Below are 64443 nucleotides of genomic sequence, written 5' to 3' on the forward strand. Positions count from 1 at the left end.
AGGATGAGGAATGGGCTACAGAGGTCTGGTAACCTCACTTCTTTCTAACTCCACACCCTCACATTTTTTCATTTTCAAAATTGTAGTCTTCAGCCCGAAATGACGCTGACTAAAGTGACATCACTTGAGGCTATTTATCAGAGTTCACACAGCTCCCTTTGGAGACACAATAGACTTTATACTACTTTTTCCACATGTACAGTATGTGAAACACCAGGAAAAACACTTTAAATATAGGTACTATTTTTTTCAAGTCTGTATCAATACAATACTGATGTGCCAGTATGTACATGGAAATGAGTCTGGATCGCTGTAACAATTCCTCCTCTCCACACTGGCCTTGAAGCTGTTCTCTGGGAACAAGACTACACTGTAAGAAATGGGGGACCAAATCCACAGCCCTTATTCTGTGAAAATATGCACTCCAGAGTTCAGCTGAGGCTAAAATGAGGCTTCAGCAGTCTGAGTTACTTAAATCAGGTTGGTATCATCTAAAGTTACAGTCTGTTTAATACAAAATTCCCTCATTGCAGAGGATGCAACTCGGTGAGCATGATATCCAATATTGTACCCAGTGATCCACTGAAAGGAAACAACCCATTTTTCTTTCATAATCAATATTAATCCTCACCTCTGATCAACAGAAAAGCTTCTATCTTTGAATGCCAAAGGGTAATCCTTTGACTGATCACTCTTCATGGACACTAAGCTGAGTACAGGAGAAGCTTCTCTTTTCAACTTTTTCCTGAAAGAAACACAGGAAATCACTTGCACTGCACATGGTAGATGCTGAGATTGATGCTAATTTTATAACACTTGTTTTTCATATTTGCTTTTATATGTTCATCATTTTGTTTTCATTTCAGATTGTGTGTGTGACTGCATGTGTGTGAAGAACATTTTGGAAAATAAAAACATGTGCTGAAAAAAAACCTTCCCTAGACAAGTATCACTCAAAGCATGAATGCAGTAAGATTTTATGTTAGTAAAAGCTTACTTCTTTTTATGTGAGGAGTGTCTCTCTCTAAAATTAAGGGGGTGACCCCTTGACCTGTCACTCTTCATGGACACCAAGCTGGGTACAGGAGAGGCTTCTCTTTTCAACTTTTTCCTGAAAGAAACATAGGAAATCATTTAAACTGCACAATGTAGGTGCTGAGATTGAAGTTCAAACTCAAGATCTACTGATAGTGGATCAACACTGTTAAAACAGTGCTTCACAAATTTAGCATTACACTCCTAAAACACTGTTGGACTCATGAAGGAAGTTTTTTTTTTCTTAAAAAAGGATCAAGATCAATGCACCAGAGATTTTATCTATTTCATTCCAGAGATTCTTTTTCCTTGTGTAAATCTGTTGCCTACATTACCCAGAATGCAACTTGACCGCTCGCTGACAGTTCTGGACAAGATTTCAATGTGTTATGCTCATGGATGTATGGCTGGATAGGGCTGGATAGGGCGCCGCCACTCAGCCTTGCAGCCAATTTTTGCTGGTGGTCACTAGCGGTATTGCAATGAAAAATCCACCTGCGGCCCAAAAAGCATTTTCCCCATAGACCACCATTGTAAAAGAGACGTCTGTAAAACCGTTGACAGGACACCTTGAACTTCAAACAAGGTCAATTATGAATCTTTCCTTTATGAACTTTTGATCCATGTACGTTTTATTTTTGTAAAACTGTTGTAGGGGAATGAGCAGGCAATTCAGAGCCAGGTCACTACGACCCAGGTCATCATGACTTGTACTGATGCCAAACGTGTCAGCCCACCAAACAAACAGGAGACATCTGGAATATTGAGAAAGGGGCAAAGTACTCCACACACACACACAGAGTGCAGAGACAAAATTAAGAAATGTCCCCATAGTGCAGAGACACCTACTCACATTTGGTCAAAGTTTAAGATAAGTGAAATTGAGAAAAGTTCCCCCTTTGGGATAGCTAGAGTCTGGTAAACAAGATGAAACCTGTCCACAGATACACACACACAGCCTGTCTTCAGTATAAAAAGGCATGTCACGTTCTGTAACGTTGGAAGATATCTCTGACTACGTTGGTAGTAGGGCCGCTGTGAATAAAGAGATCCCCCATCTGACACCTGTGTCTCGACCATCTGATTCCTCTATGATCCATCTCTTTCTGCCACAACACTTTCCTCGAGCCGAGAAAAGCGATTTAAAAATCTGTGACGTCACCACAATGTATCACCACAGTCTATGGGCCGAGCGGGAACTCGTGGGCAGGACCAGCGGGGGAATCACTATTGTGCATACTCAGTGGGCCACACAACGTGGAAGCAAACCCAGAAGCTAGAAACCTCTTTTGGCATATGAGCAAATCTTTTAGGACTGAATGGGCACAATTTTTAGTCCGGTATCCAGCTCTTATAATACATCCATGGTCATGCTAGTAGCGGCTAATGTAGCCTGGAGCTGTTGGCCTCCATGAGAGATGAGGAGCGGGCTACAGAGGTCTGGTAACCTCACTTCTTTCTAACTCCACACCCCCAAATTTTTCTTTTTCAAAATTGTTGTCTTCAGCCCTGAAATGACGCTGACTAAAGTGACATCACTTGAGGCTATTTATCAGATTTCACCACCAGGATGTGCCAGTTTTTTCATGGAAATGGGTCTGGATCGCTGTAACAATTCCTCCTCTCCACACTGACCTTGAACCTATTCTCTGGGAGCGAAACTACACTGTAACAGGCCTCAGCAGTCTGAGTTACTTAAATCAGGTTGGTATCATCTAAAGTTACAGTCTGTTTAATACAAAATTCCCTCATTGCAGAGGATACAACTCAGGGGGCATGATATCCTGTATTGTACCCAGTGAATCTACTGAAAGGAAACAAACCATTTTGCTTACATAATCAATGTTAATCCTCACCTCTGATCATCAGAAAAGCTTCGATCTTTGAATACCAAAGGGATATCAATTGACTGATCACTCTTCATGGACACATAGCTGGGTACAGGAGAGGCTTCTCTTTTCAACTTTTTCCTAAAAGAAACACAGGAAATCACTTACACCGCATATGGTAGATGCTAAGATTGAAGTTCACACTCAAGATCAGATAAAAACCCAAATAGAGCGGATCGATCAGTGTAGTCCTTTCTGCTCTGTCAATGCTGAAACTGATAATCAAACTGGATGCCCATGCTGTGTTTGAAGCATCTGGTGCTGACAGTCAATAGCCATGTGGGATAACCTGTATTTTATGTGTAATGATGATAGCCCCACAGGTGGTGCAGGTCTTTTATTATTCCTTCTCATATGTCTTAAGAAAACATAATGTTTCAAACCGGAATTTTGCAGGAATACAAAAATCAATTAAAATCATGAATTGACCCCAAGCTTGAAAAAAAAAAAAAAAAAAGGCCATATCGCCCAGCTCTACTTTACATGACAAAGAAAATTTCGTTCACCTCCATGAATGGAGTGGTGGCAAAAATCTCAACCTGGACAAACAAAACCAAAACTACATGCTATCGACTAGATGCCACTAGAGATTTTTTCTTTTTGTAATTTTCCTCTGTTAATGGCATACTGAATTATGAAAACATGCTTTCATAACCCGAGTAAATGCACTGAGGAACAGTAGTTTGTTGTCTACACTGCAGCACAACATCAGTAGTTTCAGTCTTCCATCAGTGTGCACTAAATGTCTGCTCTTTAAGGGAAATGTGTTCATTAAATGTCTGATCAATGCGAACATTATAAAAATAACATAATGTTCAGTTACTCTGTCTCTAAAGAATGCTTGTTTTTACATAATTCTTGGATGCATATTGACCAGTCACTCTTCATGGGCATACTGTGTAGAAGAAAGACTGATCTTTGCTGCTGCATTCAAAAATAATGAATTGGTATTTTTTTTTAGTTAGTAATAACTTTTATTATTAAAAAGAAGAGAAAAGGTATATGGGGGAACATGAGAAATGCTCCTTTTATGCCATCATGAAACCAAAAAAATATGGCACTTCTGCAATTATACATTTCTCCCTTTTGGTTTCTGACTTTTGTCTTTGAGGAGAACACACGACAAGTGATTTACAGAGCAGATATGTATGCTTTAGTAGACAGAAAATATGAAACTCAATTTCAGATGGACTTAAACACAACACACAATGAGTTATATGAATATGTATGGTAAAGTGATTTCACTGCTAAGCTCTGATATGGGGAACAGTCAGAAACAGAGATCCCCATCTCACCTCTGAGCTTTAGTCTGGCTGTCATGCAGAGTTTTTTCAGAAGGAAGGGCATCTTCCTCTGTCTCCTCACCCTGACTCTTCATCGCTGTACACCTGTAAACAGACACATTCAACATGGCGAGAGAGCTGTTCATGTCTTCTGTAGGTAGAAATTTGAACCACTCCAGTTCAGTATAGTCAGATCATTTTGAAGAGTTTTGATGATACAGATTTGTTTGAACATGTAAAACAAACAATCTTATCTGCACTGAACTATGGTGACATTATTTATATATGCATGCTCCACCATCTAAACTTCACTCTTGTACAAGAGTGTTGGCTGCCCACCTTTTAAAACCCTTTTAGAAAAAACAGCCCATATATTTTACCTCCTGCAGTTCAGTTAAATTCTAGAAATTCAAATCTGCTACATTTGTATCCATCCCATAATAATCTGGACTGCTCTAAATGCAAGGATCCCCAACATTGCCAAGTAAATGTGGTCTTCAATACTCTGAATTGAATATTAGGCCAACAGAAGAACATTTACTCAAATTATATTATATTTCTTTAGGGAATAGCAAAGTATGATAAACAACATGGACATATATTATTACCTTATGGTCCTTTATCTGATCTTCCTGGTCACTCTGCTCTCCTTTCCTCCTCTTTTCTTCTTAACTTCTCTCACTTTCTCAACTGCACTGATTTAATGTCATCCACTGAAAGAAGAAATACAAAACAAAAAAGTATTAAGATTTCTGATCATTAACTTAAGATGCAAAAAAGATTGAATGCATATCTTATTCTCTTACATCTGCTACTGGCACCTCTGCTCTCCTTTACTCCTTTGTTCATCACTCCTTTCTTCTAAACACATTTTTTTCAAGTTTTCACATCTCATTTCTTATTCTCTCCCTCATTCTTTTCCTCACTTTCTATTTCACTTCTCCCTTTCTTCTCTCTTCCTCACTCCTTAAATCCTGACTTCCATTTCCATTTCTGTCCTCTTCTCACCGATTCTCCACTCCTCTCGGCTCCTCGCAATGGTCTGTATTCCTGTGGATGTGTTTCAACATGTACTGCTTTTATCTTGAAATATATGTACTTGTACTTTGAAATATTCTTTCAATCAGTCATTCAACCTTTATCTATACAGGGTGGTCCAATGAGAGCAGAATCACTCTGCACTTGTATGGGTTTTTTTCTCCATTTTTCTCCTCTCTTCTTCTCTTAACGTCTGCTTTTTACTCTCTACTGCGCCACAGGTTTTCTCCTGTCCTTTCCTCTTCGCTCTCTCACTCATTTCCCCTCATTTCCCCTCCTGGCTCATCCATAAGGTAGTTAGCTAGCTAGCTTGCCAGCTAGCTAGCTAGCTAACTACAAGCGCAGATGTGGCACAACTGAATGAAACACGACAAACCTAACCTCCCATGACAATGTCACTTTTGCTCAATTGATTTGCTGGTGCAGTCAGAGAGACTGACACAAAGTAAAAGACACAAAGTTGAAGTTATTTTAAAAACCCTAAAAGATTCAGTGCTTTTGAGAAAGTATAAATCTTCCAGTTAACTTGGTTTTTTATCCTCTATTGTTGCATTCAAATGCCTTTACTACTGATTAATTCGTGTTCTTATCCTTTTACCACTGTATGCCCATCTATAATTTGCATTTTTAAACTTTAATGGTTGTCTAAATATTTGTTTATTTCTTTGTGACACTTTTGGTTTCATTGTCCTGTGCAAACAGGACGACCCATACAAGTGCAGAGTGATTCTGCTCTCATTGGACCACCCTGTACAGATAAAGGTTGAATGACTGATTGAAAGAATATTTCAAAGTACAAGTACAAATATTTCAAGATAAAAGCAGTACATGTTGAAACACATCCACAGGAATGCAGGCCATTGCATTTTTTTATGCTGTGCTGTTTTCAATCTGAATTGTCAGCAAGTACATTAATAAGGCCTTGGCACTGGAACACCTGAATGGGATGTTGCCAAGTTACACACACAGATTAGCCAAAATGTCTCCTAAGAAAAAGGTTTGTTCTCCTGTGGCCTTTACTGCTCCTCACTGATCTCCTGTTGCTGATGTTTTGCTCACCTGCCATATTTACTTGGATTTGTTCATAAAGACTGTCTGCTGGATATCAACTGTAAACCAGCCTCACCTACAAGTAACAAGCATAAAAACCATACATGTTCTGCCAGTAAGGAACCTACTTCAGTGTTTGAACAAGTTTCATGACGTCATACATACAATTCCAGATTCCAAAAAAGTTGGGACGTTGTGTAAAACATAAATAAAATAGAATGTGATAATTTGCTTTTTTTGACATATATTCAATTGAAAACAGTACAAAGGCCATATATTTAATGTTTTACCTTATCAACCTTATAGATTTTTGTAAATATATGTTTATTCTGAATTTCATGTCAACAACACCTTTCAAAAAAGTTGGGACAGGGGCAACAAAAGACTGGGAAAGTTGTAGAATGCTCAAAAACACCTGAGGGATGTACTCTGAATCAATCTCAACATACCCAGGCTTTCTCTGAGTGAGCTGGCTTGACAAACCCTAAACTCGCACTCAGAGATAAGTGGTATCACGGCAGTGGTTATCAACTTTCTTCTATTAACCCAGGCTTTCTGCTTCAGGGTCTGTGCACTTTCCTGTAAAAAGGGGCATTTGGTGCATCACTACTTCCTACTTCCTCCTACTTCAATCAGGAGGAGCAGGTCATTATAATGGAGAACTATGAAGAATATAAATACATTATCACAGCAAAAGGCAACATTGTTGCTGTGTAGTGTCAAATTGATGGATGACAGTTGAAGAAAACACCAGATCAATAACTGCTTTTTGATGATAAAAAAATCAGGAGTCAGAGGTCCAAGCAGCAAAGTGTTCTTTAATGCCGGCAATAAAGGAGAGCAAATTAGCGCATACAAGATGAACCAGGTCGCTCTGAAGGTTTTCTCCTTCAGGGTGTAGTTTTTATACCCTTGGGTTGGCATAGGTCACACCTATTGTCCATCCTCTTTATCTTTGGCCAATTACGCCATTATATTTTATCTTCGTCACTCGTTGTTGGTCAAATCTCTTCAAGACAGGTTTTGAGCTGTTGTGGATATGTACTGGCATATTCAATTCTATCTGGTTATGTCCATTTTTTTATTTAAGGGATCATTTTACACCATTATTGCCAAGTTGTCTTCTGGCCTTTATTTTTTTACAAGTTATTCTAGTCACTTTACACCCTTATTTCTTGATCTTCTCCAGAGTGTATTTTTAAAAAAGGTGAAGACTTTAATGCAGACCCAAGCAAAGTGACATGTAATACAAACACACTCAAATTTCTCCAGTGTATGATTATGATTCTTTTACCGTGCTTCTATACGTATATCATGATTAAATGTGATTCATGAGATTACAAATACATCATCAATAAGATTCTAACACACTAGCATTTATTGCTTATAAAATTTATGAAATCAATCTGCATAGCTTAATATTGTCTTTAAGCACACCAATGACACTTAATGAAAATACACCACAGCTGCAAATGAGGCGAGAGAGGAATGCTGGCATAAAATTGCTGATAGTATAAATTCGTAAGTTAATATATTTATTTTGCCACTCAATACCTCCCACATTCAGAGCTCTTAAACTTGATGCAGCAGATTTAAATATTATCCTCAAGAGGTGCATTTAGGTCTGACTCTGTCCCATAATGAAGGATAAGTGGAAAGTTTTTGGCCAAATCAAAGTGAGATTAATTTTATAGATTGAATATTGTCTGTGATAAATACCAAGAGACTAATCAGTTGTTGATTTTTCTTTTGTTCAAAGTATTATTTTCATTACTTTTTAGTTTTTATTAGTTTTTTTTAAATACAGCTTGATGTATTTTGACCAAATCCCATCCCACAAGTATCCCTAACCTATTGCACCATTACAAATTTACAATATGACATATAAAACAATGGTAAGTATGATGAAAGAACAATCAATTTTCTAATTGGTGTTCTAATAGCTGCAGTATCAGCAGTGTTAAATGGAACGTACAGCAAATTAGCACTTTTTATAGCCAGTTTAAACCGAAACTCGTAACATAACCTGCTCCGGACCAGGTTAAGTTGGCAGCATAAGTTACCATGGTGATCTAGCCAGGTTAAAAGAGACATTGAGAACCCTGGCTTTAGGCTCCACATACCTCGATAACCCACTAATCTCGCTTCATTGTACACCCCTCTGTTTGGAAGATTCCACAGGTAAACAGGTTAATTGGTAACAGGTATCATGATTGGGTATAAAAGGAGCATCCCTGAAAGGCTCAGTCTTTCACAAGCAAGGATGGGGTGAGGTTCATCACTTTTTGAAAAACTGTGTGGGCAAATAGTCCAACGGTTTAAGAACAACATTTGTCAGTGCACAATTGCAAGGAATGTTGGGATTTCACCATCTACAGTCCATAATATCATTAAAAGATTCAGAGAATATGGAGAAATCTCTGCACATAAGGGGCAAGGACGAAAACCAACACTGAATGCCCGTTACCTTCGATCCCTCAGGCGGCACTGCATTAAAGCCTGAAATCATTCTGTAATGGATATTACTATCGGGCTCGGGAACACTTTGGAAAACCGTTGTCAGTTAACACAGTTCGTCGCTGCATCTACAGATGCAAGCTGAGACTCTACCATGCAAAGCAAAAGCCGTATAGCTCATCTGAGATGGACTGATGCAAAGTGAAAAAGTGTGCTGTGGTCTGACAAGACAACATTTCAAATTGTTTTTGGAAATCATGGACGTCGTGTCCTCCGGGCTAAAGAAGAAAAAGACCATCCAGATTGTTATCAGAGCAAAGTTCAAAAGCCAGCATCTGTGATGATATGGAGGTGTGATAGTGCTCATGGCATAGGTAACTTGCACATCTGTGAAGGCACCTGCATTCTTCGTGTGTTACAACAGTGTGGCTTCGTAGTAAAAGAGTGTGGGTACTAGACTGGCCTGCCTGCAGTCCAGACCTGTCTCCCATTGAAAATGTGTGGCACATTATGAAGCGCAAAATACAAAGAAAACCTGGACTGCTGAGCAACTGAAGTCACATATCAAGCAAGAATGGGAAAAAATGTCACTTTCAAAAACTTCAATAATTAGTGTTCTCAGTTCCCCAACATTTACTGAGTGTTGTTAAAAGAAAATGTGATGTAACACAGTGGTAAACAGGCCCCTGTCCCAACTTTTTTGGAACGTGTTACAGGCATCAAATTCAGAATGGGTGTATATTTCATAGCCGACAGCATGGGTGGGTACTGGGGGCAATGCCTGTCCAATTGGGCTTTTGTGCCCCCCTAAAATTCAGACTGACAGCTTGCCCACCCTATCAGATTCATGAAAACTTCCTCTCTTACTGTACTTGACTGACGTTAGGCTACACGCGCTGTCACAAGCGGTTTCGTGTTGCTAGGAGCTAGATGAAAGTTGGAAACTTTGTTACCTAGGATACATGCTGTTGAAGTCACATCTGCATTAAGTCAGACACTTTATAAATTAATCTGTGGATGAAATATTGAAAATTACAGAATTAAGTGATTAGCTGGTAGTATATTTGTAGGTTACAACTTCTTTGCTGCTTTTCTCAGGGACCTATTTTCACATTTTATTCACTTAATTATTAATAACAATCAATAATAATAATAATAATAATACGAATATATAAATGAATAAATAAATACAAAAATATATGTAACATTTATATATTTAATGTCTCATTTAATTTGTGATTTATTTATAGTGACAATTAGGCATTAAATTACATAATTATTTATTTATTTATTTATTTAAGCGCTAAATTATATAATTATTTAGTTATTTATATATTTCGTTTCGGCCGTTAAAATCCTCCATATAAATAATCATCAGTTGCTGATTAAATGCCGATTAATATTTTTATCACATTATTCTCCATCTATCGGCTGTTTGTCTGTAAACCAACGTTATCTTGTTGGTTTGTCTTTCCCAAGTTCAGATTTTGTTAAGTGTAAAAACTAACACAACAAAATATGACTCCCCCTCAGTCTCTCCCCTGTTGCCACTAGTGACAAATAGGATTCAGATATGTCAGCAAAGAGATTTTATTTGTGTCGCAATTTGAATTGTTCAATATTGCCTAAGAGGGGACTTGAATTTCGTTTAGTGAAACGAAATCTCTCATAAAATATCTCCCTCCCGATTTACTATTCTTCCATTATTCATTCATCCTGCAGTAAACTGAAGATAATAAGACTGCTTTAGGTAAACATATTTAAACAGATGTGTAGCGCGCAGACATCGCGAGTGGCTCGTAGCTTGAAGTGAGTGCGCGTTCACGTGGAGGGCAGTTGGAAAAATCTACAACACCCTTTGAACACGAACACAGGTTAGGCTATTAAAACTAACACAGGACATCCACTAACATGTTGAGACGTTGAAAATGATAATGATACACTGAGGATGCGTTTCAAATGACTTGTCAAAGTGTAAAACACCTTTGAGGTGGAAGACAATCCTGTGGGAATCCAGTCAAGCGCTTATCAGGAAGTGATGAGAAACTCGGGAGACTTTAGGCTACTCCCATTCTGTCACAAATATAAATGGTTCTCTCTCGGGAGAAAATAAAAAAATAAAAATGCATGAAGACGAAAATAAACAGGAACCCAAATTGTACTTTGATATTTGGTTCAAAGTCCATTGTGGTTACTTACCAAATAAAATCACACAAGTAAACTCTCAGCCGCTGCCAAGAAAGCTGCTGTTTTGGTGAACTCTCCTGAAATGCAGGAAAGTCCCCAATCAGTCTCTCTGCATTGTAGCCTATACATTGGTAACGTCACTTGCAAAATACACATGTAAAACGTAAGCCTATGTTGTCCATGGATGCATACATCCATGATGTTATCACCTTAAGGCCATAAAGTCATAAGTCATAAAGTGCTTCACATAATCACATTATCACACACTTTATTAAAGCTGCTATAATTTTGAGGCAATCAGTTAGGGATGAGGGGCAGGAAGTAGCTCTCAACAGTGCCATCCCTTTAGTGACATGCACAACAGGCTGATAGACACAAAAATCACAGTGGAAAAATACAGCTTGCGTCATTCATTTCAATATCAGTCATTTTGAGATACAGCAAGCAAGTCAGATATTTTACTTAGAAGTTGGTGGAGACCAAAACAGAGATTAAAGAGAGTGAATATTGGACTTACAGTCGCTAGACAGAATAAATGAATGCTAATGTTGCTCTGTGTCTCCTGGATGTGTAAACAAGTATCTCTTTGTTAAGTTCAACTTTACAATTTAAAAGATGAGACTAAGTCAATGTTGTGTTTTCAGTTTTGTTGTGTTTTCCACTGCCCCCAAGTGACAGAAATCAGCTGACAGCAAACAAATTGCCACACAAAACATGTGTCTTATAAAACATGGATGGCTTTTGATAGTCTGGCTGAGAAATGGTATATCTGAAAACTGAATGTCTTTACAAACTGTAGATCTATATCTAACCATGTGTTATCTGATTGAATGGAGTGGATCCATTTGTATATATATTGAAGCTGATTTGCCAGAGAATAATGGTAAAAATTTGGAGCTTCCAAGCCTCCTCATGTTTTTGATTTTTGCAGAGTGGCAAGCATATATCTTGGTGTCTTTTTTGGAGATGATTGAGTCAAGAGATTTAAAACTTTTGTGGGTAGACTGAGTTGGAATCATTGAAAATAGATCATTTATTTTAGGAGATATTGTCATTTTAACAGTGGCTATTCTGCCCAAAATGGAGAGTGGTAGGTTCATCCAGTGGTGGAGGTTGTAACAGCCCTTTGCTTGGTTGAACAAGACGCAGAAAGTCCCAAGCTGATGTTACATGGTTTATTTATTTCTCATCACCAACTCCAAATAACTTTTCCCTCAAATAAACAAACATAAACACATTTAAATTCACACAAAGAACGACACCACTGCTGCTCTAATAAGATGACGTTGCACACTAATAACGTAAACGAACAGAACAAAACGTTTAAACAATTTGAATTAACAACTCAACCCGCGGTACCTGCAGTAAAGGCAATTAAGACTTCACATATCTCATTCCACTCACCAAGAGTGGTAACCGAGATTTTCAGATAGTTTTCTTTCATTTTGACTCTGGATACCATTAGCATTGCGTCAACTCTCCATGCATGTTTAACCTGCCATGCACACCAGGACTGGAGGCTTCAAGGTTCCACATCACACTTGTGTAAACTGAATACTGGACCAGGATTTGCAATTTACAATTTTAAAAAAAAAAGATTCCACATGAAAAAGATCATAAAAAGAAATAAGTAAGGTCTAAACTAAAATGGCCCTTTTTAAGTCTTGAGGAGCAAAAATCACCTTCCGAGTTGTGCATTAAAATAGTCCTTAATTTGAAATAATTAAAATAATCTGCTTTTGAAATTATGATTTTTCATTCCTATATAACATTACAACCACATCAGCTGGTGGTGCTAATAGCTCCTACTAGAACCTGTGTGTAGGATTGGAATTAGATAGTTGTTGTGAGTTCATATTATTTGTCCTTTGTTGCAGTTGTTAGACTTTGAAGATGCCTTGTGCGTACTGAGGATAACAACCGTCAGGTTTAACATTTGTGATGGCAATTTTATTATTTATTTAATAAATGCATTCCTGGTTTACATAGCACCCTTAATCTAACTAATCTAGACAAGTGCAGGTGGATGTTTCTTGACTTAATCCAAGAGGTTAGGTCGGGTAGAAATGCAGGAAATTTGTTTAAAGTTACATTTTTTTTCTGGGGGAGGAACCCCAAACCCCCTCCTGGATCTTTAAAACCTTAAGACCAGAATTTGGCAGCAATTTAAGTAACAGTGAAGATATAAAAACTTGACATAGATTTAGATAATTTTCTCAGACGACAAGCTGTTGGCACAATGCTGGAACAAAAAGTGATGTGATAGATAAATTTATTGTGCAACATACACAAAAAGCTCTTGTTCATAAAACTGTCCCCAAAAAACAAGGACCACAGGACTTAACAACTACAGACTCATTGCCCTGACATTTGGGGTCATGAAGTCCTTTGAGCGCCTTGTGCTGACTCACCTTAAAGTCATCACAGACCCAGTCCAGGTTCCCCTGCAGTTCACCTACAGAGCCAACAATAGAGCTGAAACCGACTCTGATTTCACCTCTTTTACTTCTCCCTCATATCACATACAGTGCTGAAAAGTAACTAAGTACATTTACTCAAGTACTATACTTAAGTACAATTTTGAGGTACTTGTACTTTACTTGTGTATTTCCATTTGATGCTACTTTATAGTTCCATCCCACTACATTTCAGAGGGAAATATTGTACTTTCTCCTCCACTACATTTATTTGACAGCTTTAGTTACTTTTCAGATGAAGATTTGACATAAAATAATACATTTTGATATTCTAACTGTTGTTTAAATTGTTGCTCTTTTATTTTCTTTTAAAAGGATGTTGTGCACTTGGTGTGAAAGGTGCAATATAAAGTGTACACTTATATAATAATATAATACTATTACCATTAATCTACCACAGTATCTAAATTTGTCTCCACATCAATAAACTAAAACATTTAAATGTGCTCACGTGTATGTGTTAGTGAGTGTCCGTTAAGATGCAGCTGTTAATGTGACTAATGTGGCAGATCTGTACTTGTCAGATTGATGTCTGAATCTGACCAATAATGTCGTTCAGGTGTCACTGAATGTAATCCGGGATTTTGCAGATTCAGTAGGATTATTGATGTTCAGATTGTTGTTCACAGCTGCTGTGTGTCAGATTCTTTCCTTTGACTTTATTAATACCTGCAGCATCACACAGCGGCAGTAACTTTATTAACACGCCAACAGGATGGTAATTATTAATGTTCTGTGTTGTGCTATACATCAGATTGGTCAGCAAGATGTTACACACTGATTCCAGGTTTATACAGTTGAATTGTTTGTAATAAAACAACCCTTCTGAATCAATCATGAGCTCCATCAGAGCTGTCAGGACATTTTATTTCAAGTAGCTAAAAACCTAAGATAAGTCTGTCATTAGGCACAAAATGACATTTCAGTTTGAGAGCATTTTGGGTAAACAGCTGCATGTATTTATGACACTCAAGTAAGATGGCGATGATGAATGTCAATAGTGTCTGACTATCATGTCATATTCAAGTCATCCCAGACCGTGAACTTATTAAATGTCATTGTTACAAATTTGATATGAAGAAATTCATCGCATTGCTCGATGGCATCTATCAGTTTGAAGTGCACCAGCTTTACTTTCACTTTTGGAGAAACATTGAATATAAACTATAGGTATCCTTCAATCGTGGATTTTTTAAGTTTAAGAGGGCAGAATTTTATCTGAAATGTCAGGATATCAGTCTGATATGAAATACTGTTGAAATTATTTGGCTGAAAGAAACAGACACCATAACTAAGAAGAAAGGGGGACGTGATTAACTAAATCAGGAAGAGACACTGGTTTCTATTGACCTGTTACATCTTTGTTCCGCAGCAGTTGATGTTCAGTGTATTTCAACCTTTAAAGGTATTGTAACTACGCTTTATATACTTTAATGAATCTTCTTTCCAGCCTTAATATATCGTGCTTAGGATTTAACAGTAGAAATCAACCGTTAAAGTGAAACATATCATTTTCTTTTTCAGCAGAAAAAGACCATGAATTCCTTTGAGCGCCTTGTGCTGACTCACCTCAAAGTCATCACAGACCCAGTCCTGGTTCCCCTGCAGTTCACCTACAGAGCCAACAATAGAGCTGAAACCGACTCTGATTTCACCTCTTTTACTTCTCTCTCATATCACATACAGTGCTGAAAAGTCACTAAGTACATTTACTCAAGTGCTGTACTTAAGTACAATTTTGAGGTACTTGTACTTTACTTGTGTATTTCCATTTGATGCTACTTTATAGTTCCATCCCACTACATTTCAGAGGGAAATATTGTACTTTCTCCTCCACTACATTTATTTGACAGCTTTAGTTACTTTTCAGATGAAGATTTGACATAAAATAATACATTTTGATATTCTAACTGTTGTTTAAATTGTTGCTCTTTTATTTTCTTTTAAAAGGATGTTGTGCACTTGGTGTGAAAGGTGCAATATAAAGTGTACACTTATATAATAATATAATACTATTATTATTAATCTACCAAAGTATCTAAATTGTCTTTACATCAATAAACTAAAACATTTAAATGCTCTCACATGCATTTGTTAGTGATAGAAACAAATGATATAATATACTTTAATAATATAACAGTCTGCACAATGAGTACTTTTACTTCAGTGACATTTTCAATTCAGGACATTTACTTGTAATTGAGTATTTTTAGACGACAGTATTTCTACTTTTACTTCGTCACCACTGATCGCATCTACTACAAAACCTACTGAAATGTCCGTTAAGATGCAGCTGTTAATGTGAGTCAGGCAGATCTGAAACTTGTCAGATTAATGTCTGAATCTGACCAATAATGTCGTTCAGGTGTCACTGAATGTAATCCGGGATTTTGCAGAAACATCAGTAGGATTACTGATGTTCAGATTGTTGCTGTGTGTCAGATTCTTTCCTTTGACTTTATTAATACCTGCAGCATCACACAGCGGCAGAAACGATAAATGCATCTTTAAACTGAGAGAGAGATGTGCACATTTACGCACGTGGCACAGCAGCAGAAACTTCATCAAGACGCCAACAGGATGGTAATTAGTAATGTTCTGTGTTGTGCTATACACCAGACTGGTCAGCCAGATGTTACACACTGATTCCAGGTTTATACAGTGAAATTGTTTGTAATAAAACAGCCCTTCTGGATCAATCTGGACAGAGCTGTCAGGACATTTTTATTTCAAGTAGCCAAAAGCCCAAGATAAGTCTATCATTAGGCACAAAATGACATTTCAGTTTGAGTCACGTTCAAGTCATCCCAGACCGATTTAAAGTGTATGTGCTGAATATAATAAGTGGACTGATTAAATGTTGTTGTTACAAACTTAATATGAAGAAATTCATTGCATTGCTTGATAGCATTGAAGTGCACCAGCGGGATTTTCACTTTTGGAGGAACATCGAATATAATTTTTAGATATCCTTTAATCGTTGATTTTTATTTATTTATTTATTTTGGAAGTTTAAGAGGGCAGAATTTTATCTGAAATGTCAGGATATCAGTCTGCTATGAAATACTGTCGAATAACTCGATTTGGAATTGTACTTTCGCTGAAGTTAACAAGAAGAAGAAAAGGGGAGGTGTTGAACTAAACCAGGAAGAGACACTGGTTTCTGTTGACTTGTTACAGCGCTGTTCTGCCGCAGTTGACCTTGCATTACTGTGTCGCAGTGTGTTTCAGTCTTTAAAGGTATTGTAACTACGCTTTATATACTTCAATGAATCTTCTTGCCAGCCTTATTGTATCGTATTTAGGATTTAGCAGGAGAAATCAACCGTTAAAGTGTAACAAATCATTTTCTTTTTCAGCAGTATTCCTACAACAGTATTTGCGTCATACGGGGGTTAAGATGGCGATGATGAATGTCAATAGTGTCTGACTATTATGTCACGTTCAGGTCATCCCAAACCGATTTAAAGTGTATGTGTTGAATATAATAAGTGAACTGAATAAGTGTCATTGTTAAAAAAGTTAATATGAAGAAATTCATCACATTGCTCGATGGCATCGATCAGTTTACAGTGAACCAGCTTTACTTTCACTTTTGAAGAAACGTCGAACATAACTTGTAGGTATCCGTTAATCGTGGATTGTTTAAGTTTCAGAGGGCAGAATTTTATCTGACATGTCAGGATATCAGTCTGATATGAAATACTGTCGAATAACTTTATTCTAAATTGTACTTTCGTTGAAGGAAACAAACAACATAACTAAGAAGAAAAGGGGAGGTGATGAACTAAACCAGGAAGAGATTCTGCACTGTAAAAAAAAAGAAGTTATTTCAAAGAAATTTACTGTACTATTTTACAGGGTTTTTTTTTTTGTTTGTTTTTTCTACATTAAATGTAAATGCCATAAAAACACAGTAAATTATTTTTTATTAAAAATAGTCACCATAAAATAAAGGCTGTAATCTGTAAATTAAAATAATGGAATATTATAGTTTTTTTTAACAGGATTATTCAATTATTTAATGGTCTTGAATGTTAAATTACATTGAATCCTATGTAAAAAAATACAAAAAAATACACATCTTATTACTGAGTGTAAAATTAAGGCAACTTTCTGTTTTTTTTTTAAAGCAAAACTTTAAATTTAATGTAAAAAAAAATGTAAAAAAAAAAAAAAAAAAAATAGTAAAAAAACAGTAGAAAGTCTGGCAGCAAAAGTTGCCAAACAGTTAGCGTCAAATAACAGTAAAAAATCCTTTTGTTATTCTACAGAGATTTTTTTTTTTAAATACAGATATTTACTGTAGACATTATCTGCATTTTTACAGTCCAACTATTGTAAAATAAAAATAAAAATTCATTATAAAATATTGCTAGAATGTTAAACAAATGTATAAAGCTGCACAAAAAAAGAAAAACATTGAAGAAATACCTTAAAATTACTTAATTTAAATGAAGGCTTGTTTTATACAGTATTCTTTTGTAAATTCACCTTTAAAAGTTGATTTTCAGTGTGTTTCACCCTTTAAAGGTATTGTAACTACGCTTTATATACTTTAATGAATCTTCTTTCCAGCCTTAATATATCGTACTTAGGATTTAGCAGTAGAAATCAACCGCTAAAGTGTAACAAATCATTTTCTTTTTCAGCAGGAGGCCTAAAACAATATTTCCGTTATTCGTCAAATCGAAGGGTGACAAATATGGCGCAGCATAAAATAGACGCATAGCTACAGGTCATAAATGTATTCAGGATGCAGACAGTTAAGTCATTTTACGATAAGCAGAGGCCGTTAAAAAATAAATTGTCTCCAGTGTTTCAGGCTTTTCTCCACATTTCAGCACAGAGATTTGTCCATAATACAATCTTTCAGAGAACGCACAGGTTTGCGTGGCTTTAGTTAGCAGAGGTGCACACAGAGCTCTACAAAATCACAAATCAACTTCCGTGTATTTTTCCTTTTACTTCTCTCTAGTATTTCGCATCAATTTTGTAACATATTGAAATGTCCGTCAAAAAACAACTGTTAATGTGATTCAGGTCTTTAACGGGTTAGAATAATGTCTGTTCAGGTGTCACTGAGTGTGATCCAGGATCTTGTGGCTGTGTGATTATTTCCTTTGAGTTTATGAAATACCTGCAGCATCACACGGCAGCAGAATCATGTGAGTCTCCAAACTCAAAGAGACTTTGTGCGCATTTACGCACGTGGCACAGCAGCGGTAACTTCATAAACACGCCAACAAGATCGATCAGAATCTAACGATAATTAATGTTACGTTCCTAACTCCATCAGACCTGTCATGACATTTTATTCCAAGTTAAGTCCAAACTCTGAACAGCCTCCTTAATCATTAAAGTCTCATTAATGAAATAATATTTTGTTTCCCCATAAGTTAGTGGTTCCCTGACTGGACAGATAAGCCGATCATATCATTACTCACAGACAGTAATGTCAGTGTTATCATTGTGTTCTGGGACTTGATTAACTTTTTAGTTCCTCAGATACATCTGGACCTGTTTCCTCCATTTAAATGATCAGTTCACTTTTCTCCCTTAGTTCTAGTAGTATCTCTCCATTCAGATAGTCTTAATTTTATTTATCCAGGCTCTGTCTCTGAGATTGTTGCCTCCAGCACATTACTATGACATCTTAAAGGACCAGTGTGTAGGATTAAGTGGCATCCAGCAGTGAGGTTGCAGATTGCAACCAAATGAATTTGGTTTGTCCGTTCTGGGCTACTGTGCAACATAGTATTCCACATCTGTGGAAGAGGACCCAGTCCCTCTGTAGATATAAGGGACTCATTCTAAGGTAACGAAAACACAACAATTCTTATTTTCAGGTAATTATACACTAATTAAAATATACTTCTAAATATTATATTCCATTTCTGCCAAGTCTGTTATGCTACATGCCACTAAATTCTACACAGTGCACCTTTAACATATTTTGTTAGTTAGGTTGTTTTGCTTCAAATGTAAATATACAAAAAGTAATTATATTAATATACATTATTTATCCTGCTTAAAAAGCCTCAGATCTTTTCAAACCTGAAACGCCTCTGTGGGGCCCTGTCTGCCAGTTTTGCCCCTGTTTTTTTGTGTGTGTTATACAAGGATCTTTGCTATTTGGATTAGCCTATTATGAACTGTTAAAAGGCTGCCACTGACCTGCCTGGGTTGTAGGATTATATTTAATGGCCCATGTGATGATGAATTTCATAGCCACATTCAGACAAGATTTATTTCTGTAGGGAAGGTGGGCTGATAATTACAACTAATTAACACCAACATTCATGAACTCATGAATTGGGTTTCTGTTTGACATTTTACTTATAGTAGTTGGGTGTTTTTGTGTGCAGGTGAACACATGCAATGAATCAGTGTGTGGAGACAGAGGAGGGGGTCCATCCCTCTGAAACCCCTCTGTGTGGGCAACATGACAACCAGACCAAAGCTCAGAGGTGAGATGAGGATCTCTGACTGTTTAAAATGACTTTTTCTCTGTGAGATTTCTCCTGTTTGCTCCTGAGTCAGACTGTGTAAACAAGGAATAACTGTTCCTCCATTCAATACATCTCTGGTTTCAGCAGCTTGTTTTGTTAGCTGATCATATTTACATTTATCTTTTCTGTCACTTGTATCCACACTGACAGACACTTGAATCAGTAAAATCAACTGACTTTTCTTCAAGATCAAAATGAGCACAAATGTTAGAGCCAGAAATGATTCAGTGTGAACAGAAAACATTATTCCTGAACTTTTCTGATGTCTATCTGGTAGTTGTGTATCCAGCAGTTGTTGTGTCTGGATGGCTGATATTCTCATGTTGGGTCTTCTTCATCAACTTTATTTTTAGTCTTTCTTGATCTGCTTTGCTGTGGTTTCATTTATATCTTTATAACTAGAAACAGTGTGTTTTATTAAATGGTAAAAAAAAATCCATCTCAGTTAACACAGAGAAAGGTGTTCCTCAGGGGTCAGTCCTTCTATTTTTTATACTGATAAATGATCCTCCATCAGTCTGCTCAGAGTATAATAATAATAATAATAATAATAATAATAATAATAATGATTAACATTTCAGTTTTAGTTCAGCACTTGATAACAACAAGACAAAACAAATCAATAACAACAGAGTCTGTATTTATCAAACTGCTAAAAGTTCAAATTTGGACTTAAGTGAAAGATAAAAGTTGACAAACTTGAGAATAAAAATTATTGATCAAACTTGTGTTGATATAAAATGTTGTTAAATGTCAGAGAGCTGCAGAGGTCTGTTAAGTTGGTTCAGAGTAGATCTTAGATGACTGCAGTACAGAAAACAGAGCCGAGCCTCCGTTTTCTGTCTGATTGTACAAAATATAATTGGTTGTGATGAATAATATGTTAAGCAGCATCATTATAAATAGAGAAGTTTTAGTCTATTATTTGTCTTTGAACATTTGACAGGATGTTACATCACTTTTTCCTGTTTTTTAGCATTTATCAACAAACAATCAGAAAACATCTGGTGAATCTGTCAACATCATTAAAATCATTCAGTGGACACAGAATCAAGAATAAATCTGACATTGATTTTATTTGCAGTCACTTTCTAATCATCTTTATTATCTGAACTTGTCAGTGTGATACTAGATTCTCCTCCATTATATGATTTCTCTGACGTATATCAGACGTTGATGAAGCAGAATTTTGTTTCCATTTCAGTCAATTTCCTATTAATTCATCTATATTTATATATTTATATATTATAACATAACAATGATTATTATTTGCAGGAAGCCAGACTTCAGTGAATCTCCCTTCTCAGATTCAAAGAAGAAGGTTGCAACAGCTGATCATTATTCAGTCTTGTCTTCAGACAGTTGGTGAGTCAAACCTGTAACTCACATATTGATTCTTTAACACACTTTTTGCAATATATTGATGAAACTGTCAACATAATTATAACTCTGTGTGAGAAGAGTAGAGAAATCATCAGTGGCCACAGAATCAAGAATAAATCTGTTATTGATTTTATTCATAATCACTTTATAAGCATCTTCATCATCACTTCATCACTTGTCAGTGTGATACTAGATTCTCCTTCATTATATGATTCTCTGATGCACCAAACGTTGATGTAGCAGAATCTTGTTGTTGTTGTTTCTCTTTCAGTTTCAATTTCCTATTAATTCATCCATATTTATATATTTATACATTGAAGATATGATAGATTGTTGTTCATTTCACATTCATTATTCCTGGAGGTTTAAATATTTCCCACAAATAAATTGAACTTATAATTATATATGTTCTTGCAGAATAACATACCACTGAATAAACTGTAAGAATTATTTAAAGTATGTACAATATGGCAGATCCATATCATCAATCCATATCTCTGATTGGTTATTCCTTCATGTGATCACTTGAGAGTTGCTCTTACTGTAAATGTTACTTTTACACTTTGCTTTAAGTTGTCTCTTGATAAATGTGTCTTATTGTTCAGACTCAGCAAACAGTTGTTTTACTCCTCAGTTGTTTCTTTACAGCGTTCTGAAGTTTGATAAATACGGGTCCAGACCTTATGGAGACATAAACTTGTGTATCATCATCACAATAACTGAAGTCTACATTGAGTCTGTGGAATAAAATGTTTTTGGTTCATATTAATTTTTATATGGAACCATTTTAATTGTCTTGTTTATTTGAGTTTGTTTTTACAGCCACATACATATTAACTAACTATTGAAGACAATCTGAATATATCATATATCTCCTTCCATGTGTTCTTATGTCTCTGTCTGAACGCCACCTCCTGCCAACTCCTTACAACACCTCTGATCTCCTAAATATCAGTACAGATAGAAATGATATTTAACTCTATTATAACAGTACTTTATTTAACTCTATTATAACTCTATTATAACAGTACTTTATTTAACTCTATTATAACTCTATTATAACTCTATTATAACAGTATCGTGCACTGAAAATTATGTTCTGTGTTTTCAGCAGGAAAAAGCAAAAGATGAATCCCCCCACCACCCAGGAGCTTGGTGTTGGAAGTAGTGCTGGGATGGAAACAATGTCAACACACCTGTCAATGGCTGCGCCTCAAGTGGTCTGCTGTCCTGTATGGCTTGGTTCACCTAGGAGGTAAGAGTCATGGGCAGAAGGTTTTCTGCAACTTAATACTTCACCTCCACTACATTTCAGAAGAAAATGTTGTTCTTTTTACATCTAACTCCATTATAACAGTACTTTATTATTTATCTATTTTATTCAACTTTATTGTAACAGCAGTTCATTTAGTAGTTTAGTATTTTAGTAGTTTAGAGGAGATTTCAAAATATCAAGATATATATTGTTTATCGTGATATATCCTAAAAATATTGTGATATTTTTTTATAGGCCATATCGCCCAGCCCTACTTTCAAGTTAATATTGCTTCTTGAAATACAGTCAGCATAATGTGTGCCATGTTGGATTTTAATATGTTATACAGGGTTCTTTGCTACTTGGATTAACCTATACTGAACTGTGTTGGGACGGGCAGTAGTGCGTTTGGTTATTAGCAATAATTCATAATTATCATAGATGATTATGAAATCAAGATATTGTTAACCTTAATCAATAATTCGGGCACCAACTGTTGGATCTATGAGGAACACAGTTGATTATTTGCAATAATTATCAATTATCAAAGATAATTAACTAATTATGACAATTAGTAGAATTATTAATATGAATTAACAAATACGGGGCACCACCCGGAAACCGGGACCAATAACCAAACAAGGTAGTCTCATAAATGGGAGTTCACCTAGAATGTTAATATCTGAGAGATATCAACATTCAAGGGTGAACAAAGAAGGGTTGAGCCGAGCCTCCGTTTTCTGTCTGATTGTACAAAATATAATTGGTTGTGATGAATAATATGAGCACAAATGTTAGAGCCAGAAATGATTCAGTGTGAACAGAAAACATTATTCCTGAACTTTTCTGATGTCTATCTGGTAGTTGTGTATCCAGCAGTTGTTGTGTCTGGATGGCTGATATTCTCATGTTGGGTCTTCTTCATCAACTTTATTTTTGGTCTTTCTTGATCTGCTTCACTGTGGTTTCATTTATATCTTTATAACTAGAAACAGTGTGTTCTATTAAATGGTTAAAAAAAAAAAAAATCCATCTTAGTTAACACAGAGAAAGGTGTTCCTCAGAGGTCAGTCCTTCTATTTTTTATACTGATAAATGATCTTCCATCAAACTGCTCCGAGGGTAATATTAATAATAACAATAACAACAATCATAATAATAATAACAACAACAACAACAACAACAACAACAACAACAATAATAATAATAATAATAATAATAATAATTAAAATTTCTGTTTTATTCCAGCACTTGATAAGAACAAGACAAAACAAATCAATAACAACAGAGCCTGCATTTATCAAACTGCTAAAAGTTAATATTAGACTTAAGGGAAAGATTAAAAGATTAAAGTTGACAAATAAAAATTATTGATCAAACTTGTGTTGATATAAAATGTTGTTAAATGTCAGAGAGCTGCAGAGGTCTGTTAAGTTGGTTCAGAGTAGATCTTAGATGACTGCAGTACAGAAAACAGAGCCGAGCCTCCGTTTTCTGTCTGATTGTACAAAATATAATTGGTTGTGATGAATAATATGTTAAGCAGCATCATTATAAATAGAGAAGTTTTAGTCTATTATTTGTCTTTGAACATTTGACAGGATGTTACATCACTTTTTCCTCTTTTTAGCATTTATCAACAAACAATCAGAAAACATCTGGTGAATCTGTCAACATCATTAAAATCATTAAGTGGACACAGAATCAAGAATAAATCTGACATTGATTTTATTTGCAGTCACTTTCTAATCATCTTTATTATCTGAACTTGTCAGTATGATACTAGATTCTCCTCCATTATATGATTTCTCTGACGTATATCAGACGTTGATGAAGCAGAATTTTGTTTCCATTTCAGTCAATTTCCTATTATTTCATCTATATTTATATATTTATATATTATAACATAACAATGATTATTACTTGCTGCAGGCTGGGCTCTGGTGGATCTCCCTCCTCATATTCAGAGAAGGACATTACAAGAAGTGATGATGATTCAGTCTTGTCTCCAGCCAGTAGGTGAGTCAAACCTTTAACCCGTATATACATTCTTTCACAAACTTTTTGAGAATCAATTTTTGGTGATTTCTTTAAATATTTTCCTAAAAGTTTCTGTTTATCCAGCAGTTGTCAAATGTTCTAATTTTCCACTCTGGTGACTTTTCTTTTGTGTCTGTCAGAATCTCTCAGGGAAGCCCGGCTTCCTCTGGATACAGACGTGTGTCCAACCAGAGTAAAAGGTCGACAGATCGTGATATTGACTTCAAAAAGAAGTAAGACTTTACTAACAGTAAAATGTTACTGCATTCGTACATATTATGTGCATCTCACACACACACACACACACACACACAAACACACACACAGTTGATGAAATTGTAAAGCACTTTGGATAAAAGCTTGCAGTCATTTATCATTTATAATTAGTTGTCACATTGCAGTTTGGGTTAAAAACACTTCTTGGGTTAATGTGAGAAAAACATCATTAACTTGCTTAAAAGAAGCAAACATGGATTGTTGGTAGAAAACAGGAAACAATATAATATTAGTGAGATGATGAATATTTATAATCTTCACCATCTTAGTCTAATATTTTTCTGGTTAGTACCAAAGTACTGAACAAATTAAAATTTTACCTGATGACACTAGATGAAAACTGGAGAGTCCTTTAATTCAAAACCCTACCCAAACCGTGCACCACCTATCCAGTCAACCTTGCGTACGACCCAGTCAGCAATATGCAATGTCCAATTGGACAATGAGCGCTACCCAGGTGGATAGCTCTGATTGGACAGAAATTCAATCACCTCTCTTCAATCGGAAGTAGATGGAGAAAGGCCAAAACAAACTTTGGAAATAAGTGAAAATCTAAAGACTCATGAATTGGGTTTCTGTTTCTCATTTTACTTATAATAGTTGAGTGTGTTTGTGTGCAGGTGTATGCTTGCAATGAATCAGTGTGAGGAGACAGAGGAGGGGGTCCATCCCTCTGAAACCCCTCTGTGTGGGCAACATGACAACCAGACCAAAGCTCTGAGGTGAGATGAGGATCTCTGACTGTTTAAAATGACTTTTTCTCTGTGAGATTTCTCCTGTTTGCTCCTGAGTCAGACTGTGTAAACAAGGAATAACTGTTCCTCCATTCAATACATCTCTGGTTTCAGCAGCTTGTTTTGTTAGCTGATCATATTTACATTTATCTTTTCTGTCACTTGTATCCACACTGACAGACACTTGAATCAGTAAAATCAACTGACTTTTCTTCAAGATCAAAATGAGCACAAATGTTAGAGCCAGAAATGATTCAGTGTGAACAGAAAACATTATTCCTGAACTTTTCTGATGTCTATCTGGTAGTTGTGTATCCAGCAGTTGTTGTGTCTGGATGGCTGATATTCTCATGTTGGGTCTTCTTCATCAACTTTATTTTTGGTCTTTCTTGATCTGCTTTGCTGTGGTTTCATTTATATCTTTATAACTAGAAACAGTGTGTTCTATTAAATGGTTAAAAAAAAAAAAAATCCGTCTTAGTTAACACAGAGAAAGGTGTTCCTCAGGGGTCAGACCTTCTATTTTTTATACTGATAAATGATCTTCCATCAAACTGCTCCGAGGGTAATATTAATAATAACAATAACAACAATCATAATAATAATAACAACAACAACAACAACAACAACAACAACAACAACAACAACAACAACAATAATAATAATAATAATAATAATAATTAAAATTTCTGTTTTATTCCAGCACTTGATAACAACAAGACAAAACAAATCAATAACAACAGAGCCTGTATTTATCAAACTGCTAAAAGTTAATATTAGACTTAAGGGAAAGATAAAAGTTGACAAATAAAAATTATTGATCAAACTTGTGTTGATATAAAATGTTGTTAAATGTCAGAGAGCTGCAGAGGTCTGTTAAGTTGGTTCAGAGTAGATCTTAGATGACTGCAGTACAGAAAACAGAGCCGAGCCTCCGTTTTCTGTCTGATTGTACAAAATATAATTGGTTGTGATGAATAATATGTTAAGCAGCATCATTATAAATAGAGAAGTTTTAGTCTATTATTTGTCTTTGAACATTTGACAGGATGTTACATCACTTTTTCCTGTTTTTAGCATTTATCAACAAACAATCAGAAAACATCTGGTGAATCTGTCAACATCATTAAAATCATTCAGTGGACACAGAATCAAGAATAAATCTGACATTGATTTTATTTGCAGTCACTTTCTAATCATCTTTATTATCTGAACTTGTCAGTGTGATACTAGATTCTCCTCCATTATATGATTTCTCTGACGTATATCAGACATTGATGAAGCAGAATTTTGTTTCCATTTCAGTCAATTTCCTATTATTTCATCTATATTTATATATTTATATATTATAACATGACAATGATTATTACTTGCTGCAGGCTGGGCTCTGGTGGATCTCCCTCCTCATATTCAGAGAAGGACATTACAAGAAGTGATGATGATTCAGTCTTGTCTCCAGCCAGTAGGTGAGTCAAACCTGTAACCCGTATATACATTCTTTCACAAACTTTTTGAGAATCAATTTTTGGTGATTTCTTTAAATATTTTCCTCAAAGTTTCTGTTTATCCAGCAGTTGTCAAATGTTCTAATTTTCCACTCTGGTGACTTTTCTTTCGTGTCTGTCAGAATCTCTCAGGGAAGCCCGGCTTCCTCTGGATACAGACGTGTGTCCAACCAGAGTAAAAGGTCAATACATCGTGATTTTGACTTTAAAAAGAAGTAAGACTTTACTAACAGTAAAATGTTACTGCATTCGTACATATTATGTGCATCACACACACACACACACACACACACACACACACACACACACACACACACACACACACACACACACACACACACACACACACACACACACAGTTGATGAAATTGTAAAGCACTTTGGATAAAAGCTTGCAGTCATTTATCATTTATAATTAGTTGTCACATTGCAGTTTGGGTTAAAATCACTTCTTGGGTTAATGTGAGAAAAACATCATTAACTTGCTTAAAAGAAGCAAACATGGATTGTTGGTAGAAAACAGGAAACAATATAATATTAGTGAGATGATGAATATTTATAATCTTCACCATCTTAGTCTAATATTTTTCTAGTTAGTACCAAAGTACTGAACAAATTAAAATTTTACCTGATGACACTAGATGAAAACTGGAGAGTCCTTTAATTCAGAACCCTACCCAAACCGTGCCCCACCTATCCAGTCAACCTTGCGTACGACCCAGTCAGCAATATGCAATGTCCAATTGGACAATGAGCGCTACCCAGGCGGATAGCTCCGATTGGACAGAAATTCAATCGCCTCTCTTCAATCGGAAGTAGATGGAGAAAGGCCAAAACAAACTTTGGAAATAAGTGAAAATCTAAAGACTCATGAATTGGGTTTCTGTTTCTCATTTTACTTATAATAGTTGAGTGTGTTTGTGTGCAGGTGTATGCTTGCAATGAATCAGTGTGTGGAGACAGAGGAGGGGGTCCATCCCTCTGAAACCCCTCTGTGTGGGCAACATGACAACCAGACCAAAGCTCTGAGGTGAGATGAGGATCTCTGACTGTTTAAAATGACTTTTTCTCTGTGAGATTTCTCCTGTTTGCTCCTGAGTCAGACTGTGTAAACAAGGAATAACTGTTCCTCCATTCAATACATCTCTGGTTTCAGCAGCTTGTTTTGTTAGCTGATCATATTTACATTTATCTTTTCTGTCACTTGTATCCACACTGACAGACACTTGAATCAGTAAAATCAACTTACTTTTCTTCAAGATCAAAATGAGCACAAATGTTAGAGCCAGAAATGATTTAGTGTGAACAGAAAACATTATTCCTGAACTTTTCTGATGTCTATCTGGTAGTTGTGTATCCAGCAGTTGTTGTGTCTGGATGGCTGATATTCTCATGTTGGGTCTTCTTCATCAACTTTAGTTTTGGTCTTTCTTGATCTGCTTTGCTGTGGTTTCATTTATATCTTTATAACTAGAAACAGTGTGTTTTATTAAATGGTAAAAAAAATTCATCTTAGTTAACACAGAGAAAGGTGTTCCTCAGGGGTCAGTCCTTCTATTTTTTATACTGATAAATGATCTTCCATCAAACTGCTCCGAGGGTAATATTAATAACAACAACAACAACAATAATAATAACAACAATAACAACAACAACAACAATAATAATAACAACAATAACAACAACAACAACAATAATAATAACAACAATAACAACAACAACAACAATAATAATAACAACAACAACAACAACAACAATAATAATAAGAATGATTAAAGTTTCTGTTTTATTCCAGCACTTGATAACAACAAGACAAAACAAATCAATAACAACAGAGCCTGTATTTATCAAACTGCTAAAAGTAAAAATTTGGACTTAAGTGAAAGATAAAAGTTGACAAACTTGAGAATAAAAATTATTGATCAAACTTGTGTTGATATAAAATGTTGTTAAATGTCAGAGAGCTGCAGAGGTCTGTTAAGTTGGTTCAGAGTAGATCTTAGATGACTGCAGTACAGAAAACAGAGCCGAGCCTCCGTTTTCTGTCTGATTGTACAAAATATAATTGGTTGTGATGAATAATATGTTAAGCAGCATCATTATAAATAGAGAAGTTTTAGTCTATTATTTGTCTTTGAACATTTGACAGGATGTTACATCACTTTTTCCTGTTTTTAGCGTTTATCAACAAACAATCAGAAAACATCTGGTGAATCTGTCAACATCATTAAAATCATTCAGTGGACACAGAATCAAGAATAAATCTGACATTGATTTTATTTGCAGTCACTTTCTAATCATCTTTATTATCTGAACTTGTCAGTGTGATACTAGATTCTCCTCCATTATATGATTTCTCTGACGTATATCAGACGTTGACGAAGCAGAATTTTGTTTCCATTTCAGTCAATTTCCTATTATTTCATCTATATTTATATATTTATATATTATAACATAACAATGATTATTATTTGCAGGCGGCTGGACTTCAGTGATTCTCTCCTCTCACATCCATTGAAGAAGGTTGCAACAGCTGATGGTGATTCACTCTGGTCTGTAGACAGTTGGTGAGTCAAACCTGTAACTCACATATTGATTCTTTAACACACTTTTTGCAATATATTGATGAAACTGTCAACATAATTATAACTCTGTGTGAGAAGAGGAGAGAAATCGTTCAGTGGCCACAGAATCAAGAATAAATCTGTTATTGATTTAATTCATAATCACTTTATAAGCATCTTCATCATCACTTCATCACTTGTCAGTGTGATACTAGATTCTCCTTCATTATATGATTTTTTCTGATGTACCAAACGTTGATGTAGCAGAATCTTGTTGTTGTTGTTTGTTTCAGTTTCAATTTCCTATTAATTCATCCATATTTATATATTTATACATTATAAATATATTAGATTGTTGTTCATTTCACATTCATTATTCCTGGAGGTTTAAATATTTCCCACAAATAAATTGAACTTATAATTATATATGTTCTAGCAGAATAACATACCACTGAATAAACTGTAAGAATTATTTAAAGTATGTACAATATGGCAGATCCATATCATTAATCCATATCTCTGATTGGTTATTCCTTCATGTGATCACTTGAGAGTTGCTCTTACTGTAAATGTTACTTTTACACTTTGCTTTAAGTTGTCTCTTGATAAATGTGTCTTATTGTTCAGACTTAGCAAACAGTTGTTTTACTCCTCAGTTGTTTCTTTAGAGCGTTCTGAAGTTTGATAAATACGGGTCCAGACCTTATGGAGACATAAACTTGTGTATCATCATCACAATAACTGAAGTCTACATTGAGTCGGTGGAAGAAAATAATGTTGGTTCATATTAATTTTTATATGGAACCATTTTAATTGTCTTGTTTATTTGAGGTTGTTTTTACAGCCACATACATATTAACTAACTATTGAAGACAATCTGAATATATCATATATCTCCTTCCATGTGTTCTTATGTCTCTGTCTGAACGCCACCTCCTGCCAACTCCTTACAACACCTCTGATCTCCTAAATATCAGTACAGATAGAAATGATATTTAACTCTATTATAACAGTACTTTATTTAACTCTATTATAACTCTATTATAACAGTACTTTATTTAACTCTATTATAACTCTATTATAACTCTATTATAACAGTATCGTGCATTGAAAATTATGTTCTGTGTTTTCAGCAGGAAAAAGCAAAAGATGAACCCCCCCACCACCCAGGAGCTTGGTGTTGGAAGTAGTGCTGGGATGGAAACAATGTCAACACACCTGTCAATGGCTGCGCCTCAAGTGGTCTGCTGTCCTGTATGGCTTGGTTCACCTAGGAGGTAAGAGTCATGGGCAGAAGGTTTTCTGCAACTTAATACTTCACCTCCACTACAGTTCAGAAGGAAATGTTGTACTTTTTACATCTAACTCCATTATAACAGTACTTTATTATTTATCTATTTTATTCAACTTTATTGTAACAGCAGTTCATTTAGTAGTTTAGTATTTTAGTAGTTTAGAGGAGATTTCAAAATATCAAGATATATATTGTTTATCGTGATATATCCTAAAAATATTGTGATATTTTTTATAGGCCATATCGCCCAGCCCTACTTTCAAGTTAATATTGCTTCTTGAAATACAGTCAACATAATGTGTGCCATGTTGGATTTTAATATGTTATACAGGGTTCTTTGCTACTTGGATTAACCTATACTGAACTGTGTTGGGACGGGCAGTAGTGCGTTTGGTTATTAGCAATAATTCATAATTATCATAGATGATTATGAAATCATAATAATAACAACAACAACAACAACAATAATAATAAGAATGATTAAAGTTTCTGTTTTATTCCAGCACTTGATAACAACAAGACAAAACAAATCAATAACAACAGAGCCTGTATTTATCAAACTGCTAAAAGTAAAAATTTGGACTTAAGTGAAAGATAAAAGTTGACAAACTTGAGAATAAAAATTATTGATCAAACTTGTGTTGATATAAAATGTTGTTAAATGTCAGAGAGCTGCAGAGGTCTGTTAAGTTGGTTCAGAGTAGATCTTAGATGACTGCAGTACAGAAAACAGAGCCGAGCCTCCGTTTTCTGTCTGATTGTACAAAATATAATTGGTTGTGATGAATAATATGTTAAGCAGCATCATTATAAATAGAGAAGTTTTAGTCTATTATTTGTCTTTGAACATTTGACAGGATGTTACATCACTTTTTCCTCTTTTTAGCATTTATCAACAAACAATCAGAAAACATCTGGTGAATCTGTCAACATCATTAAAATCATTAAGTGGACACAGAATCAAGAATAAATCTGACATTGATTTTATTTGCAGTCACTTTCTAATCATCTTTATTATCTGAACTTGTCAGTGTGATACTAGATTCTCCTCCATTATATGATTTCTCTGACGTATATCAGACGTTGATGAAGCAGAATTTTGTTTCCATTTCAGTCAATTTCCTATTATTTCATCTATATTTATATATTTATATATTATAACATGACAATGATTATTACTTGCTGCAGGCTGGGCTCTGGTGGATCTCCCTCCTCATATTCAGAGAAGGACATTACAAGAAGTGATGATGATTCAGTCTTGTCTCCAGCCAGTAGGTGAGTCAAACCTGTAACCCGTATATACATTCTTTCACAAACTTTTTGAGAATCAATTTTTGGTGATTTCTTTAAATATTTTCCTCAAAGTTTCTGTTTATCCAGCAGTTGTCAAATGTTCTAATTTTCCACTCTGGTGACTTTTCTTTTGTGTCTGTCAGAATCTCTCAGGGAAGCCCGGCTTCCTCTGGATACAGACGTGTGTCCAACCAGAGTAAAAGGTCGACAGATCGTGATATTGACTTCAAAAAGAAGTAAGACTTTACTAACAGTAAAATGTTACTGCATTCGTACATATTATGTGCATCACACACACACACACACAAACACACACACAGTTGATGAAATTGTAAAGCACTTTGGATAAAAGCTTGCAGTCATTCACCATTTATAATTACTTGTCACATTGCAGTTTGGGTTAAAAACACTTCTTGGGTTAATGTGAGAAAAACATCATTAACTTGCTTAAAAGAAGCAAACATGGATTGTTGGTAGAAAACAGGAAACAATATAATATTAGTGAGATGATGAATATTTATAATCTTCACCATCTTAGTCTAATATTTTTCTAGTTAGTACCAAAGTACTGAACAAATTAAAATTTTACCTGATTACACTAGATGAAAACTGGAGAGTCCTTTAATTCAGAACCCTACCCAAACCGTGCCCCACCTATCCAGTCAACCTTGCACACGACCCAGTCAGCAATATGCAATGTCCAATTGGACAATGAGCGCTACCCAGGCGGATAGCTCCGATTGGACAGAAATTCAATCGCCTCTCTTCAATCGGAAGTAGATGGAGAAAGGCCAAAACAAACTTTGGAAATAAGTGAAAATCTAAAGACTCATGAATTGGGTTTCTGTTTCTCATTTTACTTATAATAGTTGAGTGTGTTTGTGTGCAGGTGTATGCTTGCAATGAATCAGTGTGTGGAGACAGAGGAGGGGGTCCATCCCTCTGAAACCCCTCTGTGTGGGCAACATGACAACCAGACCAAAGCTCTGAGGTGAGATGAGGATCTCTGACTGTTTAAAATGACTTTTTCTCTGTGAGATTTCTCCTGTTTGCTCCTGAGTCAGACTGTGTAAACAAGGAATAACTGTTCCTCCATTCAATACATCTCTGGTTTCAGCAGCTTGTTTTGTTAGCTGATCATATTTACATTTATCTTTTCTGTCACTTGTATCCACACTGACAGACACTTGAATCAGTAAAATCAACTTACTTTTCTTCAAGATCAAAATGAGCACAAATGTTAGAGCCAGAAATGATTCAGTGTGAACAGAAAACATTATTCCTGAACTTTTCTGATGTCTATCTGGTAGTTGTGTATCCAGCAGTTGTTGTGTCTGGATGGCTGATATTCTCATGTTGGGTCTTCTTCATCAACTTTATTTTTGGTCTTTCTTGATCTGCTTCACTGTGGTTTCATTTATATCTTTATAACTAGAAACAGTGTGTTCTATTAAATGGTTAAAAAAAAAAAAAATCCATCTTAGTTAACACAGAGAAAGGTGTTCCTCAGGGGTCAGACCTTCTATTTTTTATACTGATAAATGATCTTCCATCAAACTGCTCCGAGGGTAATATTAATAATAACAATAACAACAATCATAATAATAACAACAACAACAACAACAACAACAACAACAACAATAATAATAATAATAATAATAATAATAATAATTAAAATTTCTGTTTTATTCCAGCACTTGATAACAACAAGACAAAACAAATCAATAACAACAGAGCCTGTATTTATCAAACTGCTAAAAGTTAATATTAGACTTAAGGGAAAGATAAAAGTTGACAAATAAAAATTATTGATCAAACTTGTGTTGATATAAAATGTTGTTAAATGTCAGAGAGCTGCAGAGGTCTGTTAAGTTGGTTCAGAGTAGATCTTAGATGACTGCAGTACAGAAAACAGAGCCGAGCCTCCGTTTTCTGTCTGATTGTACAAAATATAATTGGTTGTGATGAATAATATGTTAAGCAGCATCATTATAAATAGAGAAGTTTTAGTCTATTATTTGTCTTTGAACATTTGACAGGATGTTACATCACTTTTTCCTGTTTTTAGCGTTTATCAACAAACAATCAGAAAACATCTGGTGAATCTGTCAACATCATTAAAATCATTCAGTGGACACAGAATCAAGAATAAATCTGACATTGATTTTATTTGCAGTCACTTTCTAATCATCTTTATTATCTGAACTTGTCAGTGTGATACTAGATTCTCCTCCATTATATGATTTCTCTGACGTATATCAGATGTTGATGAAGCAGAATTTTGTTTCCTTTTCAATCAGTTATTTCATCTATATTTATATATTTATATATTATAACATAACAATGATTGTTATTTGCAGCCAGCTGGACTCTCTTCTCAAATCCATTGAAGAAGCAGCAGATGATGATGTTTCAGTCTTGTCTTCAGACAGTTGGTGAGTCAAACCTGTAACTCACATATTGATTCTTTAACACACTTTTTGCAATATATTGATGAAACTGTCAACATAATTATAACTCTGTGTGAGAAGAGGAGAGAAATCATTCAGTGGCCACAGAATCAAGAATAAATCTGTTATTGATTTAATTCATAATCACTTTATAAGCATCTTCATCATCACTTCATCACTTGTCAGTGTGATACTAAATTCTCCTTCATTATATAATTTCTCTGATGTATCAAACGTTGATGTAGCAGAATTTTGTTTCTCTTCAGTCAATTTCCTATTAATTCCATCCATATTTATCCTGTTATTTCTCACATGTTTTTTTGTAGACTATCACAATCATTCACTCTTGTCACTGATCTCTCAAACTAGAGTAATCTTGTAATCAATACACCTGGTCTGAGATCAGTTGTGTTGTTTGTTCAGCTTCATGTCTACATGACAACAGTCTGGGAGAAATGTGTCTTGTGGTTTGAGCAGCTCAGCAACTCTGAGATTTTCAAAGTCTTGTGGTCTGTAATTGCCCTTAAATAATGATGATATCTTGAAATATAAGATATATTGATTAGATGTAAAGTGTGAATTTGATCAACTTGTTAAAGTTTTATGAAGCTCATCTGAAACATGTGTGGAAGTGAATATTACACAGGATGTTTCTGCAATGTTCTATCATCAACCCTATTTGCTGTTTTTATTGATTTAACAAGAGAGGTAAAGCAGTGGGAACGGTTGTGGAATTGAACTTGTAAATATTCATTATAATGTTGATGTTTCTGTATATTACTGTTAGAAAATGAGGACGATTTACAAGCAATGATTTTCTGAATGGTGTAAAAGAGGAGGCCTAACATTAATCAGAAATAAGTCTTACATCTCCAAGAATCAGGCAGAGAAAGCAGTGCTCAGTTTAGTTTTGGTGATGATCAACTTCAGGTTATAGAAATATGTAAATGTTTATAGATGTGTTTGTTGTATTTTAGATTATGTTTCAGGAGTATGTGGTTATAAAAAATTAAAAAGGAAAAGATTCATTCAAATGACAATTAGATATTCTTTGGGAATTCACAAAGTTGAACCATGTTAATTGAGATGTGGGGTTGGATTCATGTTAGATGGAAGGCTAGTATTGTGAGTTTACAATAATACAATATTTGATTTACCAAGAGTTGTTAAAATATAATGTAAAAGGTAAATGTGAACAAAAATGGGCAGAAGATATCTGGCAATTACCAAAAACTGAGATTTATTTGTAAAAGGAATACAAATGAGAAAAATATGTTGAATATAATCTGTCTGAAAGTAAAAGATCACTGTGCAGAGAAAAGATGTGATGCATTTTGAAACTGTGTGCTGTGTAAATTATATTTTGTGTTTTTAATCAGGGAAGAGGAAAAAGACAAGCTCCTCCACCACCCAGGAGCTTGTTGTTGGAAGTAATGCTGGGATGGAAACAAAGTCTACACATCCACCTGTGGCTCTCTCGACTAGTCCACCTACAACTATCCAGCCTGCAGAAACTTCAACTCATCCTCTCCCTGCAACAAGAGACAAATAATGAATGATTAGATCCTCCTAACGAGCAGGTTGGCACCTTGCATGGCAGCCTCTGCCATCAATTGGTCTCAATTCTTATACTTCTAGACCTAAGTGCAGCGTTGACCATGACATCCTAATCAATGGTCTTGAAAAGTGGGTCGGTCTTTCTGACTGTGTGTTAAACAGGCTCAAAACTTACATCAAAGGGAAAATGTTTTATATCAGCCTTGGAGATCATGTGTCTTAGAAATATGACAACTGCTATGGGGTTGCACAAGGGAGCTGTTTCGGTCTGTTATTATTCTCACTGTACATGCTGCCACTTGGTGACATCATAGTTACGCCGATGATACACAACTGTACATATCCGTAGAACTGAATGATGCTGCAGCTATAAACTCCATGCCCAACTGTCTGTTAGTAATAAATAAATGGATGAGCAATAACTTCTTAAAATTAAATGAGAATAAAATTGAAATTCTTCTCGTTGGCCCCAAAACAAAAAGAGAATTGCTGTTTAATAATCCGGGAAATTAACTCCCTGGATTAAATCTGAGGTCACAAGTCTTGGTGTTATCTTAGATTCAGATCTAAACTTCAGTTCACACATCAACAAGGTGACGAAAACATCATTTTTTAACCTTAGAAACATAGAAAAAGCACAACCATTTATAAATCAAAAAGATGCCTGAGAAACTAACTCATGCCTTCATCTCAAACAAGTTAGACTACTGTAATGCACTTTTTATTGGCCTCCCGAAAAAAGTCACTGCGAGACTTCACCTCATCCAAAACTCTGCAGCTCGGCTATTAATAGTCATTTGTTAAATTTCAGCTAATAATCATTTGATTTAATTGATGCTGATGTAAGCATGATATTTTGTAACGGCAACATTATTTAAGCTTTCTGTTAAAACAGTGGAGTAGGTTACTGTCATTTTAAGAGATAAAGGTTCCTTGTGTTTTATTAGGGTGAACCTGTGGTTTTGAAAAGTTGAGGTTCAAGTAAAGACTGAGCGACACGGTTTTCTTACCGTAGTACAGTTTTCTGATTAGGAGAACTTGGCTTTGAATACTCCTGTAAGAAGATACTACAAACTGTGGAATAAATACTTGTTTTGTCCTTTTTTTTTTTTTTTTTTTTTTTTTCATCAGAGTCCTGTGAAAGTTTTCCCTCCTCAAGCTACCAGCCACATCATATTTTATTCTTTGATTATTATTCAATATGCATTCTTATGTTACATTAATGTTTTTTTACATGCTTTTATGTTCTTTTTATTTCTTTTTCATGTGAAGCACTTGGTGCATGTAATTTCTTTTGTTGTAAAGCACTTTGAGTAAAGTGCTTTAAATAAAGTAAATAAGTAATGATTAGTAATAAATCAAAAATAAAAAATTTGAAATGATATATGTGTATGTGTATGATTATTTAAATAAATGAACAGTATAAGGCTTAGTTCAGAATGCCAATGTCAAGGAATTTCTAATTTCCTTGCTCTGATTTGGCTGCTATTTTGTCTTCTTAATGTCCCCCTCCACTGGAAAATATGTTTTTCTTGTTGTTCCTTCAGTTGGATGTTTGAGCTTCACTGTACAGAATGATGTATGTGCAGAGTTCGACACTAGAAGGCTGTTTTCAATTTTACTGTAAAAAATACAGTACAAATCTGCCGCTTGTTTACAGCACTTAATTGTAATAAGTACGGTGAAGGCACTAACATTATTTTAACGGTGGAAAACTGGGAGCTGGGTTGCCAAAATATTAATAATAAATACAGCTTACCCACTTGTGCCATTTTGGCAGAATAAATGTTGATGTCACTGTTAGCCTTTGTTTCAAACACATTTAACACATTGGGAAAAACAAATAGTTTTTAACATTCAACTTAAACTTAACCCTAATAAATATTAACACAATCACAATCAACCACACAAATAACCTTGTTTGGCATAAAATTGTTTATTCCCATAACTTACAGTTCTCTGTGCCCCCATCAGTTAACATAAGCTGTTTGTTTGCCATTCTGAGTATTTTGTACCAAATGTTCTTGTTCTCCTTAAACAATGATTGAATAGTATTACCTTATACATGGAAAATTTGGCAGAAGTCCAAAGATTTCAACAGTCTTTCGGTATGGAAAATGCCCCAAAGTCCACAAACCATTGAAAGGGGTCAAAGGTGTTGCCTTTCTGTAGCTTGCAAAGTCAAAAAGGGGGCAGTACTGGACATCAATAATCCAACCTGGCTTGAAGGAGTGTTGAACGAAGAAGGTCAGCTGCTTCAACCTTTGCTGGTTCCATTGTGAATCAGGAGCATCAGTGCAAGCACAGAGCTGTGAGAACAAAGGCAACATTAAGCAATTATAACTAATGAGTACCGATAGAATAAATGATTCAATTGATTTGTTACATGAAATTGCCACCAGTTCAGTGGGTGCATAGTCCATTAGCTGAAACACACTGCTGTGGTGGAACCTGAAGATGACAACTACAGTACACTGCTCAAACAAATAAAGTCAACATCAAAATATAATTCCCAGTCAATCATACTTCTGTGAAATCAGCCTTTCAAGCTATAAAACAACACTGATTGTGAATCCAACAGGCAACAAGTAGAAATGACAGTTAATAACCAAGACATGCCCTAAAATTGAATTATTCGGCAGGTGAGTTCCCCATATTACTTCTGTTTTCATTCTTTCTGGCTGATATTTTTGGTCACATTTGCATTTTGACAGTGTCTCACCCCTGACAGCTACCATTAAGCAGTGTCTATCACCCACTGAAGTAGAGGTAATACTGATGGCACATCTTCAACCAGATAGGATGAAAAGAGAAATGGTCTGTGGACACGATCAGCAGTTTAACTACTTTTTGGGTGTCTTGGTTATTACCTGCTGCCTGTTAAATTTGCACAACAGACGGCAAAATGGACTGCTGTTTCCTAACTGGGCAGGCTGATTTCACAGAATTATGACTGACTTTTTTGCATTGCGTTGTTTCAGTGTTCTTTACAGCCCCCACTGAGTCTGTGTGTGTGTGTGTGTGCCTCCTATACCTGCTGTCCACTGCCCTTCTGCAGCCTCTCGATCATCTCCTCAAACTGCATGGCCCTGAGCTCCTGTACTTCTGCAGCTGCTCCATCATGCCTCGTCTTCTGCATCCAGGGCGTAGCCTGGCTTCTCCGTATCGAGGGTGAAGGCTGCAACACGCACTCGCACGCAGCCGCACGCACACACAGATAGAAAAGGTGGTCACACACACAAATATGATCACCCTCACACACATGCTGGCACTCGTTTACACACAGTTGTTCAGCGGTAGAAACAGGCGAAGGTGGTCACACACAAATGGCGTCAATTTCACACACAAATTGTTTGAGCTGTGTAATATTAACCACCACAATTATACAAAGCTGCCCTGTCTCACCTTGGACAGGAACTGATGGGTCAGCTGACAAGCCTCGTATCTTGGCCATAATGCAGAGGTGAGTTGGACGTTGTGGCTCGGCCTGGTAGGAAAGTGGGACAGGGGAGTTAACACAGGGAGTTTACAGTTTGCCTGTGGTGCACTGTTGTGCGAGAGGGCTCCAAGCAGCAAAGTGACAAAAGGCAACAGAGGGTTGTTTACGTTTAGATTTTTTTTTCTTTTTTTAACCCCATCAACATAAAACATGTCATTGCACACACCCATACCATTAGGATGACACCCTCTTAATGACAGATCACTCAGATGAGTGGTTTGATAGTTATTTGTGGAACAGACAAACAACCCCACAAACCAACCAGCAAGAGGAGACACAGATATTCCTTGCAGTAATAGATCTAATGTGAGTGAACGCAAACTGCAAAGAACATTTTTACAATACCTTAGATAGCAGCTTTTTAGCCTGGGTCTTCCCTTGATCATCACAGGCAGAGGGTACTCAATCCTCCTTAGTGGTCTTCACCTGTGCTGGCCTTTGGTAGTACATAGGAACATGTACAGGTTAACATCACAAAGACTAGACAAGAATTACACTAAAACCGATATTGCTCATACAACCATACAATTTATTTGAAACTGTTAATTCACAAAATTCTGCTCATTTGCTAGCCAACACTGGATTTATATAGCAACCTCTAGTTGACAGTTGCATTGTCTAAATGAAATGAAAAATAAATGCCTTACCATCATGGTGGGCCTAGAGGCCTCCTGTGCGCTCTTGTCCTGTTAAACAAGGTAGGAGATTGGCAAGGCATGAGGTCTTATACAGAGACAGACAGTAGGAAGATGGAGGCAAAATACAATGTAGGTAGACAGGCATTACAATACAATTTACAGATTAAGTTGAAGACAATGAAAAGCTGGTAAAATCAAAAGACTATAGTAAATATGATGGGAAAACAGTGCAAGATGTTGCAGGTTTTTTTTTTTTACCAATCATTTTCATGTGTCTCAATACCATGGCTACCTTTCGAACACTCTTAACCATAGACTAGGAGTCAAACATTGTTCATTCATTAGTATTTTATTAAGTTTATATTCAGGGCCAACAAAGTTATGTAAAGCTATGTCTTATTTTGCAGATATTTGGTTGAACCAAATCATCATTCCCAGTGACAACAAATTGACCCCTCTTGTAAGTTATCCCTTTGTACTGAACATCTGCTGTGATCTTAGCATTTGTCTCTGTGAAACCAAACTGCACCACTGCACTGTTAATTTATTCAGAGTAAAGCTCAGAACAAAACGGTGAACAGTCCTTCATTTGCAAATCTTGAGGACCAACAGATCCAGCTGTAAGGTAAGCCTGTAACAACTGATGTTGGTTTGAAAGGGTGAGAGGCAGGTTTTTAAAATTCTTCAATTGTCTTGCACATCTTTTGAAGTAGCTATGCTTACTTTCAAAGCGCATAGCCCAGACCTTAATCAATGGGCCAAAATTTAACATCAACCCTGGATAGTGGCGCAAGTAGTGATGTTTGGGTCTCAAGTTGGTTTCAGGAAATAGTGTCTCCCGAGAGTCCATGTATTCCTGAATGAGAGCATCAAGGTAAGCAACCTGCGATCTTGAGATGCTCTGAGCACATGTGAAGTCAACTATGTCCTTCAATTGTAGGGTCAATTGCCATACATCGTCCTGTGGATCTTGTACTCTGTCTCCAATGATCAGAGGCAAAAATCTCAAGAAGTTCCAATTCTGTATGGCATGACCGGACAGTTTCTGTGTTTTAGGATTGACTTCACACGGCTTGGAGGAGGCATCTGTGTTTTTGAATTGGAACTGTTTAATCCGCCTGTTCAATTGAGGGTATGTGAACCATTTTCTTTTTTTCACAAAGTACTTCAGATACAGTGCCACGTCATAGGAGAGGACACCCTCAAAGACATCATGTCCAAGACAAGGAGGCAAGCCAGGAAGACACAGGAAGTCAGTCTGAAATTCAGAACGAGAAATTAGACAGTATCTGCAAAAATGTTCTGATGAGCTTAAGTTTTCAGTGAACCCTCCAATGCAATGTGAGCCAAGATTGTCTCCAACAATGCAGTAGAGAGTTCCTTTAAAAACAGATTCATCAGCTGTTATCCCACTCTCCTCTAACATTTTCACCAACTCAGAGAAAACTTTGGCATGGCCAAATTCTGTAAAATCCTTTTCTCTACAGAGTAGCACCAGCTGCATGTGGTCGACGGTTGATCGCATATGGGGGGGCAAATTTAGTAGGGAGAAATACACAGCCAGAAGTTTGTGTCTCCTTTTAGCTGAACCCAAGGGGTTCACAACCTCAAAGGCATCTTGGCACAAAATCAACTTAAGGCAAGCTGGAAAATCCTGAAAGAAAGTGTTCGATTTAAACACCTTGCCATCACAGCAATCACTGAGAATGTCTGGAGAATTTTCTGGAGGATTTTCTGACATCAGTCCCTTCCAAAACCCTGATGTGAGCATATTCTTCAGTGTCTCCAAGATTGGAACATAGTAGGCAAATCGCTTCTCTCTGTTTTCATCTCTGCCCAAAAACAGTTGCTTGGGCTCCACAAAGTTAAACATTTCTCTAAAACACTTAGTCCTAGAGAAGGCTGTTCTCATTGGGCCAGTGTGGCAAGCTGAGAACACGTCTGATTCCTTCACAGCATCACATACTTTTCCTCTGACTTCGTCTGATACCAGTGTTTGCAGAAGTACATTTAGCCTGCTCAATGTATGTGTCTGCCCCAACTCATGAATGTTCTGCATCTCTTCCACTATGATCTGGATAGTAGAGGTTGGAACTAAATATTGCCCTTGTAACTTTGCGTACAACAAACACACATTTCTGAGATACAGATCCTCAAAACCACTGTGTTCTAAAGTGTCTTCATTATTCGAGAGACAACCTGGTCGCTCTGTAGTTACAGTGGTGCTTGTGGAGGGACACGAGTCAACAAAATGTGTTGACCTACCGCTACCACATGAGCTGTTGATGACATTGACAGGGCAGTCCCTGTGCCTTCTAGACATATGGGCAGTGAAGGTAGATTTTACAGTGAACACCATTTTACATCCTGCCACTGGGCAGTTCACTGGACATCCCCCATCTATGTGCTCCTTTAGATGTGCAACCAACCCTTTCACGCCATTACACTGGCACTCACAAAGTGAAACTGTGCATTTCAAGGATTCCATAGTGAAGCCTTGTGAAGACACTGATTTGCCAGTATGATGGCGATAGTAGTGAGCCTTTAAGGAAACATACTTGGCAAACACACACTTACAACCAACTTCAACACATTTGAAAACTGTGCGGGGTTCATTGCGATGCAGTTGGCAATGCAAAACATACGCCTTCAATGACTCAAGAGACAAACCACAAATGCAACATGAATAGGACATAGTGAAGTCATCAATGAAAACAACATTAGCCTATCTGAACTACTTATTCACCTTGCCTTAGTTGCTCTTTGCTGGCAGCAGCATGGCTATTCTCATATTACAGCCCATATACTCATATAGGCTACAGTCCTCTCAAATCTGAGGGGGAAAAACTTACAATTCACTCTCCAAACAAAATAAAAAGTAATGCAATATTTGGGAAGATGCAATAGTAACTTCACAGCAATGCAATCATTTTCTGCCTCAAATTTAACTGAGGGAAAAAAAAACTTACAATTCACTCCCCCAAACAAAAGACAAGGTAATGCAATATTTGGGAAAATGCAATAGTAACTTCACAACTTCAATCATTTTCTGCCTCAAATTTAGCTGAAATTTAACGGACCCCCCTCCCCCAACCGCATGCACAGAAACTAGCAACTAGCATGTAACTATTTTGCACTTTGCTGTCAGCAGGAAGCCTATTTTCATAACAGCACTCTCTAACAAAAAATCTGAGCAAAAAAACTTTTAATTTACTCCAAACAAAATAAAAATTAAGCAAATGTCGGACAGATGGAATAACTCCACAGCAATAATATCTATTTCTACCTCACATAACCTACTACGCATTCACACGGAACACTTCTAGTATGAGACTGGAAAGCGTGGGGAAAACGAGCTAGGAAAAAGCCCCTCTCTCAACCGCTAATCAACCCAACTGAGTTCTCAACGCAAACGCCACCTTTACATATCTACTCAACAACATTTAGCAAGGTCTCACCAGTCGGCGAATATGCCATTCAGTGCATTCAGTGGAGAAAATAAACCAGGCAGAGTTAACTTCCTGGCGCCGAAACAGAAATCCTGCTGTCTCCACCACTCAATAAACTGCAAAACAGTAACCCAAGCAAGCTGCTAGTTAGCTGCACTTTGCAGGCAACAGCGAAGCTAATACTCTCCCCACTCGGTGATAACAACCCCCGCTGATAACAAAAATAACAAAAAAGAGTCACACCTGCTCCAAACATATGGAAGCCTATACTTAACTTGGGGATAACTCCACAGCAATGTTATCTACCGGTATTTCTGCCTCACACTTAACCTAGCTGCTACTCTGCATGTCGAAAATGTGTGTTCAATTGGAATAATCCACAAGTACGAGAGGACAGCGAGGCCAAAAAGCAAGCAAGCATGCATCCCCAGAAACTTTTCACCGCGCCACTTTTACGTTAACATTCCACAACACAATTGGGCAATGTCTTACCAGTCGACGAAATCTCCCAAATGCAGAAAATAAACCTGCAACATAAAAACGGACTGTGTTAAAACCCAAATAGTGGAAATAGCCTACTCTATCCACCACTCGGTAACCAAGCAAAAGCGTTGGCTAATGAAATCGGATATCGTTTCGGTGCACAGGATGGATTAGCAATTCTCAATCAGAGCGAGATTTCGATTAAGACGTTACTAAGCATGCAGATAAAAACAAACGTGATTGACATGTCATGACCATCTTGGTTACACTTGAAGTTGCAGGTCTAATCGAAGCATAAGCTTAATACAGTTGTAAAGTAATGTTTTCATCAACACATGGCCAAAAATCTAAATGCTAAGCACTTGTCACTAGGCAGCGAATTTAGCTAGTAATCTGTACACACGAGACGCGTCTAAATATTACACCACTCATTCATAACTTCGGTTAGAATGAACTCTTCAATGTGTTGAATTGACGTTTTCATATGTTTTATGATTTCACCAATCATGACGACATACCTTACCTTGTGCAGAGATCGATTTCGTCCAAGTGTGTGCAGAGGCTTTCTGGTCTTGCCCCGGAAGATGAATAGATTCAAAACCAGGAAGATGAATATATTCAAAATTCATTGATTCAATAGGCCTGCAAATAGGCCTATTTGGCCAGGGTGATCATAGATATACCACCGTCCATGAGGGTGATGCCTAAAGGATAACACATCCATCCGTTCATCCATCCATAGCTCTTTCACACACTCATTAATTGATCATTAATATGCTGAGTAGTGCATTTAGTGTGTGTGTGTGTGTGTGTGTGTGTGTGTGTTAATTAAGCCTTTGTGTTTGTTTTATAGCTTATAGGGTCTTATTGACTTTTAATGGGTAAATTTTGTATTTATTATTGAAGAAAACTGATTTATACTGTTCAGGGTGGTATATTCTTTTACAGTGTTCTACCGTTTCAAAAACTGTGTTAAACCTTTTTTCGATTTACAGTTTTGAACTGTTGCAGTTTCACAGTTTTCCACTGTGAAATCTACGGATATTTTTTACAGACTGGTCAGCCAGATGTTACACACTGATTCCAGGTTTATACAGTGGAATTGTTTGTAATAAAACAGCTCCTCTGGATCAATCATGAGCTCCATCAGAGCTGTTGGGACATTTTTATTTCAAGTAGCTAAAAGTCCAAGATAAGTCTGTCATTAGGCACAAAATGACATTTCAGTTTGAGGACATTTTGGGTAAACAGCTGCATGTATTTATGACACTCAAGTAAGATGGCGATGATGAATGTCGATAGTGTCTGACTATCATGTCACGTTCAGGTGATCACAGACCGATTTAAAGTGTATGTGTTGAATATAATAATATGAAGAAATTCATCGCATTGCTCGATGACATCGATCAGTTTAAAGTGGACCAGCGTTCACTTTTCGAGGAACATCGAAAATCATGTGTAGGTATCCTTTAATCGTGGATTGTTTAAGTTTAAGAGGGCAGCATTTTATCTAAAATGTCAGGATATCAGTCTGATATGAAATAATGTCGAATAACTTTATTTTAAATTGTACTTTCGCTGAAGGAAACAAACAACATAACTAAGAAAAGGGGATGTGATGAACTAAATCGGGGAGAGACACTGGTTTCTGTTGACTTGTTACATCTTTGGGCTGCAGCAGTTGACACTCGTGACTCAGTGTGTTTCACCCTTTAAAGGTATTGTAACTACGCTTTATATACTTTAATGAATCTTCTTGCCAGCCTTAATATATCGTACTTAGGATTTAGCAGAAGGCTACAGTAGAAATCAACCATTAAAGTGTAACAGATTATTTTCTTTTTCAGCAGTATTCCTACAACCGTATTTCCGTTATTCGTCAAATCGAAGGGGAAGAAATATGGCGCAGCATAAAATAGACGGATACAGGTCATGAATGTATTAAGGATGCAGACCGTAAAGTTATTTTTACGGCGAGCAGAGGTTGTCTCCAGTGTTTCAGGCTTTTCTACACTTTTCAGCACATAGATTTGTCCATAATACAATCTTGCAGAGAACGCACAAGTTTGTGTGGCTTTAGTGAGCAGAGGTGCACACAGAGCTCTCCAGAATCACAAATCAACTTTCGTGTATTTTTCCTCTTTTACTTCTCGCTAGTATTTCGCATCTATTATGTAACATATTGAAATGTCAAAAATCAGCGGTTAATGTGATTCAGGTCTGTAACGGGGTAGAATAATGTCTGTTCATGTGTCACTGAATGTAATCCAGGATCTTGAGGCTGTGTGATTATTTCTTTTGAGTTTGTGAAATACCTGCAGCATCACACGGCAGCAGAATCATGTGAGTCTCCAAAGTGAGAGAGATGCTGTGCGCATTTACGCACGACGCACAGCAGCGGTGACTTCATAAACACGCCAACAAGATCGATCAGAATCTAACGATAATTAATGTTACGTTTTTCCGTCACATCCGACAAGTCAGCTATTAGGCTACACACAGATTCAATGCTTATACAGTGAAAGTGGAATAAAGCAGCTCTTCTAAAATAGTATTTTGGTGTCCTATAAGATAATTGTTGTGTGATTGGGCAGATAAGCAGATCATATCATTACGTTATTATTGTGTTCTGGGACTTGATGGTCGCAGATGTGAAGAAAAGGTTATGAACTAAATCTAGAAGAGATGCTGCTTTCTATTGACTTGTTACATCGTTGTTCTTCAGCAGTTGATTTTCACTCCTGTGACGCAGTGTGTTTCACCCTTTAAATGTATTGTAACTACGCTTTATATATTTTAATGAATCTTACTGCCAGCCCTACAACAGTATTTGCTTTAATAAAGCTTCAGTGTCACTTGTCCGAGTAGTGCTGCGTCTTCTGCGCCAAGCGGTAACAAGGGTGAGAAACAGGAACCGAAGTCATAGAGGACAAGATATACGATGAGTTGAGTGGCATTCATGCTTTACCAAAAGTGTTGTCTAACAAAGAGACATGACTTTAAGAATGTGAACACACTGGTCGGTTTTGCAAATGTACGTCTGGATAACCGCCCCGCCTCCGTTAAAGAGCAATTAGTTAGAGGTTAGATTCAAATCTAGTCTTCTGTTATTTATGCAAAACTGTAAATTGGAATAATTCACCACGCTTATTTTGCGAGAAAACTTGTATAGGCCTACTGGTTTCTGTCAACGCTTCAAGTTAGCACTGGTCATCTGGCAGCACCATGACAACCTGTATAATGAGAACTGTTCTCTATAGAGCTTCCACTGCCTGGAATCTGCTCCACAGACATAAAACACATCAAAAGTACATTTTCTTTCAAAAAATCAAAGAATTTAACAAAGATGTTACTTTTAATTATTGCTGTTTTGAAACCTATTTGATTATTTTTTATTTTCCCTTTATTTCTATCTTGACAATTTTGTTTTTGTTTGTTTTGTAAGTTTGTATTGTCCACCTGTCACTCATTTTCTAATCTCAACATTTGTCTTATTTAGCTTTTTCTTGTTTTATTATTTTGATTTGTTTGTTTTATAGTTGTTGTTGGACCCCTGGAAAACTAGCTACCACTTTGTGGAAGCTAATGAGGATCCAAATAAAGAATAAAGTCAGAGTTCAGTACTGAATGAATCCACATATAATTCACTCATATTTAGAAAGTCTACAGTTTACAGTTTTTTTTTAGCTTATTTTATTTTGAAGTTAATATTGCTTCTTGAAATACAGTCAACATAATAATTTGTGCCGTGTTGGATTTTACACACACTGTCAGATCAGTGTACACAACATGTTTTAAAAGTTGTCATGCTAGCATTAATTGCAGAAATAGCAGTTATTTGATTAACTGATAACTGCTCTCAGCCCTCATGTACTCAGTGACTAGTGAGGAAACGCAGAGAAGCTGTGTCTGACTGACAGCTGATCAAATGTGTAGAAAAAACACAGATTCTGATTGATCCTGTTGGTGTGTTAATGAAGTTATTACTGCTGGTAAAGACAAATGAACTCAGGTCATCTAGTGGTCACATCAGGCAGTGCAGAGTCTGACATGACAACACAAAATGGACACAAACCGAAGTACATTCATGGTGTCAGTGAACTTCATAGACACAATAAGACAAGATTTATTTCTGTAGGGAAGGTGGGCTGATAATTACAACTCATTAACACCAACATTCATGAACTCATGAACTGGGTTTCTGTCTGCCATTTTACTTATAATAGTTGAGTGTGTTTGTGTGCAAGTGTATGCTTGCAATGAATGAGTGTGAGGAGACAGAGGAGGGGGTCCATCCCTCTGAAACCCCTCTGTGTGGACAACATGACAACCAGACCAAAGCTCAGAGGTGAGATGAGGATCTCTGACTGTTTAAAATGACTTTTTCTCTGTGAGATTTCTCCTGTTTGCTCCTGAGTCACAAATCAGCAGCAACATTACTCTACCATCTTTAGTCAAAGTTACATCTATTTGATATATCATATTTTTCAAGATATCGTCGTTATTTAAGGGCAATTACAGACCACAATACTTTGAAAATCTCAGAGTTGCTGAGCTGCTCAAACCACAAGAAATATTTCTCCCAGACTGTTGTCATGTAGACATGAGGCTGAACAAACAACACAACTGATCTCAGACCAGGTGTATTGATCACAAGATTACTCTAGTTGGAGAGATCAGTGACAAGAGCGAATGACTGTGATAGTCAACAAAAAACATGTGAGAAGTCACTTTTATACCCGGCTAGTTGTGGAGCTTGTTGAGGGTCAGAGTTCAATGAGCCTCTCTTCGATCTCTTATGTTCACAATCAGTGGAACACTAGTCTTGATCCTCACCCTCTTTGTAGCCACAATGTTTTTTTTGTTTTAGACTCTGATTGGATACTGCTCTACTCCCATCTCAGACTCTTCTCCAAGTAAAATCAAACGCATCTTGTTTTTTGTCTACCATGAAATCAAATATGTTTGAAAACTGATGTAGTGTCTAGGATGGCTGAAGATGTGGTCAACACCAGTCCCAGAGACCCCTCGAACTAAAAGACCCATCATGGCGAGCACAAGTGTGGATTCTGTGCCAACTCAAGGGTTTTTGTCACAGATCTACAAAATTTGTCTGAGCTAATTATGGCAAAAATTTTGTAGTCTGCACTAACAGTAATCATTCGGAAAATCATTTTGTTCCTTGTCGTCAAAATGTTTCATGTTAAAAACATTACTGATGCTGTTTTTGAGATAGACAAGTACAATTATACAAATATACCAAGCGAATGTCCAGATAGATTGAGTTATTTCAGCCATGCTAGCAGGACGGCCCTAAGAATGACAACGTCAGTCAGCCAGCTCAACCAGTTTGGTCCAGACTAAAATTTCTCTATTGCACACAGTCAGACATCCACTTCTATTGTGAAACACCAAAGTCCACCTGAACCATTACGTTAATAATAAGGAATAACTTAATAATGAGATGAGCATTTCATTTACTTTCTTCATATTATATTTAGTGTGAATGCTGAAAGCATTCATACTTTTGTTATCCAAATCTTTATTGTGTGATTGCGTTCTTCTCACTCTTTATTCTTATTCCGTCTTCCGTACGTTTTTTGCCGCATTTCAACTGCTGCATACTTTGTGCTATAAAAACCATTCAACTGTCAATCTGTGCAACTCATTCAGCAGATGTGTGCTTGTATTTTTCTGAAATGTAACATGTTTCAGCGATTTTATGTAATTTTTTAAAACATTAAAATTTATAATGGCAGTCTATGGGACGAACCGTCCAACCGAGTTGGAACTTTCATCACTTTGACACTCAACTGCTCGGACGTCCCTTCTCCTACAGACACCATTCAAACTGTAAAATGTTCACAAAACTTTGACCTTTCAAAGTTATCAGATTTTCAGTGATATCTTTTTTAGTTTTTCAGCAATTTAAGCCCAAAGTCAGGGGTTTTTCAGACTTTTTCAGGTCTCACCAGTCTGTCATGTGATCAGGCACAGTGGAGAGCACAGATAGTTTTAGACCAGAAATGTTTTTCTAAACTGCTGTCACTCCCACAATTTTAACTCCTCAAGCACATTTCTTGCCTCAGTATGTTGCCACAAGCCTCCTCTCTCTCACAATGTAAATTCATTTCACATAGGACTTATAGTTTTTGAGATCTGAACCTTAATTGATAGAGAGTCCCTGTCATGTTCTCATTGACTGCAATACAGTCTGCAGGATGTGTGTCTCCTCTCACTCCGGTTTCTTAAACAAACAGATTCTCTCTTCCTTCAAACACTTTTTACACATATCATTCATTCTCATGTTAAACTAGTCTTGCTTTCACTAATGACGTACAAATCTCTGGGCTTCAAGCTCTAGTTTGAGACAAATACATTTTAATCTTCAAAACAGAGATTTTTTTCCTCTCATTTTTGTTAAAGTCTGTTGGCTCAGTGGTTTAGAACACTGTTCTCTGATCAGCTTCACCTTAGATGACAACGGAAGGAGTCCAGGTGATGTCAATCTGCTTAATGAGCTGAGCTGAACTGAACTGCTTTTTTGTCAATTTCATGCCATTGACAGACTAAACACCAAAATCACACTAAGAGCAAGCGCGTAATAGTCCGAGAGGCCACATTGGACCCCAGGGTAACGTCTAGGAAACTAAAGGCCTCTCCTGAAGTGGCTCCAGTCAATGTTCATGAGTCCACCATCAGGAGAACATGGAACATCAATGGTGTGTATGGCAGAGTTGTAGGGGAAAAAAGCCACTTCTCTCTACAAGATAAGTGGATAAGCTAGAGAACAATTGGAAATATGTTCTGTGGATGGATGAGACTGTAGTTGAACTTTTCGGCTTGAATGAGAAGCATTATGTTTGGCGATGAGCAAACATTGCGTTCCAGCATAAGAACCTTATCCCATCTGTGAAACATGGTGATGGTAGTATCATGAACCAGGACCAGTATCTCTGGACCAGGACGGCTTGCAATCATTGAAGGAGCTATGAGTTCTAAATTGTACCAGCACATGTCAAGGTATCTGTCTGTGAACTGAAGCTCAACATAAAGTGTGTCATGCAGTAAGACAACAACCCTAAACGGGCAAGTTATTCTACCAAAGAATAGTTAGAGCAGAAGAAAGATAATGTTTTGGAATGGCCGAGTCAAAGTCCCGCCCTTAATCTTATAGAAAAGCTGTGGAAGGACCTGAAGCAGGCAGTTAATGCCAAGAAGTCCACCAACATCCCTGAGTTGTTGGTATGTTTTCATCATATTATAGCATATTTTGTTATCTTAAAACAAGCATATTTACATGAAATCAAAATTTACTCAAGAAGGTGCAGAATGGTTTGATGAATAAAGCAGCGTAATCACACATTTTAATGCCAGTCAACGTTCATCCTGTGTTTGTCTCTTCATGGAGGAATCACTTTTTCCAAATGACACAAACAACAAAACATATGTATAAACACTTGATTTTATTCTCAGCAGAATAATCCAACAAGGGGTGTAGTTTATCATTTTCAGCATAATAAATGAAGCAGTGGGATAAAAAGGACAGTAGTCGGGGACAGTAATCCATAAAGTGCAAGTACAAACACTGGCTGAGTCATGACTTGGTGACGTTACACAAAGTGCAAACTTACAACACAAACTCATCATTACATTTTAACAGAGGACAGACTGTAAAGGCTGCACAGTCAATCACAGTGTGATCATAGCTGGTTCTTAGCTTAATTAAGTTTTAGTTTAATGCTTTTTGTATCTAATTAACAAACAGTTACTCATATTGGTACCAGTAATCTCACAATATTTAAAGCTGCATTCAGTGGCAGCTAGCAATAATGGACTGAAACTATTATATTAAATGAAATAACCAGAAATCCTTTAATATCAGTTACCTGCAGAGATCCAGAAATTCAAGTTATGCTTGTTTATTTTTGATAAAACTCAGAGAGAAGATTTTGGCAATATGTCATTGGGATGAGTTCCTGTCATCCAGCTGAGAAAACAGGGAAGACAAACGGATGCAAGCAAACTTTTCACAATGAAAAATTGTTTTGAAGTCATTGATACTTGTTAATCTTAGCTAAATATAGCATAAAGTGTTAGCAACTCAAATACAACTTAACATTTATATAGGCACAGAGCACAGACCCCAAAGCATCAGACCTGCTTCAAAGAGGAGATATATATCAATACATAAGTGAGAATACAGAATACCATAAAGGCGAGCTTATCAGTTTTACTGTAAGGCAAAAAGACACTCAGTCAAGCTGGCCGTGATAAAGTTTTACCCACATCATCTATACTTAACAAGTTTCAGTTTTGGGTAAAGTAGGCACCGTGTTTAAACAAGGAAGAAGAATGTATGAAATAAAGAAGAGGATATCTCTGATTCTGCTCAATCAATTTTTCATAGGGAGTGACTCTTTTTTTTTTTTTCATTTCTCCTGAACACGGCTGGAGCCTTATGACCATCTCTTTCCCCTTGCCAAATAAATTTAGTGCAGCAAAAACTGCAATATTTCCATGTAGTGGTGTAGAAGTATAAAGTTGCAGAAAACCTTCCCCCCATGTGTTTCTCCTGAACACGGCTCAGACCCTTCTGAACATCTCTTTCCATTCTTTCCTTTAAGATTTGTTGCTTGTTGCAGGGGGAGGAGGACTTGGAGCACCTGCAGGTTGGATAGTTGTAGGTGGACTGGTCAGTACAGCAACTGGCGGGTGTGTTGACATTTCAGCATTATTTCCAAGAACAAGCTCCTGGATGGTGGTGGGGGGGTCATCTTCTCCTTTTTCCTGATAAAAACACAGAACATAATAAACACTGCACACAGTTTCAAAATGCTGAGTCAGTATGTCACATCTTATCTCTGCACAGTGATCTTTTACTTTCAGACAGATTATATTCAACATATTTTTCACATTTGTATTCATTTTATAAATAAATCTCAGTTTTTCGTGATTGCCAGATATCTTTTGCCCAGTTTTGTACACATTTACCTTTTACATTATATTTTAACAACTCTTGGTAAATCAAATATTGTATTATTGTAAACTCACAATACTAGCCTTCCATCTAACATGAATCCAACCCCACATCTCAATTAACATGGTGCAAATGTATGAATTCACAAAGAATATCTAATTGTCATTTAAATTGGTGTTCTTTTCCTTTTTAATCTTTTATATTCACATATTCCTGAAACATAACCTAAAATATAACAAACACATCTATAAACATTTACATATTTCTATAACCTGAAGTTGATCATCACCAAAACTAAACTGAGCACTGCTTTCTCTGCCTGATTCTTGGAGATGTAAGACTTATTTCTGATTAATGTTAGGCCTCCTCTTTTACACCATTCAGAAAATCATTGCTTGTAAATCGTCCTCATTTTCTAACAGTAATATACAGAAACATCAACATTATAAAGAATGTTTAAGTTAATTTAAGTTCAATTCCACAAACTTTCTAACTGCTATACCTCTCTTGTAAATCAATAAAATCAGTAACAGGGTTGGTGATAGAACATTGCCCTGTTTAATCCCTGAAACATCCTGTGTAATATCCACTTCCACACAGGCTACAGGTGAGCTTCATAAAAAATTTAACAAGTTGATCAAATTCACAGTTTACATCTATTTTTATATATCTTATATTTCAAGATATCATCATTATTTAAGGGCAATTACAGACCACAAGACTTTGAAAATCTCAGAGTTGCTGAGCTGCTCCGGCCAGTTATGGAGCTTGTTGAAGGTCTACTTATTGTCTACTAGTCACTCAATGGTCTAGGCCCAAAATATACAGATATATTTACTGAGTATGAGCCTCTCAGATCTGCAGGGACTGGTCACTTAATGGTGCCCAGAGTTCAAATCAAATGTGGTGAAATGGCTTTTAGTCATCATGTTGTTCACTGCTGGAATCAGCTCCCCTTGGAACTAAGATTTGCTCCAACTGTAGCCATTTTTAAAACTAAGCTAAAAACTGTTAAATCAGTTTTAAAATTGTCTGGACTTTTATAAAACTTGACTGTACTTGACTTTACTTTATTCTCTTTTTATTTGTCTTATCTTTTGCCCTGTCACTTTGAATGACCTCTGTTATGATAAAGTGCTATATAAATAAACTTGCCTTGCCTAATATTATATTTTTTCCTGTTTACTACCAACAATGGATGTTGGCTTCTTTTAAACATGAGAATTATGGTTTTCTCACATTAACCCAAGTAGTGTTTTAATGTGACAACTAATCATAAATGATAAATGACTGCAAGCTTTTATCCAAAGTGCTTTATAATTTACTGCTCATTCACTCAGCAGCAAGCTGCCATTCAAGGTTCTGGTCTATTATCAAAGTTAAATCCACACATTTCAACAATGTACACAGTTAGTAAAGGGAAGGTCTGGTTTTTCAACTTTTTCTACACAGAAACAAACAATATACTTTGCACCAATATTTAAGCTGTGAGGTATGTTGTCTATTTTGATCTCAAATGCTGTGTGTGTGTGTGTGTGTGTGTGTGTGTGTGTGTGTGTGTGTGTGTGTGTGTGTGTGTGTGTTTGTATACGTACATAAAATATGTATGAATGCAGTAACATTTTCAAAGTTAATATAACGATCATCTGACTTGTTACTCTGGTTGGACACACGTCTGTATCCAGAGGAAGCCGGGCTTTCCGGAGAGATTCTGACAGACACAAAAGAAAAGTCACCAGAGTGGAAAATTAGAACGTTTGACAACTGTTGGATAAACAGAAACTTTGAAGTAGATAGATAGATAGATAATATGACTAAAAATTGATTCTCAAAAATTGTGTGAAAGAATGTATATACGGGTTAAAGGTTTGACTCACCGACTGTCTGAAGACTGGACTGAATCACCATCACTCTTTGTAACGTCCTTCTCTGAATCTGAGGAGGAAGATTCACCAGAGTCCACCCTGCAGCAAGTAATTATCATTGTTATAACATTTCTTCATAAGTATGAAAATAATTACAATCAACAGCAACTTCATTTCAACTTTGAAAAAAGTGTGTGAAATAATCCAAAGGAGGTTATGGATTTAATGTGTGACTGTATATTATTTCAATCAAAAAGACCCTTTAATGATTTTTTTGGAAGAAAATAAGCAACAGAGAAGCAAAGCTGGTCCAGGTCTATATTTATCAAACATCTCAGAGAAGGAAATCACTACCAACTGGACAAAAATTCTCACACTGATGCAAATTTGGTTCCACTTTTAGGACAAGGAGCACAAAACATTTGATCAACTTTCTTAACTGAGGAAATCACTTCTATCTGTACTGATATTTAGGAGATCAGAGGTGTTGTAAGGAGTTGGCAGGAGGTGGCGTTCAGACAGAGACATAAGAACACATGGAAGGAGATATATGATATATTCAGATTGTCTTCAATAGTTAGTTAATATGTATGTGGCTGTAAAAACAACCTCAAATAAACAAGACAATTAAAATGGTTCCATATAAAAATTAATATGAAACAACAACATTTTGTTCCACAGACTCAATGTAGACTTCAGTTATTGTGATGATGATACACAAGTTTATGTCTCCATAAGGTCTGGACCCGTATTTATCAAACTTCAGAACGCTCTAAAGAAACAACTGAGGAGTAAAACAACTGTTTGCTGAGTCTGAACAATAAGACACATTTATCAAGAGACAACTTAAAGCAAAGTGTAAAAGTAACATTTACAGTAAGAGCAACTCTCAAGTGATCACATGAAAGAATAACCAATCAGAGATATGGATTGATGATATGGATCTGCCATATTGTACATACTTTAAATAATTCTTACAGTTTATTCAGTGGTATGTTATTCTGCAAGAACATATATAATTATAATTTCAATTTATTTGTGGGAAATATTTAAATCTCCAGGAATAATGAATGTGAAATGAACAACAACCTAATATATTGTGTATAAATATATAAATATGGATGAATTAATAAGAAATTGTCTGAAATGGAAACAAAATTCTGCTTTGTCAATGTTTGGTACATTAGAAAAATCATATAATGAAGGAGAATTTAGTATCAGACTAACAAGTGATGATGAAGATATAAATGAAACCACAGCAAAGCAGATCAAGAAAGACCAAAAAATAAAGTTCATCAAGAAGACCCAACATGAGAATATCAGCCATCCAGACACAACAACTGCTGGATACACAACTACCAGATAGACATCAGAAAAGTTCAGGAATAATGTTTTCTGTTCACACTGAATCATTTCTGGCTCTAACATTTGTGGTCATTTTGATCTTGAAGAAAAGTAAGTTGATTTTACTGATTCAAGTGTCTGTCAGTGTGGATACAAGTGACAGAAAAGATGAATGTAAATATGATCAGCTGACAAAACAAGCTGCTGAAACCAGAGATGTATTGAATGGAGGAACAGTTATTCCTTGTTTACACAGGTCACAGAGCAAAGCAGCACGTTAACCAACATAGATACTAATATTATAAAGTAACAGAATGGTGACTTACTCTGGTGCTGAGGCAGATCTGGATAGAGCCCGAATGCGCACCATAGGTTTACTGAGTACCTGAGAGTCTGGTTCATGCAGCTGCTCTTGGCTGTAACACAACACACACACACACACACACACACACACACACACACACACACATCTTTGACTAAAGATAATGGAGTAACATCACTTCTGATTTCTAACTCAGGAGCAAACAGGAGAAATCTCACAGAGAAAAAGTCATTTTAAACAGTCAGAGATCCTCATCTCACCTCTGAGCTTTGGTCTGGTTGTCATGTTGCCCACACAGAGGGGTTTCAGAGGGATGGACCCCCTCCTCTGTCTCCTCACACTGAATCATTTCAAGCATACACTTACACACAAACACAACCAACTATTAAATGTAAAATGTCAAACAGAAACCCAATTCATGAGTTCATGAATGTTGGTATTAATGAGTTGTAATTATCAGCTCACCTTCCCTACAGAAATAAATCTTGTCTGATTGTGTCTATGAAGTTCACTGACAACATGAATGTACTTAGGTTTGTGTCCATTTTGTGTTGTCATGTCAGACTCTGCACTGCCTGATGTGACCACTAGATGTCCTGAGTTCATTTGTCTTTACCAGCAGTAATAACTTCATTAACACACCAACAGGATCAATCAGAATCTGTGTTTTTTCTACACATTTGACAGATCAGCTGTCAGTCAGACACAGCTTCTCTCCATTTCCTCACTAGTCACCGAGTACATGAGGGCTGAGAGGAGTTAACAAATAAATAACTGCTATTTCTGCAATTAATGCTAGAGTGACAACTTTTAAAACATGTTGTGCACACTGATCTGACAGTGTGTGTGAAGTAAAAGATAACGTCAACTGAAACATTTGCCAGAAACATTTGCAATTGTAAGAATTTGCTACATTCATTCATCATCACCTGGGTCATTGAGTATAACTCTGCAACCCAGGCAAGTCGGGAGCAGCCATATATATCTTGATATTTTGAAATCTTCTCTAAACAACTGTAAACTACTAAAATACTAAACTACTAAATAAACTGTACTGTAATAATAGAGTTAAATAAAGTTCTGTTATAATTACATTAACCAGAGCAGAACCACTGTTATTATTATGAAGCACTCGGCTTCTCTTGGGCTGGAAGTGTTAATATAGTTGTTGTCCACAACAACTACAGTTAGCAGAAAGTTAAACTGTTAGTGGTCAGATACAAAAATACACGCCTCAACTCACATACATACGTCACACACACTCACCCTGGAAAGTTGTCTGAATGGGTGGGTGAGTGTGTGTGACGTATGTACATGAATTTTTTTCTTTGGTGTGTCTGTGAGAGGGAGAGAGCGAGAGAAGCAAAACTCTAAAATGAGTCTAATGCTGGTGGCTTAAAACATACATGATATATTGTAACATTACTTGATGTTCGTGACATAGTCATTCACTACATCCCATGAAGGATACATCAAGTATATTCGATATATCATCCACCCCTAATTTGAACATTAATTGAAATGAAACCATGTGAGAAGTTTAGAGGGAAAAATCACTGTTTGGTGGAGCTGTTAACAACTCATAGACATGTGAAATGTGACCCCGACTACACACTGCTTTTTGTAGGACGTCAAAAGCCAAAAAGGTTGGAAACCACTGGTTTCATCTTTAACAATGTGTTGTATTTTAAAAGCTTGTTATATTATCCATTGTATCAAATCTTCATCTTAAAAGTAACTAAAGCTGTCAAATAAATGTAGTGGAGTAGAAAGTACAATATTTCCCTCTGAAATGTAGTGGAGTGGAAGTATAAAGTTGCAGAAAACCTTCCACCCATGACTCTTACTCGTACCTGACCATGAGCTTCACTTTCCATCTCATAACTTCATGTTCTGTTGGAGGGAGAGGAGGAGTTGAAGCGTCTGCAGGCTGGATAGTTGTAGGTTGACTGGTCTGGACAGCCACTGGCAGGTGTGTTGACTTTGTTTCTATCTCAGCACTACTTCCAACAACAAGCTCCTGGATAGTGGTGGTGGTGGTGGGGGGGTTGTCTTTTCCTTTTCCATGATAAAAACACAGAACATAATTTGAACATCACACCATTTCAAAACGCTGAGTCAGTATGTCACATCTTATCTCTGCACAGTGATCTTTTACTCTCAGACAGATTATATTCAACATATTTTTCATATTTGTATTCATTTTATAAATAAATCTGTTTTTGGTGGTTGTCAGATATCTTCTGCCTATTTTTGTGTTGAGTTTTGTTCACATTTACCTTTTACATTATATTTGAACAACTCTTGGTAAATCAAATATTGTATTATTGTAAACTTACAATACTAGCCTTCCATCTAACATGAATCCAACCCCGCATCTCAATCAACATGGTGCAAATATGTGAATTCCCAAAGAATATCTAACTGCCATTTGAATGAATCTTCCTTTTTAATCTTTTATATTCACATACTCCTGAAGCATACTGAAGCATAATCTAAAATACAACAAACACATCTATAAACATTTACATATTTCTATAACCTGAAGTTGATCATCACCAAAACTAAACTGAGCACTGCTTTCTCTGCCTGATTCTTGAAGATGTAAGACTTGTTTTCATTTCTGATTAATGTTAGGCCTCCTCTTTTACACCATTCAGAAAATCATTGCTTGTAAATTGTCCTCATTTTCTGACAGTAATATACAGAAACATCAACATTATAAATAATATTTATAAGTTCAATTCCACAACCTTTCCAACTGCTTTACCTCTCTTGCTAAATCAATTAAATTAGTAAATAGGGTTGGTGAAAGAACATTACCCTGTTTTATCCCTGAAACATCCTGTGTAATATCCACTTCCACAAAGGTTACAGGTTTGCTTCATAAAAATTTAACAAGTTGATCAAATTCACAGTTTACATCTATTTGATATATCTTTTTTTCTTTCAATATTATTGAATTTATATAGTGACTTTGCTGATGGATGCTGATTATTGTTGCTGCTGTAAGAAACGACATTTGGTCATATTTAAAATATAAATCTATTCTAATCTTGTTCTGATTTTTATTTAAATAATATTTTTAAAAAACCCAATTTTTTAGTAACAAAAATGACTGATAAGAGTATCGATATACTCGTATTTCTGTCTTCTGGGGTTTCGTTTATTCCACCAATGTCGATTCAGAGTCTCAACTTTCTGTTTTCATCTTTAACCTGAAGTGATCATTATGGAAATCTGATAACAGAACAGCAGCACTGAGCTCTGGAACAAAAGTCAGGTATTAACAGAGTTTATTAAGCTTTATCAGTTGGATCATAAAGTCTGATGTGTGCGTTGTATTCCAACAAGGAAATAAAACATGCTAAAATGGCATTAATGGAGTCTGTTGTACCTCTAAGCAAAACGGGACAAATAAAATTTAAAAAAAAAAAAAAAAAGATATCTTGGGGGAGGACCCTCAAACTCCACGATCAAAACCGCCGTAGGTTTTTGAACTGGTTATTTTATTTGAGGTATGATTATTTAATTAACAGCATCATAAAATCACAACAATCATATCGTATCAGCAAAATGGCGCAGAAGAAGAAAAAAATGCTGCCAGTATTCTATCGAACGCCTTATAATCTTCTGCTTTGTCCAGCAGCCTCAGCCGTTGCATATTTTAGAAAAGGATACATTCATAACAGGATTAGTTGGGATTAATTGACTTATATTTTAGATATAACTTAATATTCTAAGATACGTGGAAAACTAAGACAAACAGTTAGATTACATAGACAGCTGTCGTTTTATTAGCCTAAAGAGCGTGCTGTGTTTGATATAAGATTCATTTAAGTATATGAAGCGTAGTTACAATACCTTTAAAGGGAGAAACACACTGCTTCAACCCAACGATGTAACACGTCAATAGAATCCAGTGTCTCCTCCTGGTTTAGTTAATCACTTCCCCTTTTTTCTTAATTATGATGTTACCTTCAGTCAAAGTACAGTTAAAACAAAGTTATTGGTCAGTATTTCATATCAGACTGATATCCTGACATTTCAGATAAAATTCTGCCCTCTTAAACTTCAAAAATCCACGATTAAAGGATACTTACAATTATATTCTGTATTTCATATACTTCCAAAAGTCCAAAGGTGAAAGTACAGCTGGTCCACTTCAAAGTGATGATGTTATTACCATCCCTAATAAATCCTATTAAGGATTTATACAAGCCAGTGTGTATTTGCGTTATTCGTCATTAAATCGATATGATTTCTTCTCACGTTTATTTTAACACGTTTAACTAATCAAAAGAAACACTGTGTTGCGTTGTTTATCGGATTAGAGCTTTTGTCAACTTTTTTACCTCCATGAAACTACAAAATAATCGCCAATTAAAGCAAATAATTGTGTTGAGTAACTTTAGTCCCAGTAGCGTCGTTAGGGTCGATTTTGAGATAAGCTCTTCCTTCCTCAGAAACCTTTTACTGTATCAACCGGACTTTACTCGGAGCACGTGAGGAAGGGGGGAAATATGATGCAGCACAAAATAGACACATACAGGTCACGGATGTATTAAGGATGCAGACAGTCAAGTTAATTTTTATGGCGAGCAGAGGCTGTCTCCAGTGTTTCAGGCTTTTCTCCGCATTTCAGCACAAAATGTGTCCATAATACAATCTGGCAGAGAACGCACAACCACGAGAATAATGTTTGTTCAGGTGTCACTGAATGTAATCCAGGATTTTGTGGCCGTGTGTGATCATTTCTTTTGAGTTTGTGAAATACCTGCAGCATCACACAGCAGCGGAGTCGTCTGAGTCTCCCAACTGATGTACGCATTTACGCACGAGGCACAGCAACGGTAACTCCTTATCACGATCATTAGGACCTGAGCCCCAAAGGGGCGAAGACCCTATTGTATCTGTTGTTTGTTTCTTTCTTATTCTTTCTTTCTTATTACGCCACTTCAACCCTAACTTTGACCCCCTAAACATGTTCAAAAACTCACCAAATTTGGCATGCACATCAGGTCTGGTGAAAAATTTGATAAAATATAAAAATGATCCCCCAAAGTGCCAAAATGTGCTCGATAGCGCCACCCATGTATCTAATATGGCCGCCACGGCCCGTAGGAATGTCGTAGAGAGATTGAACCAAAACTCAATTATTCATCTCATCAAGACCTACAATAGAGAGATTGAACCAAAACTCAATTATTCATCTCATCAAGACCTACAAATCATATGCTGACACCCCTGACCTAAATCTAACAGGAAGTCCGCAATATGCTTATCAAAGTACAACTTTGCGCCAATTTTGGACCCCCAAGAAACGCTGTCTCCTCCTAGGGCATTAATGGTATCGGCTTCAAACTTTAATACATTACTTATCACACGGTGCTGAACAAAGGTTATTAAAAACTTTGTAATACCTCGAACGGTTTAGATTTTTTAAGCCCGAAAGTTGGAGTGCCACATGGCACCTTACAATATAAACCAATGGGGAGGCAATCTCTGGGCATGGACTTTGTGCCAAACTGAAGCGTTTGACGTCTAAACTATAAGTCAGACCACTTTCAAACTTGTATCAATGGATTCGGGACGAAATTTCCTACAAAAATGGTGATTTTTAATGTAAGATTTGGCCAAAGTCCTGGGATTTATGAGGATATTTCACAAGAAGACTATTAAAATCCTCCTCTCCAGCTGAGAGAGAGAAGGAGGGAAGAAAGGGGGGGGATGGGTAAAGTCAGACCTGGGCTGACATCTATATGCCTGTGACAGAAGCCCTTGGATTGCGCCACACCCCAGTTACTTAGTGTTTCGACACATATGACAGCAGTGTTCAATGCTTACTTTTTTATCAAGAAGTACATGTGCTCCTAAATGAAAAAAATTAGGAGCACACATAACTTTAGGAGCACACTGAAAAATGTTCAAGTTTCTTAAAGAAAACAATTCATTACATACATATTTACAATTTATCATATAGGCCTACATATTTAAACTCTTTGTGTGTGTGTGTGTGTGTGTGTGTGTGTGTGTGTGTGTGTGTGTGTGTGTGTGTGTGTGTAAATCAAAATTTATGTTGTTTCTAGGGGTGCTCGATTATGGCAAAAATCATAATCACGATTATTTTTGTTCAGTATTGAGATCACGATTATTTAACATGATCACTTTTTGACTGTCATTTTGCCAGTTGCCGATGTTGATATATGCACATATTTTTTCCCACTCGGCTGAGGAGACTATTACACGTGCAATCATATATTGTACTAATGATCAAGAAAGACTATAGCCTATATGAGGGAAGAACTCAGGAAGACTGGAGTTCCGGAGCTCAGCATTAAAACTGCCAAGAGGGTGGAGCAGCAGTTTGTTTGTTTTTTTAGTTTATTAGACAGACAGGATTAATGTGTAGGATTTAATCATTGGTTCAAAGTTCGAAGCGGAGGGTGGCAGAAATGCACGTAATATGCTGGTTGCCAATCGCTGTTATAAACCAAAAAGAGGAGAGTAAAATATTTTTCCAAACAGAGTGGTACATCCTGTCAGCCAAGGGATTTCCTATCTGTGCAGCTGAACACAGCAGCTCCTATACGGACTGTTTCTCCATGATGGTCCCGGTGTTTCTTCCGCAGCTTTCACTTCACTCAGCTGGCCTACAGACCTGCTGGTTCTTCCCACTTTAACCTGTATAACAAACCGGGTCTCGGTGGTCTGGTTGGATCCAAACAGAGCTGGGTTTAGCTGAGAGGCTAGCGGAAGCTAACTGGTTGTGCTTCTTTCCGGTCATGCTCCAGCTTATGCTCCAGCTTACGCTCCGCTAGCCTTAGGAGCATCACCATTTTCGGTATCCGTTGTTTCAACTTTAAATCCCTCTAGCATCTCATATAGAGTTATGGTTTTAATTTGTAGTCAAGTAAATTATTTCTCCACTTCACACATATCTATTTTTAGGGGCAAATTCCAGTGAAATACTCACACTTTAGAGCCCAGTGACAGTACACATTTCAGTCAAACTTTGACCAGATCATGTGGGTTAAAAGTGTTTCTAAAAATAGATGATGAAATATAGGAAATTAATTTGTTTTACGCACAAACTCATCAAGACTTTTCAATTTACTGATTGAAATTCAAGTGACCGGGCTCAAAACTTGCACAGTTTTGATGACACAGGTGTGAGCAACTCAGCCTTATATGACAAACATCATCTGATTCACATGAAATTTTTGAGGTGTGCTCTACAGTTGATATACAGCAACATGATGTTCACTTAATGGGTGTTTTCTAGCACCATATAGTGGACTCAGGAAATGATATTTAACTCCTTCATGCAATGTTAGATAACAGTGAAAAACTAGAGTTACACGTCTTTGTCCAGCAAGTACTCGTAACAATGTACATTTAAATGTACGCCACATAGAAGTGCAATCAAACTGGCTGAATAGCGCCCCCACGAAATTGCCGCAAAGCAGCCCCAGCAGCAGGCAAGATAGTGGACAAAGGAAGTGATGTTTATCTCCTTCTTGCACTGTCTGAAAACAGCCCGGGTCTGAAGACATCTACATGCCCGAAACAGAAGCCCTTTGA

The 64443-nt window shown here is 36.5% G+C and overlaps 2 protein-coding genes and 2 long non-coding RNA genes across 14 annotated transcripts in view; 2 read left to right on the forward strand and 2 right to left on the reverse strand.

Moving 5' to 3' along the window:
* Positions 1 to 10818, reverse strand: part of LOC121881542 (NACHT, LRR and PYD domains-containing protein 3-like) — a 26710-nt gene extending 15892 nt beyond the window's left edge. For all 3 annotated transcript variants that reach the window (XM_042389392.1, XM_042389391.1, XM_042389390.1), the window contains exons 1-5: positions 10736 to 10818; positions 4816 to 4920; positions 4220 to 4312; positions 2892 to 3005; positions 998 to 1111 (exon numbers count right to left, since the gene is read on the reverse strand). In XM_042389392.1, the coding sequence (XP_042245326.1) occupies positions 998 to 1111; positions 2892 to 3005; positions 4220 to 4302 (311 nt within the window). In that variant the 5' untranslated portion in view covers positions 4303 to 4312; positions 4816 to 4920; positions 10736 to 10818. The remainder of the gene's footprint in view (positions 1 to 997; positions 1112 to 2891; positions 3006 to 4219; positions 4313 to 4815; positions 4921 to 10735) is intronic.
* Positions 10819 to 16572: 5754 nt separating this feature from the next.
* LOC121881557 lies at positions 16573 to 30910 on the forward strand. 2 transcript variants are annotated; one of them, XR_006091813.1, is made up of 4 exons: positions 16573 to 16656; positions 19785 to 19886; positions 21204 to 21293; positions 30822 to 30910. It is a non-coding gene; the product is annotated as an uncharacterized LOC121881557 (long non-coding RNA). The 2 variants fall into 2 exon arrangements; XR_006091812.1 differs by lacking the exon at positions 30822 to 30910 and adding an exon at positions 22426 to 22510.
* Positions 30911 to 32445: 1535 nt separating this feature from the next.
* LOC121881558 lies at positions 32446 to 37555 on the forward strand. Its single transcript, XR_006091814.1, has 3 exons — positions 32446 to 32508; positions 34633 to 34707; positions 36102 to 37555. It is a non-coding gene; the product is annotated as an uncharacterized LOC121881558 (long non-coding RNA).
* A 640-nt stretch (positions 37556 to 38195) lies between these two features.
* LOC121881532 lies at positions 38196 to 45149 on the reverse strand. Of its 8 annotated transcripts, XM_042389371.1 has the most exons (7): positions 44872 to 45149; positions 44358 to 44392; positions 40426 to 40464; positions 40124 to 40214; positions 39685 to 39766; positions 39314 to 39457; positions 38196 to 38588 (listed from the first exon to the last, which is right to left on the reverse strand). In XM_042389371.1, exons 4-7 carry the CDS (start codon positions 40162 to 40164, stop codon positions 38334 to 38336), a joined length of 522 nt encoding a protein of 173 aa, XP_042245305.1. In that variant the 5' UTR covers positions 40165 to 40214; positions 40426 to 40464; positions 44358 to 44392; positions 44872 to 45149; the 3' UTR covers positions 38196 to 38333. The 8 variants fall into 8 exon arrangements, 7 of the variants coding, with proteins under 7 accessions (XP_042245305.1, XP_042245306.1, XP_042245311.1 ...); XR_006091795.1 differs by lacking the exons at positions 44358 to 44392; positions 44872 to 45149 and adding an exon at positions 41583 to 43156; XM_042389372.1 differs by lacking the exon at positions 44358 to 44392.
* Between the last annotated feature and the right edge of the window lie 19294 nt (positions 45150 to 64443).

This window comes from Thunnus maccoyii, chromosome 16 (genome assembly GCF_910596095.1).
Source record: "Thunnus maccoyii chromosome 16, fThuMac1.1, whole genome shotgun sequence".
Classification (NCBI taxonomy): domain Eukaryota; kingdom Metazoa; phylum Chordata; class Actinopteri; order Scombriformes; family Scombridae; genus Thunnus; species Thunnus maccoyii.

What these genes read in the sequence shown, in the direction of transcription:
- LOC121881532 (XM_042389372.1), bottom strand. Translation starts at nt 40,164, where the DNA reads ATGATCAAGGGAAGACCCAGGCTAAAAAGCTGCTATCTAAG. An exon ending in CTAAAAAGCTGCTATCTAAG is followed by an intron (nt 39,767 to 40,123) that starts GTATTGTAAAAA and finishes CTTTCCTACCAG; the next exon opens with GCCGAGCCACAACGTCCAAC. An exon ending in CCCATCAGTTCCTGTCCAAG is followed by an intron (nt 39,458 to 39,684) that starts GTGAGACAGGGC and finishes TGCGTGTTGCAG; the next exon opens with CCTTCACCCTCGATACGGAG.